The sequence below is a fragment of the Aquarana catesbeiana genome, linkage group LG11 (assembly GCF_042186555.1).
Source record: "Aquarana catesbeiana isolate 2022-GZ linkage group LG11, ASM4218655v1, whole genome shotgun sequence".
Taxonomy (NCBI): Eukaryota; Metazoa; Chordata; class Amphibia; order Anura; family Ranidae; genus Aquarana; species Aquarana catesbeiana.
In genome coordinates this window covers 130,441,866-130,513,954 of record NC_133334.1, presented here as the reverse complement: position 1 = coordinate 130,513,954, position 72,089 = coordinate 130,441,866, and positions in this window count along the sequence as shown.

Here is a 72,089-nt window from a genome sequence, read left to right as displayed (position 1 = left end):
TAAGTTTGCCTCTGTTCCAGCTTGGCTGACGTTGTGTGTGTTTCCATGCTGACTGGTGGGTGTCGCTGTTATCACTGGTTAGTGTTGGAAAGGCAACGTGTTGAAGCATATGGATGCTCTTCTGTCCCGGAGACAACTCGGTGGAGGTGGTCCTCCGAGTTGCATTCTGGGCGAGGGTATTTATGGGACAGACGCCATATTTTGGGGTTAATTTTTCAGCCACCTGCTGGCCCTCCTGGCCAACAGGTATGCGTTAAGGAGCTACCTCGTGGTTCTCCATTCCGGAGGCCCATGACACTACGGCGCAGGGGTGGGTCCAGAGGCTTGTCTGCGGCCTACCACCGCGGCCGAGGAATGGTCCTGAGCTGTCGGTCCTGTGTGGACAACCGAGGAGATCCCAGGGGAGGATCCATCTTGGAGGGATCACGCAGCGTGCTGGTCTATAGAGGGGCCTGGTGACTCAGTTGGAGGATGTATCCGAAAGTAACTATACAGCATAGTGTTGCCGGGTTGGCTTAAAGGTTCAGGCACTGTGACATTCATTACAGAAAATCTGATACATCCTGTTGCAGAGGATCGTACGGATTTTATTCCCAAGCAAGTCTGTGGCAGAGACTTTGATTCGTGGTGGCTAGGCTGGTGAGAGAGGCCTATCCAGACGAGCAAGGAGTGTGTCCCACAAGGGGAGCGCATTCCATACAATATCTGAATTCTACCCTAACATTTGTTAAAAGAACCCTAAAGGAAGATGTTTGAGTTTCTTCTGCAGTTTCCCTTTCATCTCTTTCCTGCTATTTCCTAAGTCAAGTGTTTAATAAAGCATTGAAAACGTACTCCAGTGTTGGTGCGTGCATCGTCCAGAGGTAAACTCAACGGAACCCTAGACCCGGTGCCAGTGAAACAGAGGGAAGCAGAGTGAAGGTAACAGACCCGCTTAAACCAGCAGCTCCACCGAGAGTTATTGCTACACATCCTTAATCAGTAGCCACTGGCGTGGTGAAAAAAAGCCAAGCTCCCCTGACCCTGTCCTGTGCCATACTCACACAGGTACTCATTGATGGCCCTCTGCTGCGTGTGCAGCTGCTGCAGCATTGCCAACGTTGAGTTCCACCTGGTGGTCATGTCACAAATAAGGCGGTTCTTGGGCAGGTTGCCTTCTCTTTGAATGTCAGCCAGCCGAGTGCTGGCATTATATGAATGGCGGAAATGACCACAGACTTTCCTGGCCTGTCTCAGGAGATCCTGTTAGCCAGGGTACCTGCTCAAGAACCGCTGCACCACCAAATTCAGGACCTGAGCCAAACAGGGAACATGGGTCAAGTGTCCCTGTCGGAGGGTGGAGAGGAGGTTGGATTGTCGCATACAACCATTCCTGGCTGAAGCTGGCTTGGCGTCAACCACCTCTGAGCCTGCCCCTGCAGAGCTGACAGAATCTCTGCCCCAGTGTGGCTCCTGTCCCCTAAGCAGACCAACTCAAGCACTGCTTGGCATCCTTTTGCCTGAGTGCTTGCGTAGCTCCTTGAACGCCTACGGAGCACCGCTGGTTCAGAGGAGAAATCTGCAGAGGAAGAGGCCATAGAGGAAGAAGAAGAGGAGGGGGGTGGAGGAGAGAGCTGTGGCAGAATCACCACTAGCATTTTGGAGATGTGGTGGCGGAACAAGCTCCAACAATACTTAACCCTGTCCTGCATTCTTACCAGCTGCCAGCAGAGTTACCCAGTGCTCTGTGAAAGAAAGGTAAAGTCCCTGTCCATGTCTGCTGGACCATGAGTCAGCAGTAATATGCACCTTACTGCTGACTGCCCTGTCCAATGAGGCCAAGACATTGCCTTCCACATGCTGGTAGAGAGCTGGAATGGTCTTCCGTGAAAAGAAATGGTGCTTGGGAGCCTAACACTGAGGTACCGCACATTCCATAAATTCACAAAAGGGGCAGAGTCTACCAGCTGAAAAGGCAGCAGTTGCAGTGCTAGCAATTTGGCCAAGCTAGCATACAGATGCTGAGCATGTGGATGGCTGGGACCAAATTCCACAGTTCTTTCGACAGTTTAGCAACTGGGGTAGGGAAATTTTCCTGCTAACATCCAATGTTTGTGTAGCAGATTGGCCGAGAGTACTTGGGACACCGATTTCTATACCTTCATTCCTCTCAGTGCAGGTTTCTGAGAGGACTGGAGGTATAGTGGGGTTGGAGATCCCAGCTGATGAGGAGCAAGGAGAGGTCCGCCTTGTTCTTTGATGTGGGTCTTTTAAATGCTGTTGCCAATGGACTGCATGGGAGGTCGTCATATGTCTGGTCAAGCATGTGGTGCCCAAGCGGCTGCTGTTTTGGCCACGCTTGATACGCTTTAGACATATGTTGCAAACAGAAATGGGGCGATCTGCTGCACACGTGTCAAGAAAGGCCCACATCAAAGAACTTTTCAAAATATGTGGGGAGTCAGCAGCACCCTGCACCTGCTTAGCTCTGCGGTGGGATGCAATAGGGTGGCTGCCTTAAGCTGCCCCCTGGATGGCATCCTGCCTCTTTGGAGATGTGCCTCCTCCTCCTCTCTTCTATCAGGCACCCAAGTAGAGTCAGTGACCTCATCATCCCTTCCCTCCTCATCACTGGAGCAAACTTGGCAGTATGGTGCCGGTCGGGGAACATGACTGCCAGTTTCTTTACCTTCTTGGGCACCCCCTCTCTCTAGGCTCATGTTACTCCCTTCCTCAACCTGGGTACCATCATCGGAGCCTTCAAATCGCTGCGCATCCTCCTGTAGCATGTACCTGATACTGTGGTCGAATAGTTTGGGGGACTCCTCTGTGCATGATGGTGGAGCTAGGGAAGGAGTGACTGTTGAAATGGAGCCGATGGAATAGGCCGCTTTGGCAGCTGCATTGGCAGGCAAACTACTCTGAGCCTGGGTGACAGAGGATGAGGAGGATGAGGAGGGCTTTGTTATCCATTCCACCAACTCTTCTGCATGTTGTGGCTTAATAACATGGCCAGCTGCAGAAAAAAAGGCTGAGGATGCACAGTGTCAACGACCAGCACTGTCAACTGTAGACACAGAGCCTGCTTGCCCTCTTTTAGTGGCCTGTGAACATCTGCCTCTCCTTGGTGGCCTTCTGGACATGCTGTAAATTTTGTTTAGCAAAACCACACTACACTGTATTGTGTACTGTGTACACCACCAGAAAAATAGTAGCAAGTGCACTAGGGGTGCACGGTACTGTGTACACCAACAGAAGTGTAATAACAACTATGGGTGTGCTGTATGTATTGTGTACACCACCAGGAAAGTAGTAGCAACTGCACTAGGGGTGCACAGTACTGTGTACACCAACAGAAGTGTAATAACTATGGGTGCACTGTATGTATTGTGTACACCACCAGAAAAGTAGTAGCAACTGCACTAGGGGTGCACGGTACTGTGTACACCAACAGAAGTGTAATAACAATTATGGGTACACTGTATGTATTGTGTACACCACCAGAAAAGTAGTAGCAACTGCATTAGGGGTGCAGGGTACTGCGTACACCAACAGAAGTGTAATAACGACTATGGGTGTACTGTATGTATTGTGTACACCACCAGAAAAGTAGTAGCAACTGCATTAGGGGTGCACGGTACTGTCTACACCAACAGAGGTGTAATAATAACTATGGGTGCACTGTATGTATTGTGTACACCACCAGGAAAGTAGTATCAACTGCACTAGGGGTGCACGGTACTGTGTACACCAACAGAAGTGTAATAACAACTATTGGTGCACTGTATGTATTGTATACACCACCAGGAAAGTAGTAGCAACTGCACTAGGGGTGCACGGTACTGTGTACACCAACAGAAGTTTAATAACAACTATGGGTGCACTGTATGTATTGTGTACTGTGTACACCACCAGAAAAGTAGTAGCACTAACAACTGCACTATGGATGCACGGTACTGTGCACACCAACAGAAGTGTAATAACAACTATGGGTGTACTGTATGTATTGTGTACTGTGTATACCACCAGGAAAGTAGTAGCAACTGCACTAGGGGTGCACAGTACTGTGTACACCAACAGAAGTGTAATAACAACTATGGGTACACTGTATGTATTGTGTACACCGCCAGAAAAGTAGTAGTAACTGCATTGGGGTGCAGGATACTGTGTACACCAACAGAAGTGTAATAACAACTATGGGTGCACTGTATGTATTGTGTACACCACCAGAAAAGTAGTAGCAACTGCACTAGGGGTGTGTGGTACTGTGTACACCAACAGAAGTGTAATAACAACTATGGGTACACTGTATGTATTGTGTACACCGCCAGAAAAGCAGTAGTAACTGCATTAGGGGTGCAGGGTACTGTGTACACCAACAGAAGTGTAATAACAACTATGGGTGCACTGTATGTATTGTGTACACCACCAGAAAAGTAGTAGCAACTGCACTAGGGGTGTGTGGTACTGTGTACACCAACAGAAGTGTAATAACGACTATGGGTGCACTGTATGTATTGTGTACACCACCAGAAAAGTAGTAGCAACTGCATTAGGGGTGCACGGTACTGTGTACACCAACAGAGGTGTAATAACAACTATGGGTGTACTGTATTGTGTACACTACCATAAAAGTAGTAGCAACTGCACTAGGGGTGCATGGTACAGTGTACACTAACAAAAGTATAATAACAACTATAGGTGTACTGTATTGTGTACACCACCAGAAAAGTAGTAGCAACTGCACTATGGGTGAACGGTATTGTGTACACCACCAGAAGTCTAATAGCCACTATGGGTGCACTGTATATATTGTGTACTGTGTACACCACCAGAAAAGTAGTAGCAACTGCACTAGGGGTGCACGGTACTGTGTACCGTGCACCAGCAGAAGCGTAATAACAACTATGGGTGTACTGTATTGTGTACACCACCAGAAAAGTAGTAGCAACTGCACTATGGGTGCACAGTACTGTGTACTGTGTACTGTGTACACTGCCTGAAGTATATTAGAAAAAGTGCCATCAGATATAGGATATAGCTAAACTGGATACAGTAGATATATATATATATATATATATATATATATATATATATATATATATATATATATATTAAATACACTGCAGCTAACTGGATAACTTGCCTGATCAATCTAAATGACACTCTCTCCATCCACGCCAACAACACACTACACGGGGCCGACGTGCAGGCAGCCTTATATAGTGTGGGGCATGGACTTAGTCCCCCTGAGCCATGATTGGCCAAAGGCACCCTGCCTTTGGCCAGTCATGGCTCTCTTAGCTGAGGGCGCTGGGATTGGCCAAAGCATGCAGGTCATGGTGCATGCTTTGGCCAATTCTCATGCAGTAATTCACTGCGCTCCCGCAGTGCATTGTGGGCCGTTACGCGCTGCTAGAATTTGGCGTGAACGGCCCATAATGTTCGGTTTTCGACGAACGGGCGAACATCCAATGTTCGAGTCAAACCCATGTTCGACCCGAACTGAAAGCTCATCCCTAATAATAATCTACCACTTCATGTTCTAAACACAAATGTTGGTATGCCATGTGCCAGAACAATACCCTGATGCACCTTCAATCCATGACACCTTTGGAAGTTTGTCATATAAATTATGATATATATATGTATATAGTATACACAAGAAGCTGTGATGTATTAACCGCTTGCCGACCGGCTCACGCCGATATACGTCGGCAGAAGGACGCGTACAGGCAGATTAACGTACCTGTACATTGCCCTTTAGGAAGCGGTTTGCAGGCACGTGCCTGCCGCAAGCTCCATGAGTATGATCTCGATACCCGCGATCGTCTCATGGAGAGGAAGAATGGGGAAATTCTGATATAAACAAGCATTTCCCCATTCTGTCTAGTGACAGGACACTGATCACAGCTCCCTGTAATCAGGAGCAGTGATCAGTGTCATGTCACACATAGCCACCCCCCCCCACAGTTAGAATCACTCCCTAGGACACAATTAACCCCTTCACTGCCCCCTAATGGTTAACCCCTTCACTGCCAGTCATATTTACACAGTAATCAATGCATTTTTATTTGCACTGATCGCTATATAAATGTGAATGGTCCCAAAATCCTGTCAAAAGTGTCCGATCTGTCTGCCATAATGTCGCAGTCACGATAAAAATCTCTGATCGCCGCCATTACTAGTAAAAAAAAATTATTAATAAAAATGCCATAAAACTATCTCCTATTTTGTAGGCACTATAACTTTTGCGCAAACCAATCAATAAACGCTTATTGCAAATTTTTTTACCAAAAATATGTAGAAGAATACGTATCGACCTAAACTGAGGAAAAAAAAAATTATATATTTTTTATTAATTTTTTTTTTTTTTACAATTGTATTTTTAATTTTTATTTTTTTACATATTTTTTAGGACCCCAGTTGGAGGCGCTTTGGTGAAATATCACGGGTCTAAACAGACCCTCAATGTCTCACTTTTGAGACAGAGAAAGGGACTGAGGACAGATTTATCAGACCCTTTCTCTGTAGCCTCAGCTCCACAGAATGAATGAACAGTAATAGCTCTATGCAGAAGCTTCCTGTTCATTCATAAACTGAGGCATAGTAAACACAGTTTACTAGGCCCCAGCTATGAATGAATTTTAAAAAAATAGGTAAAGATTATTACCTATCACTGACAAGTGAGTCTGCTCTCCATCCTGACAGATCCTCCACTGAAGCCGGCAGCAAGTTGAAGAGGAGAACTTGGCAGTGCTTCAAGGGGTGAGGGGGGGCAGGGAAGGACACAGAAGCCCCGGGGCAGAAGGACAGGCATAGGGAGGCAGTGGGAGTGGCATGTGCAGGAGCCGATGCCCTCCATTTCGCTCCTGCAGAATGTCTTCGGGAGGGAGAGGAATGTTCAGTGGCTGCATGGAGGGATCAGTTTCTCTACATGCAACCGCCCCCGCCACCCTCCTATCCAGGCATACAGGGGGGCTGCATGGTACACCTGCTGTGATCAACAAAATGTTTGTGATCATAGGATGTGCAGCTTTACTGTGGCCTGTAGTTAATTGCTTTTACTAAAACATCCGCAGGTTTGCTGTGTATTTAAGAAGGGTTTTTTTCTAGATGTCTACACTTTCTCTGCAGGTATTACATGCTGCATGTTTTTTTTGTTTTGTTTTTTTTCTTAATAAATGTACTATTCCATTTTTTTCTGTGAATACACATTAATGGATTGTCATTTTACATATATACTGACAGCTCACAATTCAGTCTAAGATCAGTTTTTACTCTCATTTGCACATGACATACCATACACTTAGTAAATTAGTGAACCATGGATTTGCAGAGTCTACTAAATATATTTATTGATTTCTTTTTTACAATAGCTCAGGGGCTTTGTATATTTCTAATTATGTAATGAAATCAACAGCTCAATTAATTTAGCACCTGTAACATATTATAATGGAACAGCTACATTTATTAGACCTGTTTTAACATGCTCACAAAATTATTTTGCCATGGTAAAACATTTGTTAGGTACGAAACTATAATTGCAGGGTAAATGTGTAGATAATATGCAATTTGTATTCCAATTGTGATTGTTCATGATTAGTAACATGTACAAACACTACTACAAATAATTATTACTATACAAGTCAGGCAAATCTAGTTACACAATATATACAATTTATTGTTAAATAGTTATCTTAGCAAATATATAACTTCTGCGTACTTCCAGTTTTCATTAGGTTTGTAAAATATAGCTTAACCACTTCAGCCCCGGAAGAATTTACCCACTTCCTGACCAGACCATATTTTGTGATACGGCACTGTGTCGACCTAACCAACAATTGCGCGGTCGTGCGACAATGTACCCAAACAAAATTGACCTCCTTTTTTCCCCACAAATAGAGTTTTCTTTTGGTGGTATTTAATTATCTCTTATTTTTTGTGTTATAGATAAAAAAGACTGACAATTTTGAAAAAAAAAAAAGCAATATTTTTTACTTTTTGCTATAATAAATACCCCCAAAAATATATTAAAAAAAAAAACAAATGTTTTCCTCAGTTTAGGTCAATATGTATTCTTCTACATATTTTTAGTAAAAAAATCGCAATAAGCATATATTGATTGGCTTGCGCAAAAGTTATAGTGTCCACAAAATAGGGGATAGATTGATGTAATTTTTATTATTTTTTTTTACTAGTAATGGTAGCGATCTGCGATTTTTATCGGGACTGCGACAACGCAGAGGACAGATCAGACACTTTTGACACTATTTTGGGACCATTGACATTTATACATTAATCAGAGCTAAAAATAGTCACTAATTACTGTATAAATGTCACTGGTAGGGAAGGGGTTAAAACTAGGGGGCAATCAAGGGGTTAAGTGTGTTCCCTCAGTGTGTTTCTAACTATGGGGGGATGGGACAGACTGGGGGAGGAGACTGATCGCTGCTCCTAAGTACTAGGAGCAATCTGTCTCTACTCCCCTGACAGAACAGAGATCTGTCTGTTTACATTGATAGATCTCCATTATGTCCTTCTCAGGAGCAATCGCAGGTAGCCAGCAGCCATCACGGCTGCTGGCCATGGGCATTTGCTCCTATGTCATGCAACAGCATGCGCGCGCCCCCGACACTCCTTAAGGCACCCACCCTATAGCTACGGTGATTCATGCAGGAGTGCCATACTGCCACCATCGAACTGTCTGAAAGTAGTTAAAGGAGTTGTAAAGGCAGAAGGTTTTTTATCTTAACCACTTCAGCCCAGAAGGATTTGCCCGCTTCCTGACCAGGCCATTTTTTGTGATTCGGCACTGCGTCGCTCTAACTGACAATTGCACAGCTGTATGACATTGTGCCCCAAACAAAATTTGTGTCCTTTTTTCCCCACAACTAGAGCTTTCTTTTGGTGGTATTTGATCACCTCTTCGGTTTTTATTTTTTGCGCTATAAACAAAAAAAGAGCGACGATTTTGAAAAAAACACAATATTTTGTAATTTTTGCTATAATAATTATCCCAATTTAAAAAAAACAAAAACATGTTTTTTTCCTCAGTTTAGGCCGATATGTATTCTTCTACATATTTTTGATAAAAAAAAATCGCAATAAGCATATATTGATTGGCTTTCGCAACAGTTATAGTGTCTACAAAATAGGGGATAGATTTGTGTAATTTTTATTATTATTTTTTTTTACTAGTAATGTCGGCGATCTGCAATTTTTATCGGGACTGCGATATTGTGGTGGTCAGATCGTATACTTTTGACACTATTTTGGGACCATTGACATTTATACAGCGATCAGAGCTAAAAATAGCCATTGATTACTGTATAAATGTCATTGGCAGGGAAGGGGTTAACCCTAGGGGGCGATCAAGGGGTTAACTGTGTTCCCTGGGTGTGTTCTAACTGTGGGGGGGTGAGACTGACTAGGGGAGGAGAGAGATTGGTGTTCATACTTAGTATGAACACACGATTTCTCTCCTCTCCCCTGAGAGAACCGGGATTTGTGTGTTTACACACACAGATCCCGATTCTCGCTCTGTCACGAGTGATCGCAGGTGCCAGGCGTCTTCACGCCCGCTCGGCTCTGGGGACACGTGCCAGGCACACACGCGCCTGCTGTCACGTCTTAAGGGAGCAACGTACAGCTATAGTGATTTGCCCAGCTGAGCCAACCTGCAGCAGTACAACTGTGGCGGCTGGTCGGCCAGTGGTTAATGCATTCTAACGAATGCATTCTAACGATATGCGTTTGCTTCTGTGCATAAAAATGTTTGTTTTTTCTTATTTATTTTACTTTTTTTTTTACACTGTTCTTTAACCACTTCAAAACTGGGCACTTTCGCCCTTATGTGTTTTTATAGGTTGGGGTGGCTCACACCCCTCCCTTTGTTAGAGATGTTGGTTTGCCTTTCTCCATTCCATCCATCTCAGCCCTGTTCATCTATTAATGTGATGAGCTGTGGATCTTTAACAGACCAGGTTGGTTCTATTGTGCACAGATAAACTCTCTGTCTGGCTTTAATGACATCATAAGGCAAGCATGTTTATTCATGCTCAAACTTACCAATTTGTCTCCCTTTGTATTTGGCAGTTTTTTCAGCCCTATTTGGGATTTATCTGAATGTTTGGTGCCATCTAGTGTCTACTCAGGCTCCCTGCATCCCTTATACTGATGATATAGAAGTAAGTTGTTCTGACATGGAATAGCATAGGATTACATAATTAATAGTAAAGGTGATGAACTGATTGATACATTTTTCTTATTAATCTCTAGGCTATATACTTCTTACATATATATATATATATATATATATATATATATATATATATATATATTTTATGCTTTGCGGGAGATCCAACATTTCATGTATTGTATAAGTTTGTATGTATTCGTGTAACTTTAATAAATTTTGATTTTATTCAATTTGGTATGTCCTTGCACTAATTGCACCTATAAAGTCCCATCCCCCTTACTTTGTATTTTCCAACGAGAGAGGGGTTAGGGCACGGGACACTCCAAAAGGCTCAATAACATTAACAAGGACAATCCTCTACTTAAGTACTTGTAAATATCGGGCAGTCTAAACCCTTACAGCTGAAGACCATGAGGTAACTTTCTGAGCAATCTAAGATCTCACAGCTGTGGACTAGGGATGGGCCCCGATGTTCGAGTCGAACGTGAGTTCGACTCAAACATCGGGTGTTCGCCTGTTCAAACAGTTGTTCGAACAGCGAACAATATGCGAACAATATGCGGTGTTTGCGGCAAATTCGAAAGCCACTGGAACACCATTAAGGTCTATGGGACACTAACATGAAAAAGCAAAAGTGCTAATTTTAAAGGCTTATATGTAAGTTATTGTCATAAAAAGTGTTTGGGGACCTGGGTCCTGCCCCAGGGGACATGTATCAATGCAAACATTTTTTTTTAAAAACTGCAGTTTTTTTGGGAGCAGTGATTTTTTTAATGCTTAACCATGTGCCGACCAAGCCATAGTCGAAAGACGGCTTTAGCACGGACGTCTTATTCTGGGAGGGCGTCCATGGACGTCATGTGGTATTGTTATAATCGGGAGGAGTAGTAGAATGTGTTTTGGGGTGTAACCTGTTGTATGCATACACTGTGTGAGAGAAATAACCTGTTAACTACTTGCCGCCCGCCATATAGCAAAATGATGGCGGCAAAGTGGTTTCAATAGCCTGACCAGATGTCATATGACGTCGACAGGATATCAAGCCACTGCGCACTTGACATACTTCCCTGTGGCGTCAGAGGGGGCGGGGTCACTCATTTATGTCACCGGTGGCCCAACCCTCAGTTATATAAGAACTGTCACAGAGAAGACGCGTCAGTTGGCGGAAGCCTCCCATGGAGGCGGAACGGTAACGCCTTTTTTTTTTCTTTTTGTGTCCATCGGGTGGCATGATAGAAGATGAATGAACATTTTTATTTTTTTATTTTTTAATAAAGGACTTGTCCCAAGCTGTCTCTTGTCTTTTTTACCATTTTTAACACATTTTTTGTGAAATGGTACCCCATTACCAATTCACACAGTGGGGGAGGCCGGGATCTGTGGGTCCCCTTGTTAAAGGGGACTTCCAGATTTCGATAAGCCCCCTGCCCGCATACCCCCACAACCACCAGACAAGGGTTGTGGTGATGAGGCCCTTTTCCCCATCAACATGGGGACAAGGTGCTTTGGGGTCAGACCCCAAAACACCCTCCCCATGTTGAGGGCATGTGGCCTGGTATGGTTCAGGAGGGGGGGTGCTCTCTCATCCCCCATCTTTTCCTGCGGCCTGCCAGGTTGCGTGCTCGGTTAAGGGTCTGGTATGGATTTTGGGGGGGGACCCTTATACCATTTTTTTTAAATTTTGGTGCATATTTCATTTTTATTGTTCCACTTCAAGCATTTAAAAAATCACTGCTCCTGAAAACTGACATTAAAAAAAAAAAAATTGCACTGATACATGTCCCCTGGGGCAAGACCCAGGTCCCCAAACACTTTTTATGACAATAACTTGCATATAAGCCTTTAAAATTAGCACTTTTGATTATTCATGTCCCCTAAACTTTAATGGTGTTCGTGTGTTCTGCCGAATTTTTTGCCTGTTTGCATGTTCTTGTGCGAACCGAACCGGGGGAGTGTTCGGCTCATCCCTACTGTGGACCATGGGGCACAACTCTCTGACATCTGGTTACCTTGCACCTATGCACAACTAATGTGATTTCTAGAACACTGCACAGTCAAAGGGATCAATGTAGGGTCTTTACTCACAAGTCCCCAGGACAGCTGCCACCTTTCAGTTTCCTCCAGACAGTCCAGTGAGACGGTCCTTCTCCAGACCAGATCTATTGTAGTGAGGTCATGTAATTAGCTTCTAGCAAGATCCATCCATGCTCTCAGCCCTGATTCTAGACTCAAGAACCGCTTCACAGTCCAGGGGCTTTCTAATGGCAGCAGCCCTTCAGACTTGGAACCCTCCTGGGGAGAGAGAACCCAGCTCTCCAGTGCTTCAGACTATTTATCCTCTGTGCAGCCCCTTATGCACACCCCTCTCCATTCTGTGAATGGACTTAAAATGCCTAAAATGGTTTTAACACTGTTCAGCTAAGACCATAACAATTATGCTTACTTCATTTAATATAGCCTGGAACAATAATACAGCAACTGCCTAAGGCCCCTTTCACACGATCGGACTGTTCAGGTCCGCCTGTCAGTTTTGACGGCGGACCTGAACGGGCGCTCCATGTTAGCCTATGGAGCGACGGATGTCAGCGGAGACATGTCCGCTGACATCCGACCTGGTCCGATCCGCTAAAAGCAGACGGATGGCCCTACGTCCAGGTCCGTCGCTGGCGGATCGGATCGGGTGAGATCTGATGAATACGGACATGCTGTCCATTTTCATCCGATCCCTTCATAGGCGGCAGCGGCGCCTGACAAGCCCCTCCCCGCTCAGTGAGCAGAGAGGGACCTGTCATCCACCGGCTCAGTGGAGATCAACGGAGAGATCTCCCGCTGAGCCGACGGACCGAGGCGGACTCCGTGGAAGCGGAGTCCGCCTCGTGTGAAAGGGGCCTAAAGGAAAATTTACCATGATGCACACAGATCTTGCCTAATTGCCCAAAAGTCTTGAATGTGGAAATACACCTGCAAAGCAATATTAGATCATACCTTTTAGACCAGACCAAAATTAAAACACTTTGAAAGTGTTAATTACCCAATACATAATCAATTATTTAGTGAACTATCTCCACCCAAAACTCTTGACAATCATTTCTATAGCAGCTAAGGAAACTCTAAGCCACTTAAAGGCTGATCCTTTTTCTGAGATTTTTGCTTAAAATTTTTTTTTGCTAGAAAATTACTTAGAACCCCCAAACATTATACATTTTTTTCTAACACCATAGAGAATAAAATAGCGGTTGTTGCAATACTTTCTGTCACACCGTATTTGCACAGCAGTCTTACAAGCGCACTTTTTTTGGAAAAAATACACTTTTTTGAATTGAAAAATAAGACAAAAGTAAAGTTAGCCCAATTTTTTTTTACATTGTGAAAGATAATGTTACGCTGAGTAAATTGATACCCAACATGTCACGTTTCAAAATTGCGCCCGCTCGTGAAATGGCGACAAACTTTTACCCTTAAAAATATCCATAGGCGATGTTTAAAAAATTCTACAGGTTGCATGTTTTAAGTTACAGAAGAGGTCTAGGGCTAGAATTATTGCTCTCGCTCTACCAATCGCGGTGATACCTCACATGTGTGTTTTGAACACCGTTTTCATATGCGGGTGCTAGTCGCGTATGCGTTCGCTTCTGCACGTGAGCTCATCGGGACGGGGAGCAATTAAAAATTTTTTTTCTTTTTTATTTTACCTTTTTTTACATTTTCACATTGTTTTTTAAAAAAAATTGTGTCACTTTTATTCCTATTACAAGGAATGTAAACATCCCTTGTAATAGAAAAAAGCATCACAGGACCTCTTAAATATGAGATCTGGGGTCAAAAAGACCTCAGATCTCATATTTACATTAACCACATCCCACCCGGCCACTGCACATAAATGGCCGGGTGGGAGCTCCCTCCTTCTGAGTGGACATTCCTGAATGTCCTTCAGAAGGAGCTGAAGAGGCTGTCAGTGAGGAGAGGAAGAGAGATCTGTGCTTCAGCCGGGAGGATCAGTGAGTTTTATAGCTGTTTGTCTGCTGTTCACCCACTGATCACCCAGCTAGTGTCCCCAAAACACAGTGTCCCCAAAACACAAAACAGTGAAAACACCTGTCATACAGTGAACATCTGCCCACCAACATCTGGCACATCTGTCCGCCAACAGCTGGCACATCTGTACGCCAACATCGGGCATATCAGCCCATCAACAGCTGGGACATCAGCCTGCCAACAGCTGGCACATCAGCCCACCAACAGCTGGCACATCAGCTCGTCAACAGCTGGCACATCAGCCACCCACTATCATCACAGGGGCGGATCCGGGGGGGGCAACAGGGCAATTGCACCCCCCAAGAAAATATTGCTGACTCTGAGGCTGAGCACGCCCCAAGAATGTCCCATGGTCGGGACAACTCACAGCTGTTCTCAGCACACACACTCGGAACTGCACTCTCCGCCCCCTGTACCTCCCCCAGCAGCTTTCCAGCCTCTCCTGCAGGCTGCTGCTTGAGTGGGAGGGAAGGGGATGTGCCTGACCCCCGAGACCGCACCCGCCTGGAAGAAGGGAGGTGTGAGCAGCGGGAGGGAGGGAGGGAGCCGAGTGACTGTGAACTTCCTGGAGGTAAGCTCAGCTAGCAGTATATCCTGGATTAGTTTACAGGCACCTCTATGCTAAGTCTGCTGAGTTATTGCAGCTTAGTATAGAGGAGCTGTTAGCTGACAAATAGGACTGCATCTTTTCATGTGGCACAGTGAGAAATTGGGCTCAATAAAGCATTGTGACTGCCCCCTGCTGTGTGCCCTCCTGATCCCCCCAGTGTGTGCCCTTCTGATCCCCCCAGTGTGTGCCCTCCTGACTCCCCCCAGTGTGTGCCCTCCTGATCCCCCCAGTGTGTGCCCTTCTGATCCCCCCAGTGTGTGCCCTCCTGACTCCCCCCAGTTTGTGCCCTCCTGATCCCCCCAGTGTGTGCCCTCCTGATCCCCCCAGTGTGTGCCCTCCTGACTCCCTCAATGTGTGCCCTTCTGACCCCCCCCACTGTGTGCCCTTCCAACCCTTCCCCAGTGCATGCCCTCCTGATCTCCTTGGTGTGTGCTCTCCTGACCTCCCTGGTGTGTGCCCTCCTGACCCCGTACCGTGCTCTCCTGACCTCCCTGGTGTGTGCCCTCCTGACCCTGTACTGTGCTCTCCTGACTTCCCTGGTGTGTGCCCTCCTGACCCTGTACTGTGCTCTCCTGACCTCCCTTGTGTGTGCCGTCCTGACCTCGCTGTTGTGTGCTCTCCTGACCCCCCCAGTTCTGTAAGCAACACCTTATTTTCTGGCAGTGCCCCTCCCGAGACTAGACTCTGGATCCACCCCTGCATCATCAGGCACATCTTTCCGCCATCATCAGGCACATCTGCCCACCAATCATCAGGCACATCTGCCTGCCAACATCAGGCACAGCCGCCCAACATCAGGCATATCTGCCACCCACCATCAGGCACATCTGCCGCCCATCATCAGGCACATCTGCCACCCACCATCAGGCACATTTGCAGCCAGCCATCTGACACATCTGCCGCCCGCCAACATCTGGCAGATCTGCCGCCCGCCAACATCTGGCACATCTGCCACCCACCATCTGGCACATCTGCCACCCATCATCTGGCACATCTGCCACCCGCCATCTGGCACATCTGCCACCCGCCATCTGACATCTGCCTGCCATAAGGCACATCTGCCCACCAACATCAGGCACATCTGCCCGCCAACATCAGGCACATCTAGCCGCCCACCATCTGGCACATCTGCCGCCCATCATGTGACACATCTGCCACCTGCCATCTGACACATCTGCCACCCACCATCTGGCACATCTGCCCGCCAACATGACAAAAAGATCTTACAGCGCTCTCCAAATACTCCAGAGTATGTTGGACGCGAGTAGCGGGGAACTCTCTCTGTCAGACTCGGATAGCGACTATGAGCCAGTGGATAGCAGTGGCTCCAAGATGGAAACCAAGGAAGATAGAATCCTAACAAGGAGAATCAGGAGACATAAGCAGGCGCAGACATCCACCAGCAGCGCAGCACTCCAGGGCATTCACCAGCAGGAATCCACCAGCAGCGCAGCACTCCAGGATGATATACAGGCATCCACCAGCAGCGCAGCAGTCCAGGACTTCCACCAGCAGGTATCCACCAACAGCACTCCGGGATAGGCAGATATCCACCAGCAGTTCTGCAACCTTCCTAGAGGATAAGCCAGATGCTAGCAACGGAGCATCCCATCAACGAGGCAGTGCCCTTACTAGCCTCCCAGATGTTCTACTGTATCCAACATGGCTGCCCGATACTTCAGTAGAACCTGTAATTCCCCTTTTTACAGCCCAGCCAGGCCCTCAGATACAGATGGAAAATGTAACCCCACTTTATTATTTTCATTTATTTTTTACCAATGATCTTCTAACCTACATTGTGGAGCAATGTAATCTATACGCCAGCCAACATATAGCCAACAATTCAAGTTCTTCATATGCCCATCCTTTTGTTTGGAAACCCCTCACCGTGGAAGAATTAAAAATTTTCCTTGGCCTAACCCTCAACATGGGGCTGACAAAAAAAAAAAATGAACTCCATTCCTACTGGTCTACCCAACCTATCCATCACATGCCGGTCTATTCGTCATTGATGCCCAGAACCCATTATGAGATGATTATGAGATTTTTACACTTCAACAACAATGCCCAATGCCTCCCTCAAAATCATCCCAGTTACGATAAATTATTAAAAATTCAGCCCCTAATCAATTTTTTTTGCGCCAGCTTCAAGCAGATGTTTACCCCTGATATAAATATTTGTGTAGATGAATCCCTAGTACACTTCACCGGAAGACTCGGAATAAAGCAATACCTCCCCAGTAAAGGAGCCAGACGTGGGGTAAAATTTTATAAGGCGTGTAACAGGGCCACGGGTTACACATATGACTTTATCATTTATGAGGGAGAAGACAGACAGCTAAACCCCCCTGGATGGCCTACCTACATGGGAACAAGTGGCAAAATTGTCTGGCAGCTGATCCAACCATTGCTTGGGAAAGGTTACCACCTATACGTAGACAATTTCTACACTAGTCTCCCACTTTTCTGCCATTTGTACCAAAAGAACACTGTGGCCTGTGGGACAGCACAGACCAACAGCAAAGGCTTCCCACAGAGATTGGTCACCAAGAAATTGAAGCAGGGTGAAATGAGCAGTATGCGGACTGAAGAGGTACTAGCGGTGAAGTGGAGAGATAAAAAAAGAGATGTCTACATCTAAAATTCCAAGAATACCTTGTCACAGCCCTTCTCTATCCCCATGGCCAAGCCCCTCAACTACCGGTAATTCGCTCCGATTCATTAGCCAGACTCCATGAAAGGCACTTTCCCGAAATCCCCCCTCTTACCCAAACAGGTCGCAAACCGCCCAAAAAATGCCGTGTGTGTTCACGTAGAGGAATTTGCCGTGACACCCGATACTACTGTCCCCAATGTCCCTCCCAGCCAGGCCTCTGTCTTGGAACGTGCTATCTGAGCTATCATACTTCACTACACTATTAGTAAAGTGAAGATGATTTTTTTCAAATTTCCACTATCTGCCATTTCTGTGAATGACCCAGACTGTTAACGACTATGCCTCTGCCAAACATTTTTCTGCCTTCAACGTGAATTGACCCGGACTGTTAACGACTATGCCTCTGCTAAACATGTTTCAGCGTGAATTGACCTGCCTGCTGCCACCTGAACTGGCCATGCCTTTGCCTGCCACATGAACTTGCCATGCCTTTGCCTGCCACATGAACTGGCCATGCCTATGCCTGCCACCTGAGCTGGCCATGCCTATGCCTGTTACCCGAACTGCCTGCTAAACCTTGGACTGTACTGAACCATGTTCATACTTTTCCATATCTGTCTGCTGCCTGGACAATCCTGGACATTTCCTTTGGCTGTCTGGACAAATGTTTTGACTGTTCTGGAATGGTATTCCTGCCTTCTAAAACCACAGGTGAGGTTTTTTTTACCCTTTGCTCAGCAGAATGTATTTTGGGGTGTAATTCTAGGTCTGTACATGCTATGTGTTAGAAGCCTGGAGGCAGTGCTGTGTCTTGGCCTAGGCCGACAAGGCCTAGGCCTAGGGCGGCACTTTGCGGGGGGGCGGTGGCTTTTTGCCGCCCCCCCACGTGAAACCCCCCCAACCCGTCCTCCCCACGTCCCGAATAGATTCAGCCTCCCGCGGCCAGCTCCCGCTCTGATACAGCCTCCCGCGGCCGGCTTGCCTTATTATGTATTGTGCACTCATCAGTACTGGCACAGTATGGGCACGTACTTTGGCCGAGGGAGGGAGCGACTGCCGCCCCCACAAAACGGACCATGACAGACTGTCAGCTTGACTGATGGAGGCGGAGCCTAATGCTCCGCCTACCCACCTCTGCAGTCCAGCTCAGGGAGTCGGGATGTGTCTCTTTGGTTACCAGAGGAGGAGGAGGAGCGAGAGAGAGGACGACGGCGGGAACCCTCAGGTAATTGATTTAAAAACTTGTATACTGTAACCCAGGCAGCCACTGTGCCCCCAAACGCATCCACTCTGCCCCCAAACGCATCCACTCTGCCCCCAAACGCGGCCGCTGTGCCCCCAAACGCAGCCACTGTGCCCCCAAACACAGCCACTGTGCCCATCAATAGCTGCCACTGTGCACATCAAACGTCACCACTGTGCCCCCAAACGCAGCCACTGTGCCCCCAAACGCAGCCACTGTGCCCCCAAACGCAGCTACTGTGCCCCCAAACACAGCCACTGTGCCCCCAAACGCAGCTACTGTGCCCATCAATAGCTGCCACTGTGCACATCAAACGCACCACTATGCCCATCAATTGTCACCAATGTGCCCCCAAACGCAGCCACTGTGCCCCCAAACACAGCTACTGTGCCCCCAAACGCAGCCACTGTGCCCCCAAACACAGCCACTGTGCCCATCAATAGCTGCCACTGTGCACATCAAACGCACCACTATGCCCATCAATTGTCACCACTGTGCCCCCAAACGCAGCCACTGTGCCCCCAAACGCAGCCACTGTGCCCCCAAACGCAGCTACTGTGCCCCCAAACACAGCCACTGTGCCCCCAAACGCAGCTACTGTGCCCATCAATAGCTGCCACTGTGCCCCCAAACACAGCCACTGTGCCCATCAATAGCTGCCACTGTGCACATCAAACGCACCACTATGCCCATCAATTGTCACCACTCTGCCCCCAAACGCAGCCACTGTGCCCCCAAACACAGCCACTGTGCCCCCAAACGCAGCTACTGTGCCCCCAAATGCAGCCACTGTGCCCCCAAACACAGCCACTGTGCCCATCAATAGCTGCCACTGTGCACATCAAACGCACCACTATGCCCATCAATTGTCACCACTGTGCCCCCAAACGCAGCCACTGTGCCCCCAAATGCAGCTACTGTGCCCCCAAACACAACCACTGTGCCCCCAAACACAGCCACTGTGCCCATCAATAGCTGCCACTGTGCACATCAAACGCACCACTATGCCCATCAATTGTCACCACTGTGCCCCCAAACGCAGCCACTGTGCCCCCAAACACAGCTACTGTGCCTCCAAACGCAGCCACTGTGCCCCCAAACGCAGCCACTGTGCCCCCAAACACAGCCACTGTGCCCCCAAACACAGCCACTATGCCCATCAATAGCTGCCACTGTGCACATCAAACGCACCACTATGCCCATCAATTGTCACCACTGTGCCCCCAAACGCAGCCACTGTGCCCCCAAACACAGCTACTGTGCCTCCAAACGCAGCCACTGTGCCCCCAAACGCAGCCACTGTGCCCCCAAACACAGCCACTGTGCCCCCAAACACAGCCACTATGCCCATCAATAGCTGCCACTGTGCACATCAAACGCACCACTATGCCCATCAATTGTCACCACTGTGCACATCAAATGCAGCCACTGTGCCCATCAAACGAGGCCACTGTGACCATCAATTGCCACCACTGTGCCATCAAACGCAGCCACTGTGCCCATAAAACGCAGCCACTGTGCCCATCAATTGCCACCACTGTGCCATCAAACGCAACCACTGTGCACATTAATTGCAGCCACTGTGCCCATTAATTGCTGCCACTGTGCCCATCAAACGCAGCCACTGTGCCCATCAATTGCCGCCACTTTTCTATCAAATGCCTCCACTGTTCCCATCAAATGCTGCCACTGTGCCCATCAAACACAACCACTGTGCCCATCAATTGAAAGAGGAAGGGGTGTGGTTTACAGGGCGTGTCTTAAATAGGAAGGGGTGTGGCCTTGACAGGAAGGGGTGGGTCATATTTAAATGAGGGGGCGTGAGTTAAGTCAGGCCTAGGGCAGCACAAAACCTAAATACACCACTGCCTGGAGGTGCTACTTGCATGTTGGGCCTCTGTATGTGGCCAGGTAGTGGAAAAGTCTCACACATTGGGTATCGCCATACTCAGGATGAGTAGCAGAATGTATTTTGGGGTGTCATTTTGGCTATGTACATGCTATGTGTTAGAAAGATCTTCTAAATTGACAACTTTGTGAGAAAAAATAGGTTTTAATTTTCTTTTCACATTTTCCAAAAACTTGTGGAAAGAAAGGACATGTTCAAAAGACTCATTATGCCTCATAGAATATACATTGGGTTGTTTTCTTTCCAAAATGGGGTTATTTTGTGGGTAATTCCATTGTCCTGGTGCTCCAGGGCCTTCCAAAATGTGATAGGTACTCAGGAAATGAAATGTGTAATTTATGCCTTTAGAACACCTGATGATGCTATATGGATGTTGGGCCTCTGTATGTGGACAGGCTGTGGATAAGTCTCACACATGGGGTATCACCATACTCAGGACAAGTAGCAGAATGTATTTTGGGGTGTCATTTTGGCTATGTACATGCTATGTGTTAGAAAGATCTTCTAAATTGACAACTTTGTGAGAGAAAAATATGTTTTTATTTTCTTTCCACATTTTCCAAAAACTTTTGGAAAGAAATGACGTATTAAAAAGACTCATTATGCCTCATAGAATATACATTGGGGTGTGTTCTTTCCAAAATGGGGTCATTTTGTGGGTAATTCCGTATGGCCAGACTAGAATAAGGAAATTCATAGCCAGTAGCCAATAGCTGCCCTAGCGTCGCGTCAGACTAACATACAGATGAACAGATTTTTTGACCGGACTCGAGTCCGTCGGAAAGATTTTAAACATGTTCTAAATCTAAAGTCCATCACATTTTCAACAGAAAAGGTTTGCTGCAGGTCTGATGAAGCCCACACATGATCAAATTGTCTGGCAGATTCGTTCCATTGGACAAGTTTGGTCGAAAAGTCCGGCCATGTGTACAGGATATTAAATTATTGTGGCATAGCAGAGCATTTTGGGGCACACAGAAACCCCTTTATAAATGTGGTAAGGTTTTTCACTTTGATGAGGAAGTATATTAAATATATAGACTGACTTTCACATTTGCGTCAGCTGAATGACAGTCAGTTGCTAAAGTACTGTAAAGGGAATTTATTAAGACTAGAGCAGACAGAAACTGGTGCAGCTCTGCGTGGCAACCAAAGCTTAATTGAATAACATAATAACTTAACTGGTTACTATGCGCAGGTGTTCAGATTGTATTTGCTTCAGTTTCAGTAAATCTCTCCCTGTGTATCATAAATATTTGCCAGGTTTTCTTCTTGATTATATTGATTTCATCTTTTTATAACCTTTGTTGTACATAAGCACTGTGGATCTCCTGGAGTCTTTTTCCAGCCTCTTCCTGTCTACATGCAGACATTTTTTTAAATGGCTGCAGTGAATGATTTATAAATATTGAACATTTTGACATTGGTTTAAACATGTTAATGCTTATATGAGAATTTGGAGATTGGGTCTACATATATTTTAATCTAATTTACCTAAAGAGCTATAGTTATGATTTATGCTATTTTACAGCAATCCCAAAGTGAAGCACTTGTAAAGAAACAGATGGGTACATTAGAGCTTAAATTAGATTGTTATAGCCAGCTATTGTATGTTAAGATCTATTTAATAAATAATTAATTAGAAACACTATCAGTAGCATTGATTGATAAACCACAACTGTTTGGACGTGTTCCCTCTTCTTTTTTTTTAGGAAAGCAGTGTTTGCACTAAGTATATTAAAATGCTGTTCTTATTTAAATGGCAAATTGTCCTTAAAAAGACATAGACAAATGTAGCCATAGGCAGAATGCAAAACCAAACATTCATAATAAATATTGTGAATAAAATTATATTTTAATTTATGTTGCTTCAACACTATAGAAAATATACCCACAACCTAACATTGTGGGTGGACTTTAACAAATTGCTCCAAAAATACAGTGAAGCTGTTATCCCTTGGCCAATAGAACAGCTACATTGCTAATGCAGTTCATTATGGATTAATGTAAAGTTTTAGATGTGGAGCTAAAATATGCATGCATAATGCATCTGGAGCGGAGTCAGTGGACATAATCTGGATGCCATTTTGGGTTCTAGGATTAAACCTTATATCAAACCAAAAGATGTTTTCTAGTTTTGGAGAGAGGGGGAAGGAATACACTCTTTTTTATATTTTTTACTGGCTTCTTGTTCTGCTAACAATGGCTTTACCAGACAGTAGACATGTGCGCCGTCAATAAATTTGTTTTGTTTCATTCTGTTCCGTTTCGTATTAGCCGTTAATTCGTATTTCATAATTCCTGTCCGAAATTCAATTTGGATTCGTACGAAATATGAATTAGTTCATTAACTTTTTGTAACAATTACGAACGTTTGTTAGAAAAGCAAAAAATACCTTTCTCAATATGGCAGTCGTCTGACTCATTATGCTCATTATGAGGGGCTCCCACCATCCCTGTGCTGTGCTGACTTCCTGGGTTTGTACCCCTGCTGTGCTCATTATGAGGGGCTCCCTCCATCCCTGTGCTGTGCTGACTTCCTCCTGGGGCTGTACCCCTGCTGTGCTCATTATGAGGGGCTCCCACCATCCCTGTGCTGACTTGCTGGGTTTTTAACTTCATCATAATGTATAATCGTAATTATTATGACAATAATAATCGATATTAAGGAACATTCTTATTTTGTTCGATTCTGAATCTCCCATCGACTTTCAGTACTAGTCTCCCACTCCCATATTAAAAAAGGTTATTTTCCCAACCCTCACTCAGCAGCAGAAGAAAACCTCTGATTGGTCAACAAAACACCCGTCACGTTTGGGTTGTAACGGAATTTGGATCCGAAATTCGTCAACGAAATTTTGTGTAAAATTCTGAAGCATAGCAATTCGTATTTCGGATTCTTCTGAATTTACGAATTTTCAGAAATTCGTACGAAACGAATCGCACATGTCTACCAGACAGGAAGTGAATGAAAATTCTGCAACAGAGAAAGAGACACAAATAAATATCTGACAGGCGTTTTAGCCTTACCTTACTTAACTAAGAAAATGCATTTATATTTGTGTCTGTGTTGCTATTGGATAGTTCTCCTTACTTCCTGTATGGTAAAACATTATCAGTAAGGCAATAAGTGAGTGGGAAAATATTTTTTAACTAAGAGAGGGGTTCTAAGCAATCCCCACTCTATCCAAAAGTAACAACATTTTTGACTGGATATACACTTTGACACCATGTACTACCTGCATATGAATCTAAAGCTAGTAAGGTTAGATAGAGCTATAACTATGTGTTATGGTGACCCATGACAAAATCATTTTAGGGGCCTCTAAAATGTCTACCCTATAGGAAATTCCTCCTGTGACACAAAATATTTATTGATTGTATAGCAATTTTATCAATTGCTTTATATCAACTTTATTTTGTTTAAATGTATTTGTGATTACTATTGATACCTCTATAAATCACTATGTTAACAGTTATGGACACCTTGTAAATCTTTGCATGGTCTGCTATGATAATGGTTACATTCTTTGGTAAGATCCTTTCACAAAAACAAAAAATTGACATGGGGGTAGGGTGCAACTGCAGGTTTAAAATCACCCCATCGTTATTTCATTCCTCCCCAAAAAACACATCTGCATCCTTAAAAAAAAAATCTAAATACACACCTTTTTTTCCTGGTGTCTTTAATCTGGTTTAGGCTGGAGTGTGCATATGGAGAGTAGCCTCAATCACACATATTTTCTAAATCTTAGTACAAACCCTTTTTCCATCAGTCTTTGGTCTGGTTGTATGATGTCACTCTTCCTTTTCTTGTTCCTCTTGCAATGAGCAGGTTTTGAATACTGTATAAATCAGTGCCATGTCATTATGTGGTGCAATTCATCAAACCATTCTCTTAGGAGTTCTGGGCAGTCTGCTGATGTAGCCTAAGGGCACAAGTCCTCAGACATCTGAGCTGGACAATTGTGGAGGACAGCATCATAAAAAAGATTGGTGTTAGGGAAAAGCTGCACGTTATGTTAAACTCTGATTCACTGTTATGTAAAAAAAATAAATAGGCTACTTTCACACTTTTCAGGTGTTTTAAATCTAAAAATAGCGACTGTAAAGCGCCTCTCATGTCTCCCCAGTGTGAAAGTGCTTTCACACTAGGGCGGTGCGCTTGCAGGGTGAGAAAAAAAGTCCTGCAAGCAGCATCTTTGGGGCAGTGCGGGAGCGGTGTATACACTGCTACCAAAACGCCATACCCATTGAAATGAATGGGCAGCGCTGCCGAGGTGCCTACAAAGCGCTTCGGTACCACTTTGTAGGCTTTGTCGGCCGCTAGAAGGGGTTAAAAGCGCCCCACTAGCAGCCAAAAAGTGCTGCTATAACAGTGGTAAAGCGTCACTAAAACTAGTGGTACTTTATCACTAATGCCGATCGCTAGGCAGTGTGAAAGTACCCTTATGCCGCGTACACACGAGCGGACTTTACGGCAGATTTTGCCCGGCGGACAGGATTTCGTCGGACAATTCAATCGTGTGTGGGCTCCAGCGGACTTTGTTTTCTCAAAAGTTGGACGGACTTAGATTTGAAACATGTTTCAAATCTATCCGACGGACTCGAGTCGGGTGGAAAAGTCAGCTCGTCTGTATGCTAGTTCGACGGACAAAAAGCTATGCTAGGGCACGCTATTGGCTACTGGCTATGAACTTCCTTATTTAAGTCCGGTCGTACGTCATCACGTACGAATTTGTCAGACTTCGGTTGATTGTGTGTAGGCAAGTCCGTTAATTCGGAAAGTCCGTCGTAAAGTCCGGCAAAAAGTCCGCCGGGCAAAGTCTGTCGTAAAGTCCACTCGTGTGTACGCGGCATTACCCATTTGTTTGGAGCCGAACACCATGTATGGTGTAAAGCTATTATTATACAGGATTTATATAGTGCCAACAGTTTACGCAGCACTTTACAATATAAAAGGGAGACATACAATAATACATAATACAATAAATAACATAATACAATATAATACAAGAGGATTAAGGGGGCCCTGCTCAAAAGAGCTTACAATCTAATAGGGTGGGGCAGGTGGTACAAAAGGTTGTAACTGTGGGGAATGAGCTGGTGGAAGTGGTAGGAGATTAGTTGGAGACGTGATAGGCTTTCCTGAAGAGATGAGTTTTCATGGATCGCCTGAAGTAGCAAGAGTAGGGGATAGCCGGATAGATGGAGGTAGAGAGTTCCAGAGGATGGGAGCGGCTCTGGAGAAATCCTGGAGACGAGCATGGGAGGAGGAGATGAGAGAGCTTGAAAGCAGGAGGTCTAGAGAAGAGCGGAGAGGTCGATTTGGGTGATATTTGGAGACAAGATTAGTGATGTAGCACGGGGCAGAGTTGTGAATGGCTTTGTATGTTGTGGTTAGTATTTTGAATTTAATTTGCTGGGTGATTGGGAGCCAGTAGGGATTGGAGTAGAGGGTTGGCAGACACTGAGCGGTTGGTAAGGTGGATAAGTCTGGCAGCAGCATTCATGATAGACTGAAGAGGGGATAGCCTATGGAGAGGTAAGCCAATGAGAAGGGAGGCAATAGTCAAGGCAAGAGATAACAAGGGAGTGCATGAGGAGCTTGGTGGAGGTGAATTCTACAAACCTTTGACAACGATTGGATTTGAGGCTGAAATGACAAGTCAGAGTCTAGGATTACACCTAGAACCTTGGCGTGAGGGGAGGGACTGATGGTTGCATTGTTGATTTTGATGGAAAAGTCATGGAGGGGGGCACGGTCGGGGAGGGGATATTAATAGCTCAGTTTTAGAGAGATTTAGTTTAAGGAAGTGGTGCGACATCCATGCTGATATGTCAGTTAGTAAGTTAGTAATGCGAGAGGAGACTGAAGGAGTGAGGTGAGGAGTAGACAGATAGATTTGGGTGTCATCAGCGTATAAGTGGTATTGGAAGCCATGGGCAGTTATTAAGTGACAAAGGAAGGAGGTGTAGATAGAGAAGAGAAGGGGTCCAAGAACCGAGCTTTGGGGGACCCCCACAGAAAGGGGCAATGGAGAGGAGGAGACAGAGTTGTAGATGACACTGAAGGAGCGCTGTGATAAATAGGCAGAGAACCAGGATAGAGCAGAATCTCAGAGGCCAAGGGAATGTAGTTTATTGAGAAGGAGCGGGTGGTCAACAGTATCAAAGGCCGCAGACAGGTCAAGTAGTAGGAGTATGGAGTACTGGCTGTTGGTTTTAGCAGTTAGTAAATTGTTAGTGAGTTTTAGTAAGGCCGTTTCCGTGGAGTGATGCGGGCGAAAGCCAGACTGTAAGGGGTCAAGAAGGTTATTTTCACTGAGGTAGGAGCTAAGACGGTTGTAAGCGTTCTAGAAGTTTAGAGGTGAATGGGAGCAATGAGATGGGTCTTAAGTTGTTTAGGTCGGTAGGGTCCAGTGAGGGCTTTTTAAGAATGGGAGTGATCTGCGCATGTTTTAGAGGGGAGGGGAAGATGCCTCTAGAGAGGGAGAGATTGAAGATGTGGGTGAGGGAGCATAGGATAGAAGAAGAGGGTGACCGTAGTAGTTGTGAGGGAACAGAATCCAAGGGACAATTGCTTAGGTGGGCATCCGAGAAGATTTTTGTAACCTCTTCAGTAGTAGCTAATTCAAAAGAGGAGAGTGTTGAATGTGCTGCTAGGCAAGGTATGTTGGGTGGGGAAGACATACGTACAGTGGAGATGTCCTCACAAATTGCATTGATCTTGTCTTTGAAGTGATTGCCAATCTCTTGGGCAGTGAGTGGGTAGAGGGGGTGGTGGGCGAAGCAGAGAGTTAAAGGTTCAGAAGAGCCGACGGGGACTGGATGACAAGGAATTAATACGAGAGACAAAGTAGGCTTGTTTGGCAGCATGGAGGCATGAATTGTATTTTTAGAAGGGCAGATTTATATAGGGGGAAGTCTTGCAGGCATTTGGTTTTACGCCACAGTCGTTCAAGAGCACGGCAATGTCTCTTGAGATTTCTAGTGTTGTCAGTTTGCCAGGGCTGTAATGGTCGGGGCCTGATTCTGTGTGGTTAGAGGAGCAAGTGCATCTAGTGATGATGAGAGTGAACTGTTGTAGACAGAGGTGGCCAGGTCAGGACAGGGGAGAGATTATGTCATATAGGTGGTCAGTAGCAGAATAGTGAAGAGAAGGGTTAAAGTGGCGAAGGTTTCTACAAGTAATTGTTTGCTGCTTGGAGGGATGGGTGGTTGGAGGCAATTATACAGTGAAAGTAATGAGGTTGTGATCAGAGAGAGGAAAGGGGGTGTTGGTGAGGTTGCCAGGGTTGCAGAGATTGGAGAATACAAGGTCAAGGGTATTACCATTGGAGTGAGTGGAAGTATGTGTCCATTGGGTTAGGTCAAAAGATGAGGTTAAGTCGAGAAGTTTAGCTGTAGTTGGGCTGTTAACATTGACAGGAATGTTAAAGTCACCAAGAATAATGGTGGGTATTTCAGAGGAGAGAAAGTAGGGTAGCCAGGTAGCAAAGTCATCAAGAAACCCAATACCGGTCCTGGAGGCCTATAAATTCTCAGAGAAATGGGAGAAAACAGACGAATACAGTGCATCTCGAAAGAAGAGAGGGATAGAGAGGGAGGGACAGGAAGGACTTGGAAGGTGCTTTGTGGGGATAGAAGGAAGCCAACTCCACCTCCTTTCTGTCTGTTGGGTCTGGGGGAGAGAGTCCAATGGAGACCACCATGGGAGAGGGCAGCAGGAGAAGCTGAGTCAAAATTTTGAAGCCAGGTTTCTGTAATGGTGAGTATGTTCAAGCCATGAGAGATGAAGAGGTCATGTGCAGATGTTAGCTTGTTACAGATGGAGCGGGCGTACCAAGGGGCGCATGAGATTGGTGGGGTGCTTTGAGGAAGCAGGGGGATAGAAATTATACTGAGTGGATTGCGGTGGTTGCCAGAGGGGGAGGGGTATTGGCTATGTGGCTTGCATTTGGAAAATGGCGGACTAGGATTAGGAGAAATGTCACCTGAGACTAGGAGAAGGAGGAGGGCGAGGAAGGCAAGGTGGGAGTGGGATGTGCATGAGCGCACATGTCTAGTGGCCCTGGTGTTTATGTCAGCATGTGGGTGCAGCAAATGCAGGAGATGATGGGTACCATAGTAGGGAGAGGGTAGGAGTGAGGGTGATATGTGCATGCTGCAGGGAAGAGAGGAGGGGTAGAATAAAGATAATTTGAGGATAGAAGACACCAATGTGAGAAGGAAGAGAATAAGGAGCATGTTAGTGGATAGAGAGTGGGAAACCAACCTAATATAAAATAAATGTCAAATCTGGTTTGCTTGTCATCTTGCAGAGTGGAGCAGAGTTCTTGTTGTTGTTCATCCAGCTTTAGTTATCCTGCTTTCGTTAAACTGCGTCGGTGAAACTGGGCATCACTCGTGACAGAGCCACTCAGGACAGAGCCATGATGTCTGCGCCTTGCCCCTGTCTGTGCCACCCCATAAGCTGCCATAAATTTATAGGGAGACTAAGCTGGGATGCATTTCTCAGTTGGTCATTATTGGGTCTGATGTGAGACACCTGAATATGGGGAGGAGATGGCCAGTATCAGACCAGACCAGCTACAGACACAGGCAAGGGTCGTAAAGCTAATTACCTCTCTTGATCACTCAAGCCACATGGAGTTGAGAATCAATCACCAGTAATATTGCTATTGCAGTGTGTTTGTTACAGAGCTAGCAGTAAATATGGAAGTTTAAAGATATGGCAGCAGGAGACAATTACCAAAATATGTTACAGCAAAGTCAGTTCAGTAGAGATGTACAGATGGATAGGAGACAATTACCAAAAATATGTTACAGCAAAGTCAGTTCAGTAGAGATGTACAGATGGATAGGAGACAATTACCAAAAATATGTTACAGCAAAGTCAGTTCAGTAGAGATGTACAGATGGATAGGAGACAATTACCAAAAATATGTTACAGCAAAGTCAGTTCAGTAGAGATGTACAGATGGATAGGAGACAATTACCAAAAATATGTTACAGCAAATATATTTTGGATATATGTGACGGGAGTCACTGTTGGGCACAGGGTGACCAAGAAAAGAATGAACCCTGAGAATATGATTGGATTACTTAAAATTGGACAGTAATATTTATCCACAATATCTCCCAAGATATATGTAAAGACTATTCTTGGTTTGTTTGATTCTGAACTCAACATGTTAGCTGAGAGAGCTGATCACATTGGCCTCTAGAACTGGATAGGAGCCGGACAGTCTTCTCATACTATAGTTTGTTGCCTACTAGGCTGAGGAGGGGGGGAGATCACTGTTTGTATTGTTAATTGTAATTAGCTCCTGCTATTGTGAGAAGGCGTCCTGTGTTCGTACTAATGTATGAAGCTCGGTGACCACAAGTCTATCCTAAAGGTCATGTCTCTGAGTCACCTAGTCTGGGTAAATGATTAAGTAAACTAGCTCATGTTAATTAGGTTTCTGATTACAGTTGTATTTTTAGAGTAATATGAGCAGGAGGGTGGAACCTTCTCTTTAACTGTATATAAAGACTTGTAATTTTGGTTCTAAAAAAGAGTCTGATTCCTGTTTGACCCTCTGTACAGAGCCTCGTCTCGTACTTGGGGGAAGAATTATACGTATGGTTTCTTGTTTGACTGATTGGAGTGTTCGGTAGCTGCCTTTGTGTTTAGAAATGGAATGTCCTAAATGGCTTTAACCCCTTTCATACTCGGGGTGTCGTTACAGTATACTTCTGTAAGTCACAGGAGTCACAGGAGTGCAGTTCGTTCTACACTCCTGTGACCCATTTTAATTGACAGCATCTGACATCACAGAGGCTCTGAAAAGATCCCAATCATATATTTGGGATTGACGAAAAACCCTGGATCGACACCTGGCTCAACCTCTCAGTGACCTGCTGAGAGCTTGAGCCAGCCCCTCCCGACCTCTCCACAGCCCAGTGCTTCAGAAAGCGATGAGGGGGCAGAGCAGAAAGCCAGAGACTGACAGTTCCAGCTCTCTGTTCAGAGTGAAGAGGGGAACTGAGTGATCAGCTGTGTTTGATTCCTCAGTTCTCACTGCAGAGCCGGCAGAGGACAGATGCAGTATTAACATTTCTTTTTTTAAATGTCCATACTTCTCTTTTAAATATGCTCTTTCCTAAATGTACACAATATAACTGGGTACTAACATTTATAGGTAAAGTTGATCCAGGGAAAATCTGATTGCCTCTCGGGGGATCAGGAAGGAATTTTTTCCCCTGCTGTAGCAAATTGGAGCATGCATTGCTGGGGTTTTTTTGCCTTCCTCTGGATCAACTGTGGGTGTAGGTTTGTGTATATGGGATTGTATTTATTTATTTTTTGGTTGAACTTGATGGACTTTGTCTTTTTTCAACCTGGCTAACTATGTAACTATGCTAGTGGTTGCAGGTGCCATGAGTCCTTAACAACACGGGGAATGCCACAGGGAAGTCCCGTCAAGTCACCGTGCGTCAGAGGGGGGCGGGGTCACCGGGTGGCCCTGCCCCCCCCGTTATTTAAGAACTGTCAGACGAGGAGCGCCGTCACACAGCGGGAGCCTCCCTCCATGCCAGCATGGATTGCGGAGCGGCCCGGAGAAGAAAATGAAGAAGAGAAGAAGAGAAGAAAAGAAGAAGAGAAGAGCGGGAGCCTCCCCCCCATGCCATGGGTGCGGAGCGGCCCGAGGAGAAGAAGACAGAAGACGCCGCGGAGGAGATGCTGGACGAGAACGCCGGAGGAAGAACCAGAAGAACCAGAAGAACCAGAAGATGAAGGAAGATAGAAGAAAGAAGAAGCATTTAAATAAAGGAATTGTCAAAATCTGTCTCTTGTCATTTTTAACATTTTTGACACTTTCTTCTTGAAATGGTAGGGGTACTTATGTACCCCCTTACCATTTCACACAGGGGGGGGCCGGGATCTGGGGGTCACCTTGTTAAAGGGGGCTTCCAGATTCCGATAAGCCCCCTGCCCGCAGACCCCCACAACCACCGGCCAGGGTTGTGGGGATGAGGCCCTTGTCCTCATCAACATGGGGACAAGGTGTTTTGGGGGCTACCCCAAAGCACCCTCCCAATGTTGAGGGCATGTGGCCTGGTACGGTTCAGGAGGGAGGGGGGGCCGCACTCTCGTCCCCCCCTCTTTTCCTGCGGCCTGCCAGGTTGCGTGCTCGGATAAGGGTCTGGTATGGATTTTTGGGGGGACCCCACGCCGTTTTTTTTTTTTTTTTTGGCGCGGGGTTACCCTTAAAATCCATACCAGACCTGAAGGGTCTGGTATGGAATTTAGGGGGAACCCCACGTCATTTTTTTTTTTTAATTTTGGCCGGGGTTCCCCTTAATATCCATACCAGACCTGAAGGGCCTGGTATGGAATTTAGGAGGACTCCCACGTCATTTTTTTTTTTTAATTTTGGTTCGGGGTTCCCCTTTGGGGAATTCCCATGCCGTTTTTATCAATGAACTTCTATGTGTATTGTCGGCAATGCAATAGCCGCGGGTAGTTTTAAATGAGTTTTTTCCTTCAAAATGTCATTTTGCTGTCAGACTGTTCTAAACACAGGAAACATGCGCCCCTTTACAGGCATACTATAGACACCCCCCAGGTACGAAATTTAAAGGGATATTACACTTTTATTGTTTGACTTTAAGCATTATTAAAATCACTGCTCCTGAAAAAACGGCCGTTTTTAAAACTTTTTTTTGCATTGATCCATGTCCCCTGGGGCAGGACCCAGGTCCCCAAACACTTTTTATGACAATAACTTTCATATAAGCCTTTAAAATTAGCACTTTTGATTATTCATGTTCGTGTCCCATAGACTTTAACGGTGTTCGCATGTTCAAACGAACTTTTTTCCTGTTCGCATGTTCTGGTGCGAACCGAACAGGGGGGTGTTCGGCTCATCCCTACTGGGCAGTGATATAACCACATTCCCACCTCTTTGTGTATAAACCTAATAGGTTTGGTTGTGTATAAACCTAAGAATGGAATGGTGTATCAATGTTTTTTTCTTTAGACAATCAGTGGGTGACATATAGCGAAATTGATTCTGGATTTACAATGAAGAATTTTTTAGTTTTTTAAACTTTTTTAAATAAAGGACTTGTCAAAAACTTGTATATGTCTATTGTCAAATTATTTTTCTTTTATGAATGAGGGGTATTATGTAGCACTTACTCTGTTACATGGGGGATGGGATATCTACGGGCCCCCTTATCTTAAAGTGGGCTTCTAGATTCCAATAAGTCCCCATGCACCCCTACAACCAGGGTTGTGGAGAAATTGCCCTCCCGAACATGGAAAAAGTTCAGGCCCGAACCGCAAACCCTAATAAAGTCTACGGGACCCAAACTGAAAAAAATCAAAAGTCCCCATTTTGAAGGCTTTCATGCAAGTTTTTTTTTAAAGATTCATTTTAAAGGAGCAGTGATTTTAATGATGCTTAAAGTGGAACACTAAAAATGAAAAAAATATTTTAAATATAGTGCCTGGGGGGTCCTCTTAGTCTACCTGTAAAGTGGTGCTTCTGTACAATGTACAACTTGCTGCAGCAAAACTGATATATATAAAGAAAAACAATGACATTTAAATTCATTTTCCCTGCAAGCTTTCATTATTTTGTAAACAACGACTTGTGGAGCCAGTCTTTTTTGATTAGGCCGCATTTAAATGCACTCAGAGCAAGATTTTTTGGATTCATTTTGGTGTCTTTTTGGCAGCTTTTGGATGGAAATAACAAAGTTTTGCACCACTGTGAGCAAGCCTTATGTGAAGAAGCCAAATTATAGTACACTCAGGCCAAGATTAACATTTTTTTTTAGATAAAGTCTGGTGTCTCTTTTGCATACTTTGGATAGAAGTAACAGGTGCAGAAAAATTGGGCTTTGGGTGTTGGTGGTGCCTTCACAGCATAACCCTATAGAAAGACACTTGATGAAAGCAAGAATTTGCTTTACTGTAGAAAATTGCAGATATATGCACCTTTTAAACAGATGCGGAAAAATTGGGCTTTGGGTATTGGTGGTGCCTGCACACCATAACCTTCTAGAGTTACTCTTGATGAAAGCAAGAATTTGCCTTGCAAAAAAATTTAAATTATATGCACGTGTCAAACAGTTGTGGACAAATTGGGCTTTGGGTGTTAGTGATGCCTTCATACTGTAACCCTATAGAGGTACTCTTTATGAAATTTAAATTAGTAGGGGGCGTGGCTCCCGCCGAGCAGTATGGATGCCTGAACAGACAGCTCCAGCACCGAGCGTTATCACCGCTAATCCACGATCACAGGATGGCTACAAATGACCCTCACACATTGGGGTATCAGCCAGGCTTGTCCCGGAAAAGAAAGGAGTAAAGGCAGATGAAGAAATGAATGGATTTCTTCACAGTGCCGCTCGGAGGACAAATCCAAGATGGCACACGTGGCTCCTCAGCACACAGCACTGCTGCATACACAGATCTCCCTGATGCAGATGGAGAGGCAATATCCTCCCCAGAAGATAATCCAACCTCCCCTTCAACTCCACAACCATCCTCAGTGAGCAACAGCCCTGCTAAATTGCGGATGTGCTTGGATTCCGGACAGCATCACCCTGAGGTAAGCCCTGCTCTGGACACTCCTCACACAGCAGGCCCAGCCATCCCCTATAGCAGCATACCCTACATCTAACATGCCTGTCCTTGACACAACAATGAAGGAGATACTCATGTCGCTTCAAAGCTCACTGCACAGTGACATTTCCACCATGTTTAAAAAATTTAAAGATGAAATGTTCTTTATGGATCAGAAAGTTGATCACATTGAACAATGTATGAATGTCATGACAGAAATGGTTAACGACCTGGTCGATGTGCACGACCACACTCGAGATGAGCAACACTGGGTCAGAGCCAAGATGGCGGACCTCAAAGACAGGTCCAGATGTAACAATGTCAAAATAAGGGGTATACCTAAATCAATTTTACCACCTGATCTTAACCCCTACGCCAGGAAGTTGATAGCTACACTCCTGCCTGACCTGTCCCTGATGGAAACTATCATTGACCGCATTCATTGCCTTCCTAAACCTCTGCATCTTCCCGCCAGTGTCCCTAGGGATGTCTTAATGTGAATTCACTTTTACCACGTGTAGTGCTGGTAGATTTTCAATCTACCGCTTATATGTAAATTTAGTGAGTCATCTGTTCTGTACATAGTTTAGATTTAATCTATAGCTAAATTAGCTTCTGTTCCAACCTTGGTTGTGTTGCGTGCAGTTCCACTCCATCACCTGTAGATGTCGGTGTCACTACAGACCGCAGCTGGTAAGCAGCAGACTGAGGTGTATTGAGTGCCCTTCTTTCTCAGAAGTAACTCGGCAGAGGTTGTCCCCTGTGGTGCATTCTAGGAGGGGGGATTTAAGGGACAGACGCCATATTTTCAGGGTCTTTTTGTTCCATCTGCTGGCCCTCCTGGCCGACAGGTATGTGTTAGGAGTCCTACCTCGGAGGACTGCGATGCTGCAGCGTGTGGGTGGGCCCAGAAGTCTGTCTGGGGCCTACTACGACTGCTGTGGAGATGGTCCTGTGCTGTCTGTCCTGCGGGAAGAAGCTGGACAATTGAGAAGAATCCAGGGGAGGACCTGTCATGGAAGGATCATGCGGAACGCTGGTCTAGAGAGGGGCCTGGTGACTCAATTGGAGGACACATCTTAAGTTAACCTACCACATAGTACTGCCAGGTCAGTTTAAAGGTTCTGGTACTGTGTTGTTGTTCACTGAAAACTACTACATCCTGTGGCAGAGGATCATACAGTTTTGTTTCACTCAAGTCTGTGGCAGAGACTTTCTGTTCGTGCTGCACACCGGCTGCTAGGTTAGGGAGAGAGGCCTATCTGGGTGAGCAAAGATTTAATCCTGAACTGAAGATACATTCATCCCTGAGATTTCAATTCCTTAGTGCTACACCAAGAAAAGGTATTTGAACTTCCCTGCAACTCTTCTTCTACCTCTTTCCTGCTACTTATTCCAGTTATCTCCCATTAAAGCATTGGAAAAGTACTAAAGTGACTGGTGCCTACATTGTTAAATGATAAGTTCAACGTGGACTCTAAGTCTGGTGTTGGTGAAACTAAAGGTATAAGGGTAAAGGAAATAGCCCGCTTCAAATCAGCAGCTCTACCGTGAGTTATTGCTACATGTGGGGACGTCATCCGGGATTGTTTGCCGTTGCCCTAAGCAGCCCTGAGAAGTTTTTCACCGAGAGTCTATACTAAAAGAGGTTTCTGGACTTTGTCACTTTTTCCAGGAAAAGAAGGGGTTAAATTGCAGGATTACATTTCTGACTGCGTAGGCTGCGGGTGAGAAGTAAAAGCCCGGGAGCTACGTGATCAGAGGAACAACTGGGAGGAGCCACATCTACTTGTTGCCGCGTGGGACGCGGGTATGTGTGTTTTGGCGCCAAAGGAGAAGAAAGGCCTCATGATCGTGTTGAGAGGATCGGAGTACAGCCATGTCTTCTTTTTCCGTTAATACAATCAACTATGGGATCCAAGATGTTTCCTACAAGCACCGCTGCCGGTGCTATGCTAACCAGAACCCTGCTGACGGATACCAGCATTCGTTTGAAGCCGCAGGGGTGGTTTGTGCTATACACTGTAGGAAATATTGAAGGGCTGGGCATGCTTTGCTTATCATGTGGACTGGGCTACAGGTACCGCTACAGTGGAAACTACTGCCATCACTGCTGGAGAGCAGCAGGCCATGGTCTCGTCTGCTAGCATGAGTGTTCCTGAGGGAGATGTCACTGTTACCGCTTCATCAGCGGACATCACTCTTATTTCTACTTCTACTACACCTATCCCCATTGCACCTGTCCCAAGGAAGGTGGGATATGTAAAGGCTTCCCGCGGCCTTGGTCGAGGCCTGCCCCAGAGACTACCCGAACCGGAGCCGGAGAAATATATGGATCCGGAGAAGTCCACGTCAGGAACAGGTGAGAGATCAAAGGGGAACATACAGTATCTGGGACTCTTTGTAAATATTTGTCAGCGGAAGAGTTAAGAGACTCAGAGATAGATTCTATGTCAAATCTCTCCGGTGATGATGATTTGTTTGAAACAATGTCACAGGAACTATTGTGGGCCCAGGGTGAAGATGTTGCTTCTGCCCTTACTTTCTCAGAGTGGATAGCCATGGATTCTGGGAAGACATCGCCTTGTGTACTACCAAAGAGACATTGTCTAAAGTTGCTAGTTTGCTTGAGTTTGAGCCGATACCCATTGGATCTATGGTGCATAAATCACCCAATTCTTGTGTGCCTCCTGGTTTGGGGAAAAATAGAGCTTTACCTAGACTTGCCCGTTTACAGAGAGTGCTCACCAAACGTGTTGCCACAGAATATGGTCTGGAATTTCCTTATGTCACACAGGAAATTATGCAGGAAATTGAGGCCAACCAGGAACACTGGTACCGTGAAGCTGTATGGGACTATTTGTCTGTACCAAAACCTTTCCGGAGATTTGGGTATTCTGATACTATGGATGAACGTTTCAATGGATGTTTGCTGCATTGGAACTATGGTCGGCACATCTATGCTGACAAGGTGGTAATTTGCAGACCCGGAAAAGATGACATTGTCTATTTTATCACCACCGTGGATAAACAAGGGAAAAAATTGACATTACCAGATCCCCGGTTTTATTGGTGATTATGCGAAGAGACTGTTGTCTTCTGTTCTATTAAAAGAAAAGAGAGCTTTGGGGTATATAGCCAGATAGTGTCAGGGTTTAGAGAACTCCATGGTCAAGAGACTTTATTCACCTCAGCGCTTCTATATCCAAAGACTTTTTCATTGCTAGCTGGATTTCTTGTTACCAAAAGGATATAATATGCCCCGAGATAGGGATGGACTTTTCAAGTTATCTTAGTTTATTTTCTTTAGAAGGAAAATATGTGGGGAAGAAAGTGTCATTCTCCAGGGAGGCTTTGCTCCTAAACTGTTTAGTGATGCTACTGTACATTTTTGTGTGTGTTTAACTTTGTGTTTTTTCTAGGAACAACTAGATCTCCTATCAAGCTGTTAGGCTTTTCAGCTAGGTAGATAGTGGGGTTTGTGATATGACTAATGTGATTTCTTTTTGCTGAAATGATGTGTCGTTGTATAAATGTTCGAAACTGTAACATTTCTTACTGCCTTTATTCTTTCTCATCAAAGTTTATTAAGTTCAAATACCTACTCTCAGGCTTGAGAGTTATATTTTGGCAGACGTTGAGGACAACGTCTATTGTAGTTGGGGGAGTATGTAGCGCTGGGTCTTTTCGTTCCACCTGCTGGCCCTGCTGGCCCTCCTGGCCGACGGGTATGTGTTAGGAGTCCTACCTCGTTGTCCTCCGGGCTGGAGGACTGCGATGCTGCAGCGTGTGGGTGGGCCCAGAAGTCTGTCTGGGGCCTACTACGACTGCTGTGGAGATGGTCCTGTGCTGTCTGTCCTGCGGGAAGAAGCTGGACAATTGAGAAGAATCCAGGGGAGGACCCGTCATGGAAGGATCATGCGGAGTGCTGGTCTAGAGAGGGGCCTGGTGACTCAATTGGAGGACACATCTTAAGTTAACCTACCACATAGTACTGCCGGGTCGGCTTAAAGGTTCTGGTACTGTGTTGATGTTCACTGAAAACTACTACATCCTGTGGCAGAGGATCGTACAGTTTTGTTTCACTCCAATCTGTGGCAGAGACTTTCTGTTCGTGCTGCACACCGGCTGCTAGGTTAGTGAGAGAGGCCTATCTGGGTGAGCAAAGATTTAATCCTGAACTGAAGATACATTCATCCCTGAGATTTCAATTCCTTAGTGCTACACCAAGAAAAGGTATTTGAACTTCCCTGCAACTCTTCTGCTACCTCTTTCCTGCTACTTCTTCCGGTTATCTCCCATTAAAGCATTGGAAAAGTACTAAAGTGACTGGTGCCTACATTGTTAAATGATAAGTTCAACGTGGACTCTAAGTCTGGTAGTGGTGAAACTAAAGGTATAAGGGTAACGGAAACAGCCGCTTTAAATCAGCAGCTCCACCGTGAGTTATTGCTACACACGCAAAAGACATGCTCCTGTCCAAGACAAGACATCTGGGGCAACTTCCAGCGCCATACATGAAATTTAAATTATATGCACCTGGTGCAGAAAAATTGGTCCATGGCTGTTAATTGTGCTCATTAGAGATGAGCCGAACACCCCCTGGTGCAGTTCGCAGCAGAAAATATGAATAGGCAAAAAATTTGTTCGAAAACGCAAACACCATTAAGTCTATGGGACACGAAAAAAAAATGAAAAGTGCTAATTTTAAAGTCTTATATGCAAGTTATTGCCATAAAAAGTGTTTGGGGACCCGGGTCCTGCCCCAGGGGCCATGTATGCCTGTAAATTGGCGCAGTTTTCCCGTGTTTAGAACAATACCACAGCAAAATTAAATTTCTAAAGAAAAAAAGTAATTTAATACTGCTCGCGGCTGTAATGTATTGTCGGTTCCTGGCAATATAGATGATAATCCTTGAAAAAAATTGCATGCCCCCCCCCCAGTCCATTAAGGCCCTTCGGGATTAAGGGGAACCCCGTGCCCAAATTAAAAAAAAAAATGCCCCCAGGCACTATATAGTCTGAACAGCAGTATATAAACTATACGGCCTGCCCTATATACTCTGCAGAAAATTGGGCTTTAGTTGGTGGTACCAGAACACTGTAAGACCTCACAGTTACTCTTAGTAAGTGCAGGTATGGCCCTGTTGTGAAATACTATATCAAACTATATCAAAAATTGTAATTACATGCCCTTGTTAAACAGAGGCAGAAAAATTGGGCCTTTGGTGGTGGTGGTGGTGGTACCAGAACACTGTAAGACATCACAGTTAATCTTGTTGGGCCCTGGAACGGGCCCTGCTCTGAAATATTATATCAAGAATTGTAATTATATGGCCCTGTTAAACAGGGGCAGAAAAATTGGGCCTTGGGTGGTGGTGTCACAACACTGTAACCACTCACAGATTGTTGGGCACAGGAACGGGCCCTGCTATGAAATATTATATCAAGAATTGTAGTTACATGCCCCTGTTAAACAGGGGCAGAAAAGTTGGGCCTTGGGTGGTGGTGGTGCCACAACACTGTAACCCCTTACAGATACTCTTGTTGGGTGCAGGAACAGGCCCTGCTGTGAAATATTAGATCGAAAATTGTAATTACATACCCTTGTTAAACAGAGGCAGAAAAATTGGGCCTTTGGTGGTGGTGGTGGTGGTAGTACCAGAACACTGTAAGCCCTCACAGTTAATCTTGTTGGGCGCAGGAATGGGCCCTGTTGTGAAATATTATATCAAGAGTTGGAATTACATGCCTTTGTTAAACAGGGGCAGAAAAATTAGGCCTTGTGCGGTGGTGGTGCCACAACACTGTAAGCCCTCACAGATACTCTTGTTGGGCACAGGAACGGGCCCTGCTGTGAAATATTAGATCAAAAATTGTAATTACATGCCCTTGTTAAACAGGGGACGAAAAGTTGGGCCTTGGGTGGTGGTGGTGCCCTAAACCAAAAATATTGTTGGAAGTTAGCACCATCAAGATTGAGGAGGAAGGGGGGGGCGTGGCTTGCATGCGATCAAGATGGCCACTTAAGCTGTTAGCTCTGCACACCAGCCGCGGACTAATCAACACTGCCAGTGGAATACCAGCCTAATCAAAGCCGAACGGTGCTCCAACTACTCACTGGAGCCTGCTCCAATGCTTTCCCACAAAAGAAAATAAGAACGCTGCCCTGGAAATCTCACAGACTTCTTCACCATGCTGACAACTGACAGGGAGGAGCTACAAGATGGCGCCGACGGTGTGAACACACAGGCATCATCATCCTACACAGATCTTCCTGACGAATTTACAGGAGACTGGGATGTCGATCCGCGAGCACCATCGTCCAGAGACCATCTCCTCACAGCCTGACCCCTAAGAGCCCTGCCAAAGTGAGGATGGATCCCTCCGTGCAGGCCTCAGGCTCAGTGAGTAATAACGAATACCCAGATAATATAGGCCTCAACCTGCAATCATCTATCGCAGCCTTCCCCACCACAGGACAACCCGTCCTTGACACAACCATGAAAGATATGCTTCTTTCCCTGCAATCATCCCTTATGGTGAACTTTTCCACCCTAATCCACAAGTTCACATCTGAAATACAGGGAGTGGGAGAGAGAGTACAATACATTGAGCATAAGATGGATGAATGCACTACTACAATGAACAATCTCATTGATGAATACAAAGACCAATCAGATGAAAACGATTGGATAGAAGCAAAGCTCACAGACCTCGAGGATCGCTCAAGAATTAATTAGGGGGGTACCCGAATCCATTCCCCCATCAGACCTGCACAAATATGCCAATGATATGATCTTCAAATTGCTCCCTGAAATATCACTGATCAAACACACTATCGATCGTATACATCGCATCCCCAAGCCAAAGCACCTAGACGCATCAGTGCCTAGAGACATCCTCATGAAAATCCACTTCTTCCCCACTAAAGAGCATCTCCTAGCCAAAGCCACAGCTCCTGATCTCCCAGCACCTTACAATGGAGTGCACTTATATGCTGATCTTTCTCAATATACCCTCAACATGAGAAGGCAATTGAAAATGATCACCAAGGCGCTAAACAACAACAAAATTCAGTATAAATGGCGCCATCCAGCTACGGTAGTGATTACCCAGGCAGGGAAATCATACAAGTTTATCAAACCCAACAATGGCATTCGGCTCCTACACTCATGGGACATAATACCTGAACCACCGAGGAATGACACAGCTCCTACTTTAGGCCCTCCGCACCAGGGCCATAAACACAGGGAGTTTCGCAACTCCAAAGTTAAATGAACCATCCAGCACTATTACTCCTCACCATGACCAACATCCCTGGTCTGGCTCTCAGCTAAATGATACCTGTTCTTGAACTTTACCCCTCCGATCAGTCAATATTCAACAATTGTACACGGACCTTTGAGTTTTCGCTAGTACTTTTTGCTTTTTTTCCTCCTTTTTCTGCTTGTTATTATACTCAATTTTTTCACCAAAGCCTGTGTATTAGTGGTACTCTTGTTACTCCTCCAGTAGCTTACAGGCAGGTCACTCAGAAGACTCGGACTGACTCGTTAGTCAAGCACCTACCTAACAGACAGGGCTAACCATCTCTTATCTTCCCACTAACACAGACTATATTGCTGTGGAGACGCGGCAATACTCGATTCTGCTTCCAAGCTACCAACACTCGGATCCGGACATCACCATCTGGGAATCTACCGACGAACTAACTTTGATCATCTAAACGTGAGTCTATATCATCGACATAACTGACATACTTCACCCCACAATGGCCATTAACATTTTATCTATAAATGCAAAGGGACTAAATTGCCCAGCCTAACGAGCATCCTTATGGAAAACCGCATTATCACCGCATAGCGATATAATATGCGTCCAGGAAACGCACTTCGCTCAAGCAGCTATCCCTTACTGCCAACACAAATTTTTCCACACATCTTGAATGCATGCCGCTCAAAGAAGCAACGTGGGGTAATGATAGCAATTCAGGATACTGTATCCTTCCAACTACAAAAATGCACCCTCAATCCTGAAGGGAGATATATCATCCTAATCTGCACTATAAACAATACCCAATACACTATAGTAACCTTGTATGCTCCCAACCATCGTCAGATGCCTTTTCTTAAATCAGCGGTAAAGAAAATAAAGGAACTACAACAAGGACACCTGCTAATATGTGGGGACTTCAACTTAGTACCTGATAACAACCTAGATACCTCATCAGGACCCAAAAGATCCACCTCGCCACTGAACACTTTTCTTACAGCCAGTGACTTATATGATGTGTGGAGGTGTTGTCACGTGGATGAGAGAGACTACACGTTCCTTTCTCCACGCCACAACACATGCTCGCGTATTGACCTGTTTCTCTGACAAATGGGTACTGCAAAATATTCGAGCTTCCCAAATCCACACCATCACCTGGTCAGACCACGCACCTGTAAGCATAAAAATTGCAAACAATCCATCAACCCTATTTATGGAGGGTAAACAACTCTATTCTTCAAAACCCATCTAACACAACCCTTCACCGCAAATTGGAAGAATACAGGCTCAGTGGCTGACCTGGCGGTCCTGTGGAATGCTCATAAATCTTACATTAGAGGTTTCTTTATATAACTTGGATCAAAGCTTAAGAAAAGGAGGACGCAGCACCAAGACGAACTGACGGCAGCTATAGCTGCCACAGATCTCCAAAACAAATCACTCCCCTCACCACACCTGCAAACCCAAACATTTAAGTTACGTCATGAACTTTGTTCTTTGTTACTAGAGAGCTTTGAAATCAAGCAGAGGAGACTTATACCCTGTACACACGGTCGGCATTTCCGACGGAAAAAGTGTGATCGGATTGTGTTGTCGGAAATTCCGATCGTGTGTGGGCTCCATCAGACTTTTTCTGTCGGAATTTCCAACACACAAAGTTTGAGAGCAGGCTATAAAATTTTCCGACAACAAAATCCGATCGTTAAATTCCAATCGTGTGTACACAAATCCGACTCACAAAGTGCCACGCAAGCTCAGAATAAATTAAGAGATGAAAGCTATTGGCTACTGCCCCATTTATAGTCCCGACGTACGTGTTTCAGGTCACCACATTCAGAACGATTGGATTTTCCGACAACTTTGTGCGACCGTGTGTATGCAAGACAAGTTTGAGCCAACATCCGTCGGAAAAAATCCATGGATTTTGTTGTCGGAATGTCTGATCAATGTCCGATCATGTGTACAGGGCATAAAGGCTAGCTCATATGTAACAAATAACAAAGCAGGAAAGGCAATGGTCGCCCTCATCAAAGGACAGCGGATAAAATCCAAAATCACATACCTGTATCACCCAGTTTCCCACAATAAATTGCTAAATCCTCAAAAAATTGCTGATGCGTTTAGCACGTATTGTAGCAATCTCTATAACCTCAACACAGACAAAACCACACATAATCCTGATCAAGATGAGATTCAATCTTTCCTCAACCACATTAATCTTCCAACACTCTCACCCGAACAAATCTCTTTTATAAACACCCCTTTCACCAAGGAAGAAGTTAAAAAAACTATCGAAAAACTACCAAACTCCAAGTCCCCAGGACCCGACGGGTTCACTGGTGAATATTTCAAAACCTTCCAACCTCTATTAACACGCTGCCTCCTCCTCTTCTGCACTCTGCACTTGTGATAACCTTGCCGAAACCAGGCAAAGAACCCACAGCATCCCAAAACTTCTGTCCCATATTATTATTAAACCTCAACCTTATATACACCAAAATGATTGCGAATAGATTAATAGATATCCTCCCATCTCTATTCCATATGGACCAAACAGGCTTTACTAAAGGCCGCAAAACCTCAGACGCAACCAGGCGATTAATAAACATTATCCACCATTCAAACACGATTGCCTTCTCTGCTTCTATCTTTAGACGCAGAGAAGGCATTTGATAGTCAACTGGAACTACCTTTCCCTAGTACTGAAAAAATTTGGATTTGAGGGAAAGCCATATTAGCCCTATATTCCAAGCCTTCAGCAAAAGTGTACACATTCAACCTCCTATCCACACCATTCCAAATCACGAATGGTACGAGGCAGGGGTGTCCTTTATCCTGATTAATCTTTAACTTGGTAATGGAACCCATAGCTGAGCATATTAGGTCTACCACCAAAATAACGGGCATTCGCATAGGAACCCACGAACACAAAATCAGCCTATTTGCTGATGATGTTATATTAATGGTATCCAACCCCTCATCATCACTCACAGAAGTCCAAAAAATACTGACGTGGTTCGGTAAAATCTCCTACTACAAAGCAAACAACACCAAATCACAAATCCTTGACTTGGGAATCGACGCGACTATGAAAAACCTACTGCAACACCAATTCCCATTTACTTGGGCCAATACCAGTATATCTTATCTAGGTATACAGCTCACAAGATCCATGAAATCATTATTCACACATAACTACCTTCCCACCCAACACCAAACTTCAACATGACCTTCAAAATATAGCTCACTGCAAATTCTCATGGATGGGTAGATTAGCAGCATGCAAAATGATACAACTCCCTCAAATTCGTTACTTCTTTAGAACACTTCCAATCCCGATCCCTATTATCTACTTTAAGTCCCTACAAACCCTACTATCAAGATTTGTGTGGAAAGGAAAAAACTCCTAATGCTCACACACCAAATTATTAAAACATAGACTCAGCGGTGGGGTTGGGTATATAGACTTCCAAGACTACCACTAAGCTTCTATATTGACTCAATTGAAGGAATGGTTTCTCCCTTCCCCATCGACAATCTGGGGGTCAATAGAATCCACATACAGCGGTGGGCGTGGCCGGCGACCGTGGAGTATGGCCGCGGTGTAAGAGAGCGCCGTCAATCAAGGACCTAGTGAATATCTCCACTCCTGAGCCTCGGATTAAGGCGCATTTTCTTCCCAGAAGTTTGCGCACACCTAGGGAACAGGAAATGGAAAGAGACCTGGCCAATTAGCAAGATGACGGACTTTCTCCAGCAGCCTCGTGGTGCACAGATCCAAGATGGCGTCGGTAAGCACAGTGACAGGAAGCGTGGCAGGCTCTCTGGTCACAACAACACAGTTCAGTGTCACTCTTACCAGCCACAAAAAGCACAAAAGGGGCAGAATAGTAAATCTCAATCATCCTCCTCCTCCTCATCTAGCCCTGTTAAGGCAAAGCGGCAACACATACAGGGAAAGGACATGGAGGAGGAGGAGATAGATACATCCCTTAATGACACCAGGAAACTCCAGGACTCCATCTTAGAATTGCCCACTAAAAACCAGCCAGTGATTGATACAACTCTGAAAGATATGCTGGTATCGTTAAGCAGTACTATACATACGGACATCCTATCCCTTACAAATCATTTCAAGGTGGAAATAAAAGCTGTTGATACCAGAGTTACCCACACAGAACACAAGATAGTAGAATTTTCTGGCACCATTAATGAAGTAATTGATGCCCTCAATAAGAGGGAGGATAAACTACAAAACATGAAGGCCAAAATGGCTGACCTTGAAGATCGCTCAAGGAGAAACAACATTAAAATCCATGGGATAACTGAGACAGTCAAACCACCCGAATTGCATGCATACTTCCAGAATATTCTCCAGGAAATTCTACCTAACGCTTCTTTGACAGACCTATCTATAGATAGATAGATAGGATCCACAGGCTACCAAAACCCAGACATCTACCAGATCATCTACCAAGAGATACGATCGGTCGGATTCATTTTTATCAAACCAAAGAAAAATTCCTACAGCTCTTGAGGAACCCTGAAAACGCACCATCTTGTACCCAAGGCCTTTCCTTCTATTCAGATTTATCAGCTTATACAATGCAAAGGAGGAGGAATATGGCCACTATCACCAAACCTCTGAGAAACCATCAGATCACCTATAGATGGGCATACCCCACGAAACAAAAGAGGGGAATGCCTTTTACATTAACTGGTAGAAGAAGACATACAGATTTTAAGAGAGTGGAATATCCTGGAAACAGACGAAGATCATCCATCAGTATCCTCCTCACCGCGTCCTCGATCACCTGACTGGCCACCCAACACAGATGACTGATGGCTCAGGTAACACATTGTCACTACTATATAACTTTAGCTCCAGTTGATCCGTGGTCATATACCTAGTTCTTTTTTTCGTCCCCTTGTGAGTTACGGGATAATATCCCTACAGATTCAGTTGAATTGTTTCTTTTTTTACTCAATTTTGATTTACATCGGAAATTACGAATTTCGTTTTAATCTCTGGTGCGTTATACTTTTGAACTTGTTTTGCAGCACTCTGAACGCTGGCTCATTGTTAGCACCACATACCATATTTATTAGCGTATAACACACACTTTTTTCCCCTTAAAATCAGGGGAAAATCGTGGGTGCATGTTATACACCGATCCCCCGCTGATTGTGAGTGGAGGATCGAGCCTCCGAGATACATAGCCGAGTGTACTCGGCTCGGCTCACAGTGACACCCAGTCCTGCCCTATGATGGACATAACACAGGGACTGGGTGTGACTGTGAGCGGAGCAGAGCCGAGTACACTCGGCTACTCTCGGCTCCGCTTGGGACTGCAAGGGGACCCGAGAGCCGCTGAGAGGACCCGAGAGCTGCCGAGAGGACTCAAGAGTGGCCGAGAGGACCTGCGCCATTTTTAAACTGCAATGAAAAGGCTGCAATGACAAGTCTGCACTGACAAGGCTACACTGCAAGGCTGCACTGACAAGGCTGCACTGACAAGGCTGCAAATGACACTGACAAGGCTGTAAATGGACACTGATAAGGCTGCATTGATGGGCATTTAAATGTAAGTTTTTTTCCTTAAACTTCCCTCCTAAAAGTTTTTTCCCCTAAAATTCCCTCTTAAACTTGGGGTGCGTGTTATACGCCGGCGCGTGTTATACGCCAATAAATACAGTACTGACGAGAGATTACACACCTACACTGACTGAAGATCTAAGGTCTCCAGTGACTCTTTCCACATATAGACAATATCGTGGGGTTTAAAATCACTTCATTCAATGTTAGGGGCTGAACAGCCCACAGAAAAGAAGCATGTTATGGAAGGAAGCGAGAACTCTACAAAGTGATTTTTTGTTTTCAAACATTTTTATTGTAGGAAAATATAACATCTGGGTGTACAGGCACTGTGGTGACATGAATCAAGATGGCTAGAAAGCCCACAACAGAGGAATGTTATATCACACACAGTGTGAACCATAGTTCTCATAATTGTACTAAATAAGCCCATAAAACAGAGGTAGTAAAACAATAAGGAAATAAAAAGACAGACAGTGAAAGAAAAAAGAAAAAAAAACAGGAGGCATACAATCGTGATAAATGTGCACTTCTAATAAAATGAGTTTACTGTCAGGGAACAAAAAATGATGTTTCTATTATCATAAAGATCAGATATGCTGTGAAGGCCCAGGAGCATCCCATCAGCATGTTCTAACAAGTAGAATTAAGATTTGCATTAATGAGAGTCAGCCGTGGGTACCGAGGGGTCTTCCAGACTGTTACTAAGCAGATGGGCTGTCCAGATGTTCCACTTTCGGTCAAATATATGCATGGAGTCTAAGAGAGTATGATGTATTCTCTCCATAGACCTGATGGACTCCATACGAGAAATCACCTGTGACCAGGATACTTGGGGGCGCTTCCAGTTCAATGCTATTGCCCATTGAATCGCACTAAAAAGTGTGTGGATTAATTTTTGTAGGGGGAGGGGAACATCTGGAAGCTCCGCAAACAGCAGACACATTTGGCATGTCAGAGTAAGCGATATTCCGGAGAGAAGCCTAATGAGAGATGTAGTCTTGTGCCAAACGGTGTCTAAGGCTTTGCAGCTCCAGAACGTGTGTAGCAATGTACCCCTGTCCTGGCATCCTCTAAAACATGTGCCAGAGACCAGGGGATACATTCTATGAAGACGGTCCGGAGTGTAGTACCATCTAGTGTGAAGTTTGAGTACCGTTTCCATAATTGACACCGATCGTGTGCATTTGTGCATGTTGTCTATCATGTCTTGCCACTCTCCGTCAGGGACCTCTTGGGCCAACTCTACCTCCCATGCCACCATTGCTAAGGATTTTTGAGGGGAGTTATAGCCATTAAGGTATCTATAAAGTACGGAGATGGTCCCCTTATCCCTCACCGCTTCTCCACATAAAAGTTCAAAGGGAGTTTTCAACATCTCCACCCCGCCCATCATAAGATTCGAGTAGAAGTGTCGAATTTGCAGGTATTGGTGAAACTCGGATCTGCCCATATTATATGTCTGCTGCAGGTGAGTGTAGGAACTAAAGGAGGTGTTCTGCAACAGAGACGCGAGGTTCACCAAGCCCAGCTCAATCCATTTAAGATATGGCAAACAGGAGGAAAAGGCTGGGGGGGAATGAGGGTTCTCCCAAAATGAGGATAAAAGGGGCACATCTGATTGTAGCTTAAATTTTTTGCGGTAGAGAGACCATAAATAAAGTGATTGGCCTACAATATTGTTTAATGGGGTGATATCTTTGGGGGAGATTGAGCGGGACCAGAGAAGACCGGGGAGGTAGTATAGGGTCACCGAGACCCGTTCAAATTGTAGCCATGGTATAGAGGCAGGGATGGAATGCCACTGTGCCAACTGGATAAGCAGAGATAGCAGGAAGTACATCCATAGATCCGGGCATCCCAAGCCACCCCTTCTCTGGGCTCTATACATCAGTCCATGTCCCATTCGTGGCTTTTTGTTTTGCCATATAAACCTAAGCAGGTCCATCTGAACCCTCTGTAGGACTGATCGAGAAACATATAGGGGTAGGGATCTGAAGAGGAATAGGAGTTTGGGGAGGATGTTCATTTTCACTGCCTGAATTCTCCTTAGAAATGATATGTGATATGAGGACCATTGATTTAAAAGGTATTTAACATTTGAAAAAGCTGGAGGATAATTCAATGAATATAGCTGTTTCAAAGAGGGGGCTAGTTTAACACCTAGATATTGTAGGGAGATATGGTTCCATGAGAATTTAAATTTATCTGTAAGAGTGGTCAATAGAAGTTGCGGAAGGTGAATTGGTAGAGCCGAACACTTGGAGGGGTTGACGCCCAGGCCTGATAATTTATAGAAGGAGTCAAGGGAGGACATGAGGTTAGGGAGGGAGAGTAGGGGGTCTGAAATGAATAGCAGTACGTCGTCCGCGTAGAGGCTAAGTTTAAATTCCTGATCTCCCTTTCTGTAGCCTTTGATGTTTGGGTCATTAGAGATGGATCTAGACAGGGGCTCCATAGCCAGTGCAAACAGAAGCAGGGAGAAAGGACACCCCTGTCTAGTGCCACACCTCAGAGAAAAATAATCTGAGTAACATCCTGGAAGCTTAATTCGGGTTTTCGGGTTATGGTAAAGGGCTTTGAAGCCATGTATAAATGCCCCACTAAAACCAAACTTAGATAAGACTGTATCCAAATATGTCCAGAGGACACTGTCGAATGCTTTGTTTATGTCTAAACTCAAAAGCAATACTGAGTTTGAGTTCATATGGGCGTCCTGTAGGATATTAGTGGCTAAACGGATATTATTTGTGATCTGCCTCGATGGGATAAATCCAGTTTGATCGGGTGATATCAGGGTTATAATAACTTTGGCCAATCTGTCAGCCAGAATCCTCCCAAATATTTTTAGATCATTATTTATAACCGAGATGGGACGAAAATTTTGGGGGAGGGTATGATCTTTGCCGGGTTTGGGAATGAGGGACATGTTGGCTAGCAGCATTTCTTCAGGGAAACACTATCCTTTAAGTATTTGATTGTACATATTAGTAAGAGTGGGGAGTAGGGATTCAGCAAATTTTTTGTAATAAACAGGAGAGAAGCCATCAGGGCCTGGGGCTTTGGAGGGTTTGAGAGAGGAGATAATAGAGGCAACTTCCTCAGATGAGCAGGGGGCATTTAGGATACCCAATTGCTCCTCCGAAAGTCGAGGAAGCGAGAGGGCATCCAACCAGGACTGCATGGGGGGAGGGTGAGAAGGGTCTGGGCCAGAAAAAAGTTTTTGATAGAAGGAGGAGAAAATCTGCAGCACATGTTTTGGATGGGAGGTGAGGTTGCCGTGGCAATCTTTTAATTTGTATAGGTGGGTCGGTTGGGAGGACTGTTTAAGCTTTCGCGCAAACATCGTGGAAGCGGAGTTACTGTAAAGGAGGAAGCGAGCTTTAGACCATCTAAGTTATTTCTCAATTTGACCTGACAGTATATCATCTAGGGCTCTCCTTTTTTCGGTGATTTGGAGGAGCAACTCCTGCGTAGGGGTCTGAGTGTGTCTATGATATAGATGTTCCAATTCTAGGGTGAGTTTGTGAGTGTCCTGTTGTTTTTGACGTTTTTGGGTCGTGGAAATCTCGATCAGATGGCCCCTCATCACAGCCTTATGGGCTGCCCATAGAGAGATAGGAGAGATGTTCTCTACATTATTAAGCCTAAAATATTCTTTGAGACGTTCCATCAACTGAGCCATAATCACAGGATCAGTGAGTAGTGCGTCATTAAGGTGCCAGGACCTGGCTATATGTGGGAGGCCTAAACAAGAGATATGGGTGGATACGAGGTGATGGTCTGACCAGGGGCAAACATGTATGTTGGCTGTAGTAGAGTTCACTGTCAGGGAGGGGGTGCCAAAAATATAATCTAGGCGGGAATAACTGTCATGGGAGTGGGAATAGAACGTATATTCCCTAGAGCCGATATTGTGGGCTCTCCAAATATCTATGAGTTGAGAGGATTTTAGAGAATGTTGAAGGGATTTAGGAAAGGCCTTAGATGTTGGGCATGTTCAGCTTCTATCAAGTCCTGAATGGGCTACTAAATTAAAATCCCCTCCGATTAACATGTGGGGGGAATGGAACCTATCCAAGGTCTGAAAAATTTCTTTAAAGAATGTAGCCTGTGAGGCGTTTGGGGCATACACTGAAGCCATAGTTAGAAGTTTGTTCTGGATGGTACCCTGAACTATCACAAAATGACTGTTGGGATCTTTATAAATCTGTTGAGCCTGAAACATCACTGAGTTTTTAATGAAAATGGCCGCCCCACTAGACCTGGACCCATACGTGGTGAAATAGCTTTGATTGAAAGATTTATCAAAGTATGATGGGTGATTATCTCTGGAAAAATGAGTCTCCTGGAGCAAGATAACATCTGCGCCAAGAGATTTATACATTTTGAACGCTTTTCTTCTTTTTTGAGGGGTATTAAACCCTTTTACATTATGGGAAATTATTTTAATACCCATGATTTTTAATAGTGAATCTGCTAGGATCAATAAGGGGTCCAGGCCGAGAGGGAGCAGCCAAACAGCAACCCGGCCTCCTCAGAGGCATGACACAGCTATGGCGCACAGTCCCGTGGGACTGCACGCCTCCATACTCTGAGTTAGTAACACATAAATCACTATGATAGAGCCATCTGATATGAATAACACAAAAAGAAAACGAAAGCATAGGATCATAAACATAGAAAAACAAAAAAACTGGAAACCTGAAAACTAGGCCAAAAAATGGCCGAACATAGCTTCGGGGGGTCATGGGGAAAAACGTCCTATGGACCCAAAAAAAAATGTCCATTCGGACCAAAAGGTCCGACACTCTGCATGATAGTGTTCGTGTCATCCGTACAGACTTAAATTCATCTGAGGAATTTACTTGTGGGGAATCAACCAGCTCTGACGTCACTAACCAGACGGGGAGCCAGTCAGTTCTCTTCAATAAAGAGTGTAGGGACAATCCTGCGGATGCAACCGGGAGTCCGTAATGAGCCGGGAGAGTTCAATTTTCTCTAAGCATGTTGGGAGATGTTCATATCTCGATACCTTGAAGGGGGAAAAACAAAGAGAAAAACAAGGGTAGGGGGAAAAAGTAAATAAAAAAAAAAAGAGACAAAAGAAAAGTGTGTCTTGTTGTCAGTCACGGCGTTGATCTCGGCGGTCTCTTCTAGGTGGAGGGGTTGCCCAAATAGCTGAGTGACGTGGAGTGGAGGGTAGCCTGGGCAGGGAAGCCGCATCCAGAAGGCCCATCTTCACCAGTAATTCCTTTCCCTCTGCTAGTGTGGTTACGGTGTAGGTTGTGCCATTGTGGGGCACCTGCAGCTTGAAGGGGAAGCCCCAGCGGTAGCGAATACTGGCAGTTTGAAGAACAGATGTAACCTCTTTCATCCTCCTGCACTTATCCAGGGTGGTAGGGGAGATATCCGGGTAAATTTGAATCGGGGTGCCTTCCAGACGGATATTAGGGGTGTTCCTTGAGGCTCTAAGTATTTCCTCTTTGATCAGGAAGTCCTTAAGGCAGAGCACTATATCTCTTGGTGGTTTCTCTAGGGGAGGGGGGGGCGAAGGGCCCTATGAATCCTATCGCAGGAGAAGGCCGACAGTGGGGAGTCTGGTAAGAGGGATTGGAAAATCTTCTGCACCGTGGGTAGCAGATCGGTGACCGATTCAGGCACTCCGTGCACCCTAAGATTGTTGCGGCGGTTCCTGTTGTCGAGGTCCTCAATGTGGGCTTGGAGTTGCAGGACCGTTTCAGATAGGGACTCATGCTCCTTTCTTAGGTCAGAATACACCAAGGTGAGCTCATCATGTTTTGTCTCTAGTAAATCAGTTCTACTACCCAGGGCCACAATCTCCAGGGACAGTGTGTTAGTAGATTTGTGGAGCTCTGATTGAAATTTCTGGGCAATCTTGTCATACATTAAAGTTAGACTCTCATCCAGATCAGCCTTAGTAAGTTGAAATGTGTACTCACTGTCTCCCTGGGAGTGTGATGGTGAGGAGGCTGCTGTAGGAGAATGTGCCTGTGACTGTGCTTTCCGGGCGCCATCTTGGGCCTGCATTTTTCTCTCCTTCTCTCTTAACAAATAGGTCGTTAAGGATCTTTGGGCCGGTTTTCCACGGCGATTTTTAGTGCCCGTCATGCGCTGAGTGTTCCGCCGGGGGTGCGGGGATGAGTTGGGTGAAATACCTGTGTTGATCGCCCCCGGGAAGTGCCGTTAGTCTCCGCGGCTCACGGAGCTCTCAGCCCTTGCTTCCTCCTCGGTTCGCACCGCGCATGCGCCGTCAAAGTGATTTTTTATGTCTGCAAGAAACTCACTTTTCTTCTCAAAAACCCCCAAAATTTCAACATCGACGCTTCCCAATGATAATCTGTTCTAATGCTTCTAAAAAGAAAAAGAGGGGTTGCTATTATCATCAAAGATACTGTATCGTTTAAATATAGACAAAATATATCTACCCAGACAAAATGGGTAGATATATTATACTCGTATGTGAAGTAAATAATATGACGTATACTATATAAAAAGTGTACCTACCAAATGTGAAAAAAATATCCTTTTTGAATAAGGTTTGGAAATTCGTACGTGAGGTGCGAAAGGGTCAAACCATACTATGTGACAATTTTAACGCCATACCCAACAAATCTTTGGACGTCTCGGCTGGGATGCAAAAACAAAGTAACAAAGCTACCCTCTCGCACTTCATGTCCTCAGAAGACTTGTATGACATGTGGCAATGCCAGAATTCAACTGAGCGGGACTACTCCTACTTCTCGAGTGTGCATCACACATACTCGAGAATTGGTCTCTTTTTGGTTGACCAATTTCTCATGTAAAATGCTAGTGGGTCTACCATACATAACATCTCGTGGTCAGACCACGCTCCAGTTTCCATGAGGGTGGAGGGGTCCCGCACTGAAACACGGGCAAATAGATGGAAAAACAATGTTTTTTTTATTGGAGCACCGAGACCATAAACTCAAAATTACTAAAGGGCTCCGAGATTTCTTCCTTACTAATGCCCCATTGGTGACGGATCCCTTCATGACATGGAACTGTCATAGAGCATACATGAGAGGAATCCTCGTGAAATTAAGCAGTGTTATTAAAAAGCAGCGGAACCAGCAGTTTAATCATCTACTTTCCCAAACAGAAAATTTGGAATTGGCAAATAAAAAAGCTCCTGATCCTTAAATTACTGTATTTATTGGCGTATAACACTCACTTTTTCACCATGAAAATTGGGTGCAAATAGCGTGTGCGTGTTATACGCCAATACTTCAATTTCAGCTGCCTCGGAGGCAACGGGGGGGGGGGGACGAGTGCCATCAGATTACATACAGTGAGAATCTCCTGTTTACTTGGCGGCCTCTGTAATAGGAAGTCAATAGATGGCAATGGTGAGGCTGCTGCATTGATGGCAATGGTGAGGCTGCATTGATGTGGACTAATAAGGCTGCATTGATGGCACTTGTGAGGCTGCAGGTGGGCATTAATCAGGCTGCATTGATGGCAATGGTGAGGCTGCAGATGGGCACTGACCCTTATTTTGCTTCAAAGTTCCTTATTTAAAATTAAAGTTTTTTCCTGAAACTTCCCTCTTAAAATGAATGTGCGTGTTATACGCCTGTGCGTGTTATATGCCGATAAATACGGGTAGCTCAAAACTGGATAAAACCAGGGATGAACTTAGATTACTTCTAATTTCTCAACATAACCACACTACACGGAAATGGAAAGCTCACTTTTGCAGCCAAGGTAATAAAGCAGGTAAGCTATTAGCTACCCAGGTAAAAGAGAAAACTGTTAAACAAAAAATACTGTTTATTTTCCGTCCAACTACAGGAAATAAACTCTTTAATCCAAAAGAAATTTCTAACACTTTTAGAGACTATTATAATATTCTCTATAACTTAAAAGATGACACATCCACACCACAACCTTTTCCTGAGTTGATTCAGGAATTCCTGGACTCAATCTCCATGCCCAAACTAGACGCAGACCAACTAAAATCTCTAAACGAACCAATCTCTATAGATGAACTTCAAAAAGCAATCATGTCTCTTCCCAATAACAAATCCCCAGGCCCAGATGGACTCCCATCTGAATATTACCTCACGTTCCATTCTATTCTGAGCCCACATCTATTAAAAGTATAAGAGACTGCTGCTTCCAAAGCTTCATTCCCTCCAAAAATGCTAACAGCCACAATTGTAACTTTACCCAAACCTGGTAAAACACCGGACACTCAGCAGAATTTCATGCCCATATGATTACTAAATGTTGATTTGAAGATATATGCCAAGATTATAGCAAATAGACTAGCCTGGCTCCTGCCCACCCTGGTAAAACAAGACCAGGTTGGTTTTGTCCCGGGTCGTCAGGCACCGGACGCCACGCGTAGAATCATCAATCTGCTTCATAATGCGGAGTCATCTGGGGTGCCTTCTTTGCTTCTTTCATTAGATGCAGAGAAGGCTTTTGACAGGATTCATTGGGGATACTTAAAGGGGTTGTAAAGGTAAAAATTTTTTCACCTTAATGCATTACATGCATTAAGGTGAAAAAACTTTTGACAATACCGCCGCCCCCAGCCCCCCCGTTTTACTTACCTGACACCTCGAATCTCCGCTGCTCGTTCTCGTCATCTCTATTGCAGCTCAGCCTGGTCGCTGATTGGCTGCAGTGGATGGATTGAAAGCAGCGCAGCCATTGGCTCGCGCTGCTGTCAATCACATCCGATGACGCGGTGCGCCGGGGGGCGGGCCCGAGTGATACAGCGAGCGGCTATAGCCGCCGGCTGTATCACGGGAGCGCGCCCACAACAACTAACCACCATGCGAGGGAGCTCGCATTAAGGTGGTTATTTCTTGCGGGGAGGAGCTGAAACAGCCGCCGAGGGACCCCAGAAGAGCAGGTTCGGGGCCACTCTGTGCAGAACGAGCTGCACAGTGAAGGTAAGTATGACATGTTAGTTATTTAAAAAAAAAAAAAAAATTACCTTTACAACCCCTTTAAGATATGTATTATGCAAATTTGGTCTACCAGGCACAATTAGTTTAGCCATCTTAGCACTATACACTAGTCCCTCCGCAAAGGTCTTCACAGAAGGCATGTTTTCTGACAGCTTCACTAACGGGACAAGATAAGGGTGTCCATTATCCCCCTGGATATTTGCCCTTCTAATGGAGCCCCTTGCCAAAAAAATTAGATCCCACCAAGACATATCTGGCATTTATGTCACACAACAAGCACGCTTCATCTCCTTATTTGCGGAAAATGTGATCCTGTCCCTTTCAGAGCCAAAAACCTCTCTTCCAGCCGTGCACAACACACTAAACCACTTCAACCAAATGTCATATTATAAAGTTAATGCAACAAAATCTAATATACTGTATTTATCGGCGTATAACATGCACTGGCGTATAACACACACCTTAATTTTAAGAGGGAAATTTCAGAAAAAAAAACATTTTTAAATAAAAGAACTTTGAAGCAAAATAAGGGTAGCTCAGAACTTTTTATTTATATTTATACAAGTACTTTTATATAAAGGGTGAGTGCCGGTTCACACTTGTGCGATGTGGGAATCCTGTAAATCCACTGCGGGTTCCCGCATCGCACCCGACTCGCACAGCAGTTCACACTGCCATATGCGATCTGTGGGGAGTGTCAATACATTGTTAATGACACCACCATTTCAGCTTGCATATCGCACTGCAAACTGAGAGTTCAGACATGAATCGGATCGCATGGGTATGATCCAATTCTGGTGCGGACCACAAAAAGGGTCCTGTGCGAGTTTGGCCCGTATGCGATGCAATATCAGCCATACAATCTGTTTGGCTGAAATCGCATTGCACTGACATCACATGTGATTTACACTGCAGTGCGGTGCAAATCACATGCAATATCGCAGAGCGCACAAGTGTGAACCAGCATTGAGATAGAATGTCAAAATTCTCTCTCATTTCATCAATGACAGATTCTCCTATCCATTATTGGGAACTAACAATTCCCTTTTACATTATTTAGGTGGAGTTTTTTATTTCTTGGAAGGGCTGGGACAAGAAATGTCAGACAGTGTGTTTGCCTCTTTCCTCCCCCGTCAGACAGTGTGCTGTGTATCTTTACTCAATCCCCCCCAGACTCTCTCCCCGCTCTGCCATTTGAATCCATTTGTACCTGCTTGCTCGTGTCAGATTCCAGTCAGCTCAACTCTCGTGAGCCGTGCAAGAGGGTTACCATGGTTACACTCTGACGGCACGAGAGTTAGACGGCAATGAGAGAAACTTTCTTCCTGTGTGTGTACTGGATGTGGGAGATGGCTGCCGGAGCTCTGCAATGCTGAATATCAGTGGCCCGGGACTCCCAGGCTGTCTCCGATCATGTCTACTCGCTATGTGATCCATTTACAGTATGTACCAATGCTTTTTTTTTTATATCAGCGTATAACACGCACATGCAATTTTCACCCTATTTTCAGGGTGAGAAAGTGCATGTTATATGCCAATAAATACGGTACTTGCTATAAATATAGATGAAGATCTTAAACAGACCCTTTTTTCACAATACCCATATCCATGGACTGACCAATTTATTCAATATCGGGGCATACATTTGACAACTCCAAGTTCAAAATTATTTAAGGTAAATTTTTTACCCGTCATTTCCTCTATCCAGCCTGAATTAAACAGACCAAGATCCTTTTATTTGTCCTGATCAGGAAGACTAGCTGCATACAAAATGCTGATTCTACCGAAAATTCTGTGCTATTTTAGAGCTCTACCAATCTTTATACCAGCATCATTCTTTAAAAAGGTACAATCTCAACTGCATAAGTTTGTGTGGGCGGATAAAAATCCAAGATGCTCCCAGTCTTCCCTACTAAAACATAAAAAATCTGGGAGTATGGGGCCTCCCATATTACGAGACTACTTTACAGCCAGCATTTTAGACCAAACAAAGTTTTGGCTACACTCACACCCATCAAAACATTCGGCATTTATAGAGAAAAATTGGCTATCACCTAACTCCTTAAGATCTACACTTCTATCTAATTCCTTCTCAAATACTCATTTTAAATCCACCCATCCCATTATACAATTAGTAATGGATAAATGGAAAAAGTTCTGTAATTCTATGGAACATAACACAGACCTGACCGAAATCGCTACTTCCTTGTCTTCGGTTCAAACCCACATAGGATACCTCATGACAACCAATTGGAGAAAAAGAGGAATTACCCTAGTCACAGACCTTTTAAACCATGGGAAGATTATCCCCTTTGAGACGTTAACCCAAAAGTACTCACTTCCCAAATCAGATCACTACATGTATGTGAGGATTGCAACATTTTTATGAGCTCACCCATTCACATCCATTAAAATACCACATGGAGCTTGGTCTTTTTGGAATGACGCAAACAATACCACAAAAGGGATTTCCCTATTTTATAACCTGTTGCAACAGAAAAAAACCTTTACTAAATTACCACCGCTTCAAAAATGGGAAACAGATATCACTACTTCCTTCTCAGAGGAACAATGGAAAAAGGCTGTTAAATACACTCACTGTTACACAAGGTCCACAACATATTGGGAAACAGCCAAAAAAAATACTCCTTTGATGGTACTACACCCCCTTCATTACAGCAAAATTATCTCAAGGCAGCTCCAATGATTGTTGGCATAGGTGTGGTAAAATAGGCACATTACTACAAATCCTTTGGGACTGTCCTAATCTTAGGAGTTTATGGGGAGCAGTATTCCATTTAATATCCAAAACTACAGGCTTCATTAAATCAAGCAGTGTTGAAATGGCTATATTAAGCATCCATGTAGATCTCTATCCACCAAACCTTAGACCAATGGTAATACAGATCCTGATGGCAGCTAGACTGGTAGTCACTAGACAATGGAAATCCAACACATCACTGAATATTAGGGAAGTTGTTAACAAAGTCGATGAGGCCTTTAAGCATGAACAGATTATTGCCAGTATAGAGGGAAAATTACCCCGCTTTTATAAACAGTGGGATCCTTGGATTTCTCTTAGACAGATTAAATGAAAGAATAAACATTCACAAATTCCTGCACATTCTGTATCCTTTCCGAATATGAGCCAGAGTACCTAATCCTATGTTAATGTTTCTGTGTATTCTTAGGCTCCTTTCACACTGCCAGACCGTTCAGATCTGCCTGTCAGTTTTGACGGTGGACCTGAACGGGCGCTCCATGCTTGTCTATGGAGTTACGGATGTCAGTGGTGACATGTCCGCTGACATCCGACCCATTCCGATATGCTAAAATCAGATGGATGCCCCTACGTTTGCATCCATCCCTGGTGGATCGGGTGAGATCTGATGAAAATGGACATGCTGTCCGTTTTCGTCCAATCTCTCCATAGGAAGCAGTGCTGCTCAACAGGCCCCTCCCGCCCAGTGAGCAGAGAGGGACCTGTCATCCGCCGGCTCAGTGGAGATCAACGAAGAGATCTCCCGCTGAGCTGGCGGACAGAGGTGGCCTCTGAGGCAGCGGATCCGCCTCATGAGAATGATGCCTTACACTTTAGACATATGCTTTTCAACTTCTGTTCCAACATCGCAGTTTATTAATACTATTAAAATAAGCATTCTTCGTGTGCTTATGCACAATTTGTATTCCACAGCTTCATGTGATTCTGAGGATATACTTTATGGAACTTACATGTTTGTATCTTATGTTCATGTACACCTTGCATGGTAAATTACTGTGGTTTGTAAATTGTAAAAATTTCAATAAAAAATATTTCTTAAAAAAATAAAAAATAAAAAAAGAATCCACATACAGCCCTCAGAGCCCACTAACATTGTGGTTATTTATTTAGGAGGCGAACAGGGCTGCTGTTAGAAATCACGGGGCCGAGGAGGGTCATGACGTAAGATGTCGGACGGGAAGGGAGGAGCTTGAGGTGTGTCGGCGGGCCGGCGACCTGGCGGTCTCTCGTGCAGACAGGCTAGTGGATGGTGACGGTTAAGGAGAAGAGGAGAGCCGTGCTTCGAGACCACTGATGCCGACAGACACCCCGGAGCCTGATGCGAACCGGGTCTAGTACGGGGCATTCAGCTGGACTAACAGAGCAATGACCTCGGCCGCCCCCCCGGCATCCCCTACACCCTCCCCCCCCCCGGGCTCAGGCAGTAAGACAGTGAAGCTCCGACCAGGAATGCCTCATCCTGTAGATCCATATAGTGGAGCCAGCAGTACACGGGGACTCGATGTCTGCCCGGAGCTGAGACCTGATAGCTACACCGGAAGGCAATGGCGCTACAGTGGAGGGTCCGTGGTAAGGGCTGTTATCTGCTTCCAGCCATAAAGGTAAGAGAGGAACAAGAACTCTCCCGCAAAAGGGAAGACTCTCGGGGGAAGGTACGAGTGATATTGTGGAAAGTTGTGGAATGAGATTTTGTACACTACTGCTATACTTGCAATACTTGCAATATCTGTTGTAATACCGCTCTACCGGCAATAATTTTTGGTGGGAATTGTGGAGCATTAAAGTGTTAATAGAAAGGTAAAGAGGTGAAGCTGGGAGTGACAGCAAGAGTCTTTTCCTATACAACAGAGCATGAAAGCAAGACAGCCATTTTAGCCTCTTACCAGGAAAACAGGTCAGAATCAGTGCACTACAGAGGTACAAGAAACGTGACAGGAATAAGGAGGAATAGAATTGGTGAAAATATCCTGGAATTAAGATACCCATAAAGGTAGTAGGGGACAATGGTGCATTAAAGTGAACAGTTCTGAGAACATCAAATAAGCTAAAAACTTACGAACCTTTAAAGACACGTACCCCCCTAAGCCCTAGCGATAAAAAAATTACTAGTCCCAGGTCACGGAAATCATTATGAGTAGAGCTGCGTCCAAAGCAGGGAAGGGGGGGGCACCCAAGACACCAAAAGATAACACTACAGGGAGCACAATCAAGCAATACCTGGCCCGAGGAGGGAGCCTGGGGAGCACCCACCTGGAGACCAAAAAGCCAGCCATGGCAGATAAAAAGAAGGGATCGAATGGGAAGGGGGATCAGACCCCCGACTACTCCAGAGATGAGTCATCATCCGAGAAACAACCAGACTGGAAGAACATAGGCAGAAGACACAATTTCCCTTGAAAAATGACATTTCAGAAATGTTTAAGTCACTGGAAACCTCAAATAAATCAGAGATAAGTATGTTGAGGACAGACCTAGGTAATCTACTGGCCAGAGTTGAGAGAACAGAAGACATAATGGACAAACAGGAGCGGGAACTATCTGAATTAAAAGAACAAGTTAAAATTATCCAACAAAACCAAATAAAAATCTGCTATAGGTTAGAAGACCAAGAACATAGAAACCGTAGACAAAATCTGAGAATCCGAGGGGCTCCGGAAACGAGGGGAGAAGATTTGAGGAAGACCATAGCGGCAATTTTCAGCCCCCTCCTGGAATTGGGAGGAGAAGATTTCCCAAAAATTGAGCGGGTACACCGGATAGGAAGATTTGACACTATGCGAATGGAAAGAAGTCGAGACATAATAGTAAGGTTCAGATTCTATGAGGACAAGGAAAACATATGGGTAAAATTAAGAGGAAAAACCCTGCTTCAATTTGAGGGGGCAAGGATCCAAGTATTTGCGGATTTAGCCAAAGACACATTGGCGAGAAGACGCCACCTTAAGCCCCTCTTGGAACAAATGATAAAACAAAATGTAAAATATTCATGGGAGTTACCGGCCTGCCTGATAGGAAGTAAAGACAGTAAAACAGCCAGGCTAAGATCCTAGGGAGAATTAGAGGAATTTTGCGGGAAACTAAGCTTACAGGTCCCCCAGATGTTGGACTGGTCCAATGAACAGTGGGTAGATCTAGGAGCGGGGCTTGTGTAAAATGCCATGGGGGCAGGGAGGGTCCTGGGTGGGGGGAAGTGGGGAGAGGGAGGGGAGGTGGGGGAAGGAAGGGATAGCAGGATGAGAAGAAAACCGTAAAGATAGAATCGCTATCAGGGGACGGCTAACCCACCCAGTCACCGTGGAAACGGGGGCCGGGGGGGGCACACTGAGAGCTCCACCTTTGGAGGTGGAGACTAAGAGAGGGTCACGATGTATGTGACCCTCAAGGGTCTAAGGGTCCAGCAGAGATCAAATGGGGGGAGGGGGGGGGGGAAGGGAGGGGAGACATCCCAGCCACAACACTAAGAAAGTGTGGAATCTCTCCAAGGTCAAAGGAAAAGGGCCACATATAGGAGTGTAGAAGGATAGCAATGACCACAATAACATTTACAATGTATAACGTCAGAGGCCTAAACATGGCCAATAAAAGACAAAATATTTTTAATGAGCTTAAATTATTAGGGCCTGAAGTGGTCTTTCTCCAGGAAACACATATTTCACGTGAGTCTAAACTAAGATTGTTTTCAAGTGAATATCCGATTTGGTACCAAGGAGATACCATTTCCAATAGAGCTTGGGGTGTAGCCATTGGGTTCGCAAAAAGAACAAGGTTTATGCTGGAGGACAGATTGGTAGACCCGGAAGGTAGATACCTATTTCTTAGGGGCAGACTGTATGAGGGGGAGTACACACTAGCTAATGTCTACGCAACTAATAAAAATTTGATGAAATATTTTGTGAACATCTTGGGAAAATTAAGGGAGTTTAGGAAAGGACATTTGATATTGATGTGAGATCTTAACTTCTGTATGGACCCAGGATTAGACAGTACGGCCCAAGTCCAGGGGATGAACAACATACAGTTGAAGGAGGTAAAGCAAAAACTATCCCTCTTTCAGTTGGTAGATATATGGAGTGTTCAACACCCAGGAAAACGGGATTACACGTTTTACTCCCCTGTGCACGGGTCCTACTCTCGGATTGACTACGGATTTGTGGAACATAGGGATATAGATGAGGTTTTGGACTCTAAGATAGGAAATGTGACTTTTTCAGACCATGCACCCCTGACTATGGAAATGACAATAAGCGGAGGACCGGGCTACTCAGGACAGTGGCGTTTAAATGAGGAATTGATTCGGGAGGAGGCGGGGTATGACAGAATTAGAAAGGAATTGGAGAATTATTTCTCAGTAAATGATACAGGGGAAGTATCGGGGTCCACCTTATGGGAGGCTCATAAAGCCTACATAAGAGGGGTCCTAATAGAGATGGGGGCGAGGAAGAAAAGAGAGAGACGAGAGAAAATCCAAAAACTAACGGCGGATTTAGCTAGGGTGGAACAGGAACATAAAGAACAACTGGGCCAGTTCTCCCGGGAGATATATCAACAGGTGGTATTTAAAAGGGCAGAGTTGAAAACGGCAATGGAGCAGGAATCAAGAATAACATACAGTAGGATTGTAAGGGAAAGATACCGATGGGGTAATAAACCAAGTAAACACCTGGTGAGAATGGTACAAAAGAAGAAAGCTAGAAATTTTATAGAGAAAATCCAGACTAAAGATGGTCATATGGAATATTCATCTAGAAAGGTAGCGGATATTTTTAAGAACTAGTACCAGGAGTTATATTCAGTTAGCAAACAAGACACCCAGTTAAATAATAGGAGGGAGAGAAACAAAAACTATTTGAAGAAAGCTATGCTCCCTAGGATTACAAACTCGGCCAGGGAACTCTTGGAAGCCCCAATTTCTGAAGAGGAAATAAGAAAGGCACTACCAGGAGCGGCCCCCGGGAAAAGTCCTGGCCCGGATGGGTTCACACTGTTTTATTACAAAAAATTTAAAGAGATATTAGTCCCAAGGTTGTGTCACTACATGAATGGGCTAGGAGATAGCTACGAGATGAGTAAGGAAGCCTTGAAGGCATCCATTACAATCATACTGAAGGAGGGCAAGGAGAAAACGCTATGTTCAAGCTACGGCCCTATATCTCTGCTTAACACCGATACAAAATTATATGCGAAAGTTCTGGCAGAGAGGCTAAAGGAGCTAATGAACTCCTTGGTTAACCCAGACCAGGTGGGGTTCGTTCCTAAAAGAGAAGGGAGAGACAATGGGGTTAAAACACTACTCCTGTTGCAAAGGATAAAGGAGAGTGGACCCCCAGGGCTACTTCTGTCAATTGATGCCGAAAAGGCCTTTGACAGAGTAGACTGGGGGTTCATGATACAGACCCTGGAGACAATGGGATTAGGACCTAAAATGATCCAAGGGATTAAAACTCTATACCATCACCCTACTGCAGCAATAAGAGTTAATGGGCTAACGTCCCAACCTTTTGAGATAAAAAATGGCACGAGACAGGGGTGCCCCTTGTCCCCATTGCTCTTTGTTCTGACCCTGGAACCGCTCCTGGCAACAATACGTAGAGACCCCGACATAAGAGGTATTACGGTGGGAGAGGACGAACATAAAATCGCAGCATTTGCTGATGATTTGCTGTTCTATATAACAGACCCAGTGACTTCCATGCCCAAGCTAGTAAAAGCCCTGAGAAAATATGGAGAGGTATCTAACTTCCAAATAAATTTAGCGAAGTCAGAAATATTAAACATCAACCTAAGCAAGGCAGAAGTAAAGAACGTGAAAAAAAGAGTTCAGCTTTGGGTGGACCAAGGAATTAAGGTACTTGGGAATTAAACTAGCAAACTCAATTGAGAAGATTTATAATATAAATTATCTACCCCTACTTGATGAAGTTAGATCCGACTGTAAAAGATTCGCCAGTAGGCCCCTCTCATGGATAGGCTGCATCAATGTCATCAAAATGGTCCTGCTCCCTAAAATTATGTATCAATTTCAGATGATTCCAGTGGCACTCCCCCTATACTACCTAAGAAAGCTAAAAAAGATAATAATGAATTTTATATGGAAAAATAGAAGACCGAGAGTCTCCTTGCAGATTTTAAAACAAAGGAAAATAAATGGTGGCCTGGCCGTGCCAGATTTCCAGAACTATCATAAAACCATAGTTCTGTCAAGATTGGTTGAATGGGCAAAGAGAGAAAATGAAAAAAAGGTGGGTGAAAATAGAGAAAACTCTTAGTAAAGCACAATTGGGAAGTATCATTTGGAATCCTCCACACTTTAGAATTTTAGATAACAACACTCACGTAATTACACAAAATGTCTTTAAAATTTGGGATGGGATTTATAAGAAAGTGAATGGAAAATATAATTCACCCTTACTTGCACTGAAAGATAATCAATTTTTTGCACCGGGAACAGAAAATGTAGGAGGAAAGGAGGTATTTAGGGGATAACACAATTAAGAGAAATAATTAAAGAAGGTAAAATGATGACACTTCAACAACTTAGACACGGGAGGGTGGCAAGGGGGATGGATGAGTGGCGGTACCTACAATTGAACCATTTTGTGAGCAAATTACCACATCCCATTAGGTCGGGGGGAAGAATTGACAGAGATGGAAAGGTTATGTGACATAGAAGACCCGAGAAATATAATCTCCAAACTATATAAAATCTTGATGATGACAGAAAAATTGGAGATACCGCCATTCATTGGGAAATGGGAGAGGGAATTGGGCACAAAGAAAGATAAAAACACAATTAGTAAAATTTTGAAAATGATCTTTAACTCGGCAATAGACTCACGAACAGCAGAAATGAACTATAAATGTATATGTAGAAGCTATGCGACACCAGATATAATAGGCAAATACCAGAAAAATAGTTTGGCACTCTGCTGGCGAGGCTGCCAAGAAGTAGGAACAATGGGCCACCTTTGGTGGAATTGCCCTAAAATAAAAATTTTCTGGAAGAAGATTCTCACTCTAATCAAGATAATTACTGAAATAGAGGTGGTAGAAGACCCTTGGGTGGTGTTGTTTCATGGTGGAGAAGGAGACATAAATAAATATAGGCAGTCACTGGTCCCTCACCTTTTAAATGCAGCAAAGAGACTGATACCGAAGAGCTGGCAGAGGAGGGAGAGCCCAGAGACATGGGAGTGGATCAATGCAGTAGAGGAATCATATAACATGGAGACCTTGGCGAATACTATAGACGAAGTAAGCAGTGGGAACTTGGATGCTTGGGAATGTTGGAAAAAATTTGAAAAATCCTGGAGTTATGCTAAAGAACTGAAAGCCTTAGATTAGAGAAGGAGAGTAGAAGAGGAAATGACCTTGGAGAGAGGGGGATAGGGGTGTGCTGGGGTAAGGAGGGAGGGAGAGGGAGGGAAGAGAAAATAAGATGAGAGGAGATATAATATGGTTCCCGGGTCCATTTTATTTTTTCTGGGATGTGCTATGTAATATATAACTCTTTTTGATATGGCAATGTGCTACGATAATGAGACACTGAGAGGGAGACCAAAGAAAAATGAACTGCAAAGTTGATTTAAGCCCCTCGAAAAGATCAACTGAAGTGGCAAAAAAAAAAAAAAAAAATTGTGGTTATTTAGCACCTCACTAGGAGCACGCACTTCAAATTTTCTACCTCCTACTATGGTAGTATCGATCAAAACTTGGTCATGACTGCTCAAACTTACACATTCCCATCCATCAAATACCACCCTGAAAATCCCTCTAACAGCATTAAGTCCTCTCATAGCCCAAGTATCCCTCACGACCTGGACCAGAAGGGGAATAACTCACCTCCACCACCTGTACACTGGTAACTCTCTCAAGGCCTTTTCCTCTCTCCAAAAGAATTCAATCTCCCTCAAAACGACATTTACCAATACCTACAAATTAGATACTGCTTACTACGTATGCCCTACATTCGCCACACCATTCCAGCGTTGGCATGAGCTTTCCTGACATCCCTCACACCAAATAAGAAAGGAATAACACTATTTTACAACATTTTTCAACAGAAAGGTGCCCTTGTTAAATCCGCCCCCTTTACACAATGGAAAGTTGACCTGGGACAAACCTTTACAACATACCAATGGACTAAAGCATGCAAAATCACACAAAAAGCTACCTATTGCTCCACATTGTGGGAACTAATGGTCAAAATAACACTTCGGTGGTACATGACTCCAGACAAAGTGTCAAAATACTATCCCCAATTATCCAATAGATGTTGGAGAGAATGTGGTCTAAAAGGGGACATATTTCACATCCTCTGGAGCTGCCCTAAACTATCAGCATATTGGGAAGACATTTTTGTCATAATTTCTGACATCACCCAACAAATGATCCCTCTGAATCCAGCATTAGCAACCCTATCCTTAGGCATAGAACTCCTTCCCCCTAACCTACAACATACAATCAACCACATACTCCTAGCAGCTAGATTGACACTCACAAGAAACTGGAAAAATCCTTTATCTCCTTCACCATCAGCAGTAATTGACCTAACAAATCTACACTGTTCCTACGAACAGATGATGGTGTCCTGCTCTGGTTGAATGAAAAAATCCCTCCTTCAATGGTTACCCTGGAATTCTTGGTATGCCAATTATGGATAAATCCTTCTACCTTTCGAATGTTTGTATAGATATTGGTTAACAATGGAGAGGCCGGCTCTCTCAGACACAGTGAGTACCCAGTGGGGTGTCTGAGGAGAGTTGAACCTTAGGAATGCTCCCACATCAATCCTAATGTAAGATTTGAATCAGATGTTACTATGCAAACTTGCGGATTTCCCATGCACAAATAATCTCTCTGAATTTACCTGTATTGTTATGTATATCCAATGTTAACGTATGTTACCACTGTATGTTATAACAGTTATGTTTACATCATTGTTATTGTTTTCTTAAAAAATCAATAAAAATCTATTGAAGAAAAAAAATAGAGGAGGAATAGGATAGTCAGCATAGGCAGTCTTCAAGGGATCCCACATCCATAGAAAATGTAATCAGTTACATCAGCATCAGGTGCTTAATAGCTGCTGATCCAAGACTGATTCATTTTTATGAATGTGAGCCTATCAACGGAGTCTGTGGACAGGCGCACTCTATGATCCGTATTCCAAACCCTCCAGCAGCACTGAATGCGTGTTCAGAACGAACTCTAGATGCAGAACAGGCCAGTAGCTCAATTGCATATTGAGCAAGTTCTGGCCAGTGGTCCATCCTCAAGACCCAGTAACCCAGTGGATGCTCTGTTGGAAAGATCTCCAAGTCTGCTCTTGCCCCTATATATTCCTGCACAATGTAATGCAGACACTGGCGATGGTTGCTTGAACCGATCAGACCTTGAGGACTGAAAAATTGTTTAAAGGCACCTTCTCCACCGCTCTTCCTCTGACTGAACAAAGCCTCAGCAACACGTTGTCCAGCACCAGGAAATTAAAACCTCCCAGGGTCTGGAAGATGTTTCATCCTTTGCTCCCTCTGCTAAGGCAGGATGAGTTCTGCAACCTTTCCCTTGTAACGTGGATCAAGAAGGGTTGCCAGCTAGTAATAATCCCTCTCCTTGATACCACGAATCCTAGGGTCCGTTCGTAGGCTTTGCAGAATCAGGGAGGCCATGCAGTGTAAGTTTGCAGAGGCATTTGATTCTGAGTCCTCTGGGTCACTAAGGATCACATGATCCATAACAACCTCCTCCCAGCCACGTACAACTCCTTGAGTTTCTTGAGACTGAAAACCATCCCATGAAGAGTGTTATCCTCCATGTCCATGCTGACACAATCCTCCTCCTCCTCTTCTTTAGGGATGAGCTTCGAGTTCGAGTCGAACTCATGTTCGACTCGAACATTGGCTGTTCGCAAGTTCGCCGAACAGCGAACAATTTGGGGTGTTCGCGGCAAATTCGAATGCCGCGGAACACCCTTTAAAAGTCTATGGGAGAAATCAAAAGTGCTAATTTTAAAAAGCTAATATGCAAGTTATTGTCATAAAAAGTGTTTGGGGACCCAGGTCCTGCCCCAGGGGACATGGATCAATGCAAAAAAAAGTTTTAAAAACGGCCATTTTTTCAGGAGCAGTGATTTTAATAATGCTTAAAGTCAAACAATAAAAGTGTAATATCCCTTTAAATTTCGTACCTGGGGGGTGTCTATAGTATGCCTGTAAAGGGTCGCATGTTTCCCGTGTTTAGAACAGTCTGACAGCAAAATTACATTTTGAAGGAAAAAACTCATTTAAAACTACCCGCGGCTATTGCATTGCCGACAATACACATAGAAGTTCATTGATAAAAACGGCATGGGAATTCCCCAAAGGGGAACCCCGAACCAAAATTAAAAAAAAAAAAATGACGTGGGAGTCCCCCTAAATTCCATACCAGGCCCTTCAGGTCTGATATGGATATTAAGGGGAACCCCGGCCAAAATTAAAAAAAAAAATTACTTGGGGTTCCCCCTAAATTCCATACCAGACCCTTCAGGTCTGGTATGGATTTTAAGGGGAACCCCACGCCAAAAAAAAAAAAAAAACGGCGTGGGGTCCCCCCAAAAATCCATACCAGACCCTTATCCGAGCACGCAACCTGGCAGGCCGCAGCAAAAGAGGGGGGGACAAGAGTGCGGCCCCCCCCCTCCTGAACCGTACCAGGCCACATGCCCTCAACATTGGGAGGGTGCTTTGGGGTAGCCCCCCAAAACACCTTGTCCCCATGTTGATGAGGGCAAGGGCCTCATCCCCACAACCCTGGCCGGTGGTTGTGGGGGTCTGCGGGCGGGGGGCTTATCGGAATCTGGAAGCCCCCTTTAACAAGGGGACCCCCAGATCCCGCCCCCCCCCGTGTGAAATGGTAAGGGGGTACAAAAGTACCCCCTTACCATTTCACTAAAAAACTGTCAAAAATGTTAAAAATGACAAGAGACAGTTTTTGACAATTCCTTTATTTAAATACTTCTTCTTTCTTCTATCTTCCTTCATCTTCTGGTTCTTCTGGTTCTTCTGGCTCTTCTGGTTCTTCCTCCGGTGTTCTCGTCCAGCATCTCCTCCGCGGCGTCTTCTATCTTCTTCTCCTCGGGCCGCTCCGCACCCATGGCATGGGGGGAGGCTCCCGCTCTTCTCTTCTTCTTCATCTTCTTCTCTTCTTCTCTTCTTCTTTTCTTCTCTTCTTCATTTTCTTCTCTGGGCCGCTCTGCACCCATGCTGGCATGGAGGGAGGCTCCCGCTGTGTGACGGCGCTCCTCATCTGACAGTTCTTAAATAATGGGGGGCGGGGCCACCCGGTGACCCCGCCCCCTCTGACGCACGGTGACTTGACGGGACTTCCCTGTGACGTCACGGGGAAAGCCACAGGGAAGTCCCGTCATGTCCCGTGCGTCAGAGGGGGCGGGGTCACCGGGTGGCCCCGCCCCCGTTATTTAAGAACTGTCAGACGAGGAGCGCCGTCACACAGCGGGAGCCTCCCTCCATGCCAGCATGGGTGTGGAGCGGCCCGGAGAAGAAAATGAAGAAGAGAAGAAGAGAAGAAGATGAAGAAGAAGAGAAGAGCGGGAGCCTCCCCCCATGCCATGGGTGCGGAGCGGCCCGAGGAGAAGAAGATAGAAGACACCGAGGAGGAGATGCTGGACGAGAACGCCGGAGGAAGAACCAGAAGAGCCAGAAGAACCAGAAGAACCAGAAGATGAAGGAAGATAGAAGAAAGAAGAAGTATTTAAATAAAGGAATTGTCAAAAACTGTTTCTTGTCATTTTTAACATTTTTGACAGTTTTTTAGTGAAATGGTAGGGGTACTTTTGTACCCCCTTACCATTTCACACAGGGGGGGGCCGGGATCTGGGGGTCCCCTTGTTAAAGGGGGCTTCCAGATTCCGATAAGCCCCCCTCCCGCAGACCCCCACAACCACCGGCCAGGGTTGTGGGGATGAGGCCCTTGTCCTCATCAACATGGGGACAAGGTGTTTTGGGGGGCTACCCCAAAGCACCCTCCCAATGTTGAGGGCATGTGGCCTGGTACGGTTCAGGAGGGGGGGGGCCGCACTCTCGTCCCCCCCTCTTTTTCTGCGGCCTGCCAGGTTGCGTGCTCGGATAAGGGTCTGGTATGGATTTTTGGGGGGACCCCACGTCATTTTTTTTTTTTTTTTTTGGCGCGGGGTTCCCCTTTGGGGAATTCCCATGCCGTTTTTATCAATGAACTTCTATGTGTATTGTCGGCAATGCAATAGCCGCGGGTAGTTTTAAATGAGTTTTTTCCTTCAAAATGTCATTTTGCTGTCAGACTGTTCTAAACACAGGAAACATGCGCCCCTTTACAGGCATACTATAGACACCCCCCAGGTACGAAATTTAAAGGGATATTACACTTTTATTGTTTGACTTTAAGCATTATTAAAATCACTGCTCCTGAAAAAACGGCCGTTTTTAAAACTTTTTTTTGCATTGATCCATGTCTCCTGGGGCAGGACCCAGGTCCCCAAACACTTTTTATGACAATAACTTGCATATTAGCCTTTAAAATTAGCACTTTTGATTATTCATGTTCGTGTCCCATAGACTTTAACGGTGTTCGCGTGTTCGAACGAACTTTTTTCCTGTTCGCATGTTCTGGTGCGAACCGAACAGGGGGGTGTTCGGCTCATCCCTACTCTTCTTCCTGTGTGTTTGGCGGGTCCGCAGGAATGCTATCTGGATAAAGGGGGCCTTGAGAGGTAAGGAAGTCCTCCTCTTCCTCCCGCTGTTCTGCCTCAAGTGCCCTGTCCATTGTTCCACGAAGCGTGTGCTCCAACAGAAAGACTAGAGGGACAGCGTCACTGATGCATGCATTGTCACTGCTCACCTTTCTTATGGCCTCCTCAGATGGTGACAGGACAGTGCATGCATCCTTGATCAGTAGCCACTGGTGTGGAGAAAAGAAGCCAAGCTCCCCGACTCTGTCCTTGTCAGGAAAGGTCTCCTCCGCTGGTAATATCGATCATTTGGCATGCAGTACTGAGGTCCACCAGCAGGTGTCTCCTGGCAGTTCGGAGCTGTCAGAAGAGCTCTTTCCTGCAAGTATTCTGTCACCTTTGTACTGGCGTCCACCAGCGGAGGAATCCTGGCAGTATGGAGCAAGTATTCCCCTCTGCAGACAGGTGTCACCTGACCTTAATTAGCAGAGCTGCAGTATAAATACC